General features: G+C 37.6%; 2 protein-coding genes and 1 long non-coding RNA gene across 5 annotated transcripts; 1 reads left to right on the top strand and 2 right to left on the bottom strand.

Moving 5' to 3' along the window:
- Positions 1-41,712: 41,712 nt before the first annotated feature.
- Positions 41,713-42,627, bottom strand: LOC113324478 (NAC transcription factor 29-like). Its single transcript, XM_026572798.1, has 2 exons — positions 42,085-42,627; positions 41,713-41,997 (listed from the first exon to the last, which is right to left on the bottom strand). Exons 1-2 carry the CDS (start codon positions 42,625-42,627, stop codon positions 41,860-41,862), a joined length of 681 nt encoding a protein of 226 aa, XP_026428583.1. The 3' UTR covers positions 41,713-41,859.
- A 446-nt stretch (positions 42,628-43,073) lies between these two features.
- LOC113323644 (arginine/serine-rich coiled-coil protein 2-like) lies at positions 43,074-46,629 on the bottom strand. Of its 3 annotated transcripts, none has more exons than XM_026571977.1 (7): positions 46,497-46,629; positions 45,848-45,995; positions 44,918-45,688; positions 44,635-44,814; positions 43,800-43,891; positions 43,605-43,679; positions 43,074-43,462 (listed from the first exon to the last, which is right to left on the bottom strand). In XM_026571977.1, exons 2-7 carry the CDS (start codon positions 45,981-45,983, stop codon positions 43,100-43,102), a joined length of 1,617 nt encoding a protein of 538 aa, XP_026427762.1. In that variant the 5' UTR covers positions 45,984-45,995; positions 46,497-46,629; the 3' UTR covers positions 43,074-43,099. The 3 variants fall into 3 exon arrangements, 2 of the variants coding, with proteins under 2 accessions (XP_026427762.1, XP_026427763.1); XM_026571978.1 differs by having other exon boundaries at positions 43,112-43,425; XR_003347747.1 differs by lacking the exon at positions 43,074-43,462 and adding an exon at positions 44,029-44,255 and having other exon boundaries at positions 43,665-43,679.
- A 16,716-nt stretch (positions 46,630-63,345) lies between these two features.
- Positions 63,346-65,490, top strand: LOC113322634. The gene is made up of 2 exons (XR_003347251.1): positions 63,346-64,215; positions 64,297-65,490. It is a non-coding gene; the product is annotated as an uncharacterized LOC113322634 (long non-coding RNA).
- Positions 65,491-72,089: the final 6,599 nt, after the last annotated feature.

The raw sequence follows: 72,089 nt of genomic DNA, 5'->3' as shown, positions 1-72,089 counted from the left end.
ATATTGATAGTTGAACCAATATTCATGATCTGAGCAAATATTGCTCGTCTGAGCAAATGTTGCTCATCTAAGCAAATGTTGCGACTTATTGAATATTGATAGTTGAACCAATATTCATGGTTTGAGAAAATATTGCTCTTCTGAGAAAATGTTGCTCATTTGATGGATTATTGAATATTGATAGTTGAACCAATATTCATGGTTTGAGCAAATATTGCTCGTCAGAGAAAATGTTGCTCATTTGATGAAAATACTAATTTAAAATGCTAGCGTCGTGCATAATTATTAAAGTGTTAATCACAAGATCATTGTAAAATTATTATGTTTGAATCTGCTCAAAATTATGTTTTTGCAGAGCTCTGGATTCGAAACCCTAATTTTGATCAATTGATGATTTACTGAAAATCCATCACAGAGAAAGAGAGACCGGCTTTATGGGATAACAAATCAACCATGAAGCTCCCAGATGCTCAAGTGAGAAAAAATACCAAAGTCTCTTGAAGATCAGTTGGTGAAAGGATGATCAAATGATGGTTTAATCATTTTATTCAAATAGTGCTCGTGTGAGCGTCAGGTAGTAGAACCTGACCATGGAGGGATGAGGGGCTGACCAAGGGGTCGTGGGATCGGCCCTCGGTGTTCGTGGGACCAACTGATGGTCGTTTGAACAAACTCCCTGTTTGAGAAGAGTTTGGACCCAGTATGAGCAATTAAGCAAATTAGGTCAAAATTATTAAAACACGTGGGACTGGCTATTTTCAAGCCTCAGGGACGGTCTTGGTCGGTCAAGGAGACATGCCAGGTCACCATAATGTCCATGTCTCAGTCCTGAGAATTTCGATATTTTCCGGTGTCCGTTTGAGCAACATTTTGAGAAAATATGAAGAAATCAAGGATTTTGCTGAAACCGGGAAAACTTCATGAGATAGAGGAAAATAATAAAATAATGAAGGAATCATGAAGTGTTGGACCGGCTATGGCCAAGGCATGGCCGGCCGGCCAAGGAGCCGCTCCCAAGGCACTTTTTTCCTAATTTATAATATTTTCATGATTTTAAGGAAATATCATAAAATCAAAAAGTTTGTTGAAACCAAGGAATTTGTTGAAATCAAGGAGTTTCCATGATATGAGGGAAACATAAAAACTAATAATATAAGAGGCGTGTGGGACCTGCTAGGGCATGACCGGCCGGCTATGGCCCGGTCCCACGGGTTTCCCTAATTTTATATTATTTTTCATGACTTTCATGAATTCAAGGAGTTTGCTGAAACTAGGGAGTTTCCTTGAAGTGAAGGAGTTTCCATGAGATGAGAAAACAAATATTATTAAAATAATAAGGCATGGACGTGTGGGACCGGCCACGGCTAGGGCATGGCCGGCCGGCCAATGAGCCCGTGTTCCCGTGCGCCTTTTCTCCCTAATTTATAATATTTCATGAGTTGAGGAAAATATCATGAAATCGGGGAATTTTCATGGGATGAGGGAAATAATAAAATAATAAGGAGTCATGAGGTGTGGGACCGGCCACGGCTAGGGCATGGCCGGCCGGCTAGTGGGCCCTGTCCCGTGACACCTTCCCTAAATTTTATTATTTCTTTAATGCTAGGAAACAGCATGAGTCTGGGGAGTTTCCTTGAGACGAATGAGATTTGCTCAAATGAAGAGATTTTCATAAGATCAGAGAAAAATAATAAAATATGATAAAATATAAATTTGGGCGTGGAACTGGTCACAGCGTGACTGCACGGCCGGTGGGCCCAATCCCCTAGTACCCTTGCTAATTTTTTATTATTATTATTTTTCTTCCTAGTTTGCATAGGTTCATCGTTCCTTCGTGTTTTGGAATGCTCGTTTGTGCATTCCGGTGCTCATTTGTGCATTATTGCTGAGTACACTGCACCATTTTGGTCAGGGCTTACTCGATTGCTGCTCAGATGCCCGTACGTTGAATATTTATCACTAACCCGTGCAATTCTGCTGGGAAGAACCACAAATTGAAGTGACGAAATATTACGAAGAATCGTAGAATATTGTTGAATATTCACGATTAGAGATAATTAATTGATGGCTCTATACTAGCATGCATGCTGTCTAGGAGCATTAATTATCTGAGAATTGAGAAACATGAGCTTGTTGAAACGTCATATTTCCTTTATATAGTCAGGGAAAACCTTGTTATATCCTGAAGACGTTATTGCTCTATACTAGCAGGCATGTTGTCTAGGAGCCGTCCAATCTTTCGATTCTATATAGAAATAATTACTGAATTGCTCAGTATTCATGGGATGTGTTGTTTCCTCAGCTGAGAGACTACACATCTTCATATACTCTGAGAGACAGCCTTCTCAGTCAGAGATTTCATGGCATGAGCATTCATGCTTCAATGGGAGACATGAGCCTCAATACTCATTTGATTTCCGGATCAGGAGTATGTATAATTATGGTTTCACGATTTTAACCCTTGTCAAAAATCCACCATCTACATTAAGTCCTTTGCTGAGTGAGGGACAATCATGTTCCTCAGTCAGCACTGAATGGTGATTTTCACAAAATGAGTAATTGAGCTTAGTCGTAAGATAAGACGTTACCGTATTTTGACTGAATGAGCAAACCATGGATTGAATGAAAACCCAGTGGCATAATGGAGCGTCATCCAATGAGCACAAATTTATGTAGAACCGCTGATTTGATGACGGGATCTTGGTTGGTTTAGGATTCACGAGCCGGGCCCGAATAAGGAAATCCTTGTGAAATTAGGTTTTGGAAATAAAAATTGATATAAAAGGGAATTAATCCCATTTTTTTTTTCTTCCACGACCGACCACCACTTCCTCCCTTCATCATTTTCGCGCCTGAGTTCAGAGGAGCAAGAGAATTTTTCTGGAGTTGTTGATCGCCGTCCGACCGGAGCAACCAACGTCCGGCCAGCTTCCAGGTGGCGCCGACCAGGTACGCGGCCAATTTTTTTTTTTTATTGCTGATTTCATGAGTTGTTCATGTGTTTGTCATGTTAAAATTTTATACATGTGTATATATTAAGTGGGAGTTTTGTAGAAAACCCTTATTTTTAGAAAACGTATGTTCGTTCGATCGTTAGTTTAAGAAACTAGTAATAATCCCTGACTTGAGAGATTTTCTTTTGAAATAGACTTGTGTCTAGTGATAAAATTTTGTTTATGAGCTTTTATGGAAACCAAAACTTCATCTTAAAAGGTGTGAACTTTTCACAAAATCGAAATAAACTTTCGTTTCAAAGAAGATGCTCGTACGAAGGAAAAGATTATTATTTCCTCTCTCTTTTTTTTTGTAAAACCGTGACCTGGTCACGAATCATTTATTTTTTCATTTTTACGTGAGTTTTGCTCACGTGAAATATATTTTTAATGAAAAATATATATGAATAGTTCGCGTCTCGCATATATATATATAACATGCATATATGTTGACAAATAAAATATGATTTTGAGCAATCATTAAAGTAAACAATTATTTATGATGAAATATTGTTTTCATGTAAATTTTCATAACTGGTCGTGATTTTTCACATGATGAAAATTTATGTTCATGATTTTATGAAAAATCGGGTACCAAAGTTTTGTTCGTTTTTTGTAGATTCGAAGAAACGACCAAGGTTTTGAAGTGCTAGCTCTCGTATCACAATCACTACTGTTAGTGGAATTGTAAAAAGGTAATAGTTAAGGATTACCATTTTGTAGATGTTTGCATGAGCACTTTCCCAATTACTTCATTCCATTGATGTTTGCATCTTGTCTGAATGGTAGACTGAAGTAAAAAATCGTGTGCATGTTACAACCACTTCGCAAGGATGTCTGATCCTCAAGAAAATGGTTCCTCCAGGGACGATGTATGCATAGATGATGACGCATCCAGGGATGATACATGCATGGATGAGACTTCCATTGGTGAAGAAGAAGAAGAAACTCATGGGATCAAGAATGTTCCAAACGTGGATGATGCGTTTTTTGAGGTTCAGCAGGAGACCGAAAAACGTCTTAAGTCCCCAGCATATCATCTTCTGATAAATCCCAGGAGTGTTACTCAAAAATAATTGGTACTCCCAAGACATTAATTCGATTTTTCCTTGAATGAGGAATTTTTCTTGCATCAATCATAGAGTTTAAGCTTTCTCGACGACCTTTGGAGAAATTTTCTGGATGGGCGAGGCACATGCTGGGTTTTCCTCATGTCATAGCTATGTTGAACCAGGCACAAGTAACAAGGGACATTCAAGCATCCGAAGACTTGTTTATTTTTCATGATGTGCGAGGCATAATGGCTCTTCTTGATCGTTGTTGCATTCCAACCTATACCTTCATATGCAGATGGGGAGAGTTTACTGTTACCTTAGAGGATGTGGCGGCTTTGTTGCATCTCCCAATCACAGGTAATCTTCCTGAAGGTCTTTCAACTGAAGAGACAGCAATTTCTAACATCTTGACATCGGAAATGGAGCGAATCAACAAGGCGTCTGGCAAATATTGTTATGCTTACTGGTTAACGCGTTGGTGGCCAAGAGATGAGGTTCTTGATTGTCCTGTTGACGGTACGTTGTCTATTGCTGCTTTCTTATGCTTATGGATGTCCAGAGATGTGTTCGAAGACAGTGGAACTTTGTTGAAGCCATTTGTGATTCCCTTTGCTATCAAGATGGCTCAAGGTGAGAAACTCCCGATAGGTAGTCTATTCTTGGGTTCTTTGTATTCTAATTTGGATTCCCTGATTATAGACTCCAGTGTATCGAATGGCTTCATGAAGATCGAATGCTATGCCAATACGATGTTTCTCCAAGCTTTGTTGTGGGAACATTTCAAGAATTACGCTCCTGTCCCACGTACTATCCTGCCAGAACCGTGTGTCGATACTCGTCATGTCTTCTATAAGAAAGATAACGCCAGGATTATGCGCTGGTCTACAAAGCAGCCTCGGTTTAAGACACGTCCCATTAATGTTTTAGAAAATTAATCTGAATTCAATTTTCGCCCATGGGTGTCAGTTCCTTCTTGTATTTCCCAGCCGGCAACCTTCAATACTGGAGAGAGTAGAGTTTTAGCATCTGGTGCAGGCCTGAGCGACGGCGAGAGATCTTTCATGTTGAGTTGCACTCATGGTCACTTGATATCGACAATATACGGAGAGCTTTCAGTGGAAGAATATAACATTGATAGGGCAGCCCGGCAAATGGGTATGGATCAGTGTGTTCCAACTTTTGGAAGGAGAGGGCCATCGGTTGAGCAACTTAGGACCCATTTGGACCGCACACCTGTGGAAGGAAGTGCTTACTGGTTCCCTTGCTTCTAGAGAATTACATATGTAACTCCAGGTTATGTAGACTTCTAGGATCAGCAGCTTGAACGTCTACATGATTTGTAACGACTGGTCATCCTCCGGTGAAAGATGCTCCTTCCTTTGAGATGCTTTCCACTCGACCAAGATTGAAGTATCTTTCTGGTGATAAACGAAAGACATCTCCGAGATGTTCACATGTATGAACCCTTTTCACAATCTTTCATAAAATTATGATAATTATATTTTGATTATTGCATCAAAATTTCCACAGGACGGTCGTAATGTAAGACCTTGAATCCGTGTAGACTTCTCAGAAACTGAAGCAGTTATCCATGGCGGAGAGGGAAGGAGCAAGAATTATAAGTTGTTACCTAACACCATAAAATCCCCAATTGCTTCTTTGGTGAGCCATCAATACTCCTTTGTTGTGACTTCTTCCTCCGTGTAATTAGGATCGTGAAACAAATATTTGTTATTCCGTTGTAGAACTTTGCGCCATCAAGTATTGACGGTCTTCGATTCTCTGTTACTGGACAGACGATTTCTGACTCAAGTGTTGAAAGAAAGGCCGAAGTAAGTATTTCTTCGCATAAAAAATTATGATGCTTCGTACCTAAAATACTAATTGTTGAAAAATATCCAGGAGGATGTCGCCGTGGAAGTGGAGAGTGCTGGTGATGTTTTTTCGGAGGATAGCAACAAGGAAAACCTCCAGAACTCGAAACCGAATGAAAGTAACGGTGTTGTTGACGTTAATACAAGCAATTATGGTTCTTTGAACACTCCAGAGCCCACCCAAGTACGTATTTCTCTTGTGTTTTATCCATGGAAGCATAAATGAATAAATGAACGAGAATCCATGGGCATATATGAAAAGCTTTACCGAAATACGTCACCAGAAAATTCAGAACTCAGTCCTTTAACAGAAATTCCATAAAATCTTCATATGATGTCATATTTTTGTGATATACCCATGTATCTTCAAGTCCAGAAAATTTCCAAGCTGTATGATAGAAGCTTTTTCAGTTTTAAGCACTTTTAGAGGTCGAAATCAACGAAACAGTAAACTTCCAGGAGACTTTCAGAACTTTTTCAGACCGCATGTTGTCTAATGTTTTGACCACACCTCCTTGCTCGTTCATCGGATTGTTATGAAATTGTGATATGTTGTATAGAACATCAATACAAAGACAATGGTATATAACTCATTCTCATATTAATTGTATATTGATCCCAGTTCGTCGTATTGTACAGAGCAGAGTAAAATCTCTTCAGACGAGCTTGCCGTAAAAACGTGTTTCAAGACTTTTATGCTACTTGTTCGTGTATTAAATGCATAATGATGAATTTTGATGATTTTAATCTGCTTATATGTTTTAGTTTATGATCCCATTTGGTTTCCATGTTTAGATTGCTCTAACCTCATGTAATCTTCGTATTAGGTGTCGAATACCGAAGTTGGGGATACTGAAACCAATAAGGATAATTCAAGAAGACCTGGAGTTATTAATGAAGACAAAACACCCCTGCACTTAAAGGCCATGAGAGAGTTGTCATTGAAGTTATGGAAACTTCAATTATTGCCACTCCAGTGATAGAAGAAACTGGGCCACAAGCAGATGAGACTGAAGAAACTGTTGTCATGACCGTAGAAGTTGCTCCAGTAATTGAGAATCGCATAGTAGTGCACGAATATCCAAGTGCATTAGTTGTTTTTGGTCCTCCATTTGATGCATCACTCCCATATCATGAACTAGTTGGTGGATTCAGCGTTCCTACTGGGTATGCCGACTTGTACGAGAAGATATGGAAGAAGTTCGGTCACATCATCGTTACTAGAGATCCCAAGCGTAATTATTCTTTAACTATGAAAGTAAGTGTTATCTTGCGTGTTGTAAGTGATATATGCGCTAGGGCCGGAAATACTGTGACTCCAGATGTACTCTTTGATTGGGAGTTCAACTTGGAGAATTCCGAAAGACTTGGCTTCAACGTGAAGTGGCTTCGTAAGAAAATAAATGCTATCAAGGACTCATGTGAGAATAACATACCCTTTCCCAATAATGCTGTGATGGAGATGGAGGAAAAGATTGCCAATCTGACTGAGGCGCTGAACTTGGAGAAGGCGGCTTTGCAAATCTTGAAGGATGCCGAGGAGCAAAAGTCTTTCTTTGTTGTCTTCCTTTGATTTCTTTTCATAATCTCTTGAACTTCTGAACTTCTGAGAGATGTGAGGTTTTATTTTGGTTTTGATATTGATTGGTTTTGGATTGGTAGATGAGTGAGGATTTTCTTTTGGATTTGATAGAGATTTTCTTTAAGTAAAATGAACTGAATTTTGATAAATTGCTGAATTCAAATACTGAATGCAAGTATTGCAAACGTTTTGGAGAAATTGAAATACAATGAAAGAAAATCCTAAATGCCAAATCCCATGCGTCATGAATGCTCAACGCCCAGTACTTCAAATACCCAATAATTTCAGGCGTCAAATGCCTTAAGCCAATTCTCGTGGATTACTGGCAGGGTCCTGCCATCCGTGTTGACCATCCTGTAGTATCCTCCAGTTATGGACTTAGCAACTACAAATGGCCCTTCCCAATTGGAGCTTCTTGCAGAGTGAAGGTTGCGCTGAGTTGCTTTGAGAACCAGGTCTCCTTCACAAAATTTGTTAGGCTTAGTTGTCTGCGCCTTGAATATCTTCTGATGATTCGGAATTCCTCGTGTGGCGGGATTCCAAGGTTGTGGCACATATGGACACTCATACAAAGGGGAGTATCCAGAGTACTGCTTGTCATGCTTATCCAGGTCTTCATAAATGAACCTTTCGATAGAATGATCAATTTGAAGAGGCTCTAAATTCAACCACTTGGTATAATATTGTCGTGGTGAGGCTATCCACTCATAGAACTTTGTGACAGCTAAGTTGTCAGTGGGAAGAAGTCCCCGTACCAGGGCATCATAATTAAACATTGGCAATATAGGTGCATGAAGGGGAATCAGACTTGCCTGAGTACGGAACCGTTTAGCGAAATAGTGAGCACTTTATCCAGGTTTCTGTGTTTATTTCATCAAGGCTTTGACTTCCTCCAGATGTCCAAACGGTGGAGTATCTTCTGCTTCTTCTTCTGAGTCAGAGCTTTCTTCAATCGAAGGCATTAGAGTCACTTTTCCAGCATGAACCCAAGGTCGTCCAAGAATCATGTCATATCCTGGATCTTCCCGGATTATATAAAAATTGGCCTCATTGCAAACCGATTTTTCTCTGACCTTAAGGATGATGTAGTCGTACGCATCTTTGAGTGTCCCTTCGTGATCTCTGATTGACGTGGGAGCATGAGTAGCTTCTTGTCGAGTGATGCCAGCAGCTCTGAGAGTTTTCAAAGGAATTATGTTGATGGCAGTACCAACATCAACGAATGCTCTTTTGAATTCATTTCCCTTGATGTACACTGTGGTGAGCAGTCCCCAGTTATACATTTCTTTGTCGGTGGTTGGAGGTTCAGGGGATACTTCTGGAACCAGTAGATGCTTCCAAGATACTATATGTTTCAAAGACATAAACATATCTCCCCTTTGCGCTTTCGACATATAAAGCAATTCACAGACATGCTCGATCAATGACTGAACTGCTTCTTTAACTGGTTGTTCAGAGATGGAGAAATTCCTGACCGGGAGAGGGTCTCTGTGCACTCCTTCAGTCCCCAATTTGAGCTCTCCCGATTCATCCTTTTCCCTGAATATGCGTATCAAGACTCTGCAGTCACTTTTGGGATGATTGACGAACATGTGGAAGCGACAGTAACGAGGACTTTTCATATCTTCTTCAGTTGGTTCTTTCTTGACATATGGCAACTTGATTGCACCATCTTGGATCCAAGCATCCAGGAGCTCGATCACTTCTTCAATGGAAATAGGAAAGTCAGGTGCGCCTTGATCAGGAGCCCCTGTGCGCTGGTCAGGGGCTTGTGCATCTTGCTTATCCTTCCTTTGTGCTTTTGAAGGAGCGGAGATATGCTTACACGGTGGTTCAGCTTTCCTTTTGCTCCCTTCTGCGACAGCGTTTGTGGAAGGTTGGAGGTTGTACTGCTTGTTGATCAGACGTCTGCCACCTCGAGCGTCCCGTGGTTCCTCGGCCTTTGTAACTTTTGTTCTTTCCAGTAAAGCAGGTGCATTAGTTGTCGATCTCTTTGACGCTTCATTAAGCTCTGAGAAAGTGTGGAAACGAAGATTTTTCAATAAAGCTCTATAGACTGGGATCATGCCGTTGATACACAAGTCTACTAATTGTTTCTCCGTGACGTTTGGATCATGACAGTCCAGGGCCTGAACTCTGAATCTCTTCACGTAGTCGTTGGGATGTTCATTGTTCTTCTGAAACATTATTCCAAGATCAGAGAAAGTAACTTGCTCTGACACAAAGAAGTACTTTTTATAGAAGGCGTTAATCATTTCTCCCCAATTGTTGATAGTTCCTGGTGCGATGTTGTTGTACCAGGTGTATTCCCTGCCTTTCAAGGATTTTGAAAATTCTTTGAGGCGGACCACATGGTTATGCTCATGTTCACCCAAGGCCTCCAGGAATCGAGAAACATGCTCCCGAGCATTGCCTGTTCCGTCATACAAAGTGAAGTTTGGAGAGGTATAACCTTTTGGAAGAGGAATCCTTTGCGTAGCAGCAGGGTATGGAGGTTGGTGACGATGGACATGTGATGTCTTGTCTTTTCCATGGTTCTCCAAGAGTCTTTCCAAATCTTCCCGAGTAATGAAATTTAATGATTCCTTCGCTGGATCGTCTGTAGATTTGCGGACGTTATCCCCTGTATGAATTGGAACCACTTCAGGATCAGCATCTGAGGATTTTTCCACTTTTTTCCTTTTCCTTGAGCCTTCTCTGACATCTTGTCAGTGAGAGCCTTGAGGTAGTTGAATAACTCCTTCTGTGTTGCATCCATGTCATTTTGATTCTTTGCAAGAGTCTCTTGCACCTTGATGAGATCATCCATGGTAGGTGGTGGATTCCCCCTGACTTCCTCATAGAGTCGGCCGAATAGGGTATGACCTTCCATGTTAGCATGAGGAGGAATAACATCACCACCGTCGGTGTTAGCGGTCGAAATGGATTCCGGGATATCCTCATTGTTATTGTTGCTAGTGCTAGCATCATTTGTGTTGGAACCTGTAACTAACCCAGACCTAAGACCAGCTATCTTTGTGAATTGAGATTGCAACCGAGAGATTAATCTCCCACTGTGGTCGCCAATTTGTAGATGGGGAAAAACGATTTGCTGGTTTTTACGGAATTGAGGAGATGACCGTGCGGAGGAGACACCTTGAAACGAGCAAATGCTTAACCTCACACAGATATACTGCAAGAAAGGAGTGCTTTAAGTTTGATAGATCAATCTGTAGGACTCCGGCCTAAACCAAGACAATGGTCGTTCTAGAGTCAATTCGGTCACAAGAGAGGATAGGCTGATCTGTATGAGGGAAGCTGGGAAATGTGTGAGATCAATGGTGATCGAGATTGTAGGTGTGTTGTATATTCTGCGTAAGAAAGTTCTGAATGATAAATTTTACTCAGTTGAGAGTGATCGCTCAGACGATGAGTTCGTGTAGACGAAAGATTGTCTGTGTGAACCTGTCGAGAAATTCTTGTCTGTTTGAATCAGGATTCAGAGACTTATTTATATTGATGGAATTATAAATACCTTGATCCCATGAAGTATGACAGTTGTTGAAGTCAAAGATTGGGGAAGTGAGAAATCGTGTCAAAACCAGTTGTTCATCGAGCGGAGACTTGGTTGATTTTCCATCCAATACTTTGCTAACTCCTTCAACTGATTGCACGACTTTCTCACATTCTCATCATGTGTATGAACACACGTGTTGTAGACCGCCAGACCAAAACCCTAGTTAATATCCCCTCATGTGACACGATTGATATCTCGTGATTGTGGAGTCAATTGCTGACTTTATGGGACGTTGAGCCCTTGAATTGTTGAGTCGAACGTGATTTGAAAATATTCTGAGACTCATGAGTTGAACATGTCTGTTGAGACAAAAATAAAATTATGTTGATTGTTAAAGTGAGTAAATATTGCTTATATGAGCAAATGTTGCTCGTTTGGTAGACTATTGAATATTAATAGTCAATATTCATGGACTGGGCAAGTATTGCTCATCTGAGCAAATATTGATAGTTGAACCAATATTCATGATCTGAGCAAATATTGCTCGTCTGAGCAAATGTTGCGACTTATTGAATATTGATAGTTGAACCAATATTCATGGTTTTAGCAAATATTACTCGTCTGAGAAAATGTTTCTCATTTGATGAATTATTGAATATTGATAGTGGAACCAATATTCATTGTTTGAGCAAATATTGCTTGTCTGAGCAAATGTTGCTCATTTGATGAAAATACTAATTTAAAATGCTGGGGCCAGGCATAATTATTAAAGTGTTAATCACAGGATCATTGTAAAATTATTATGTTTGAATCTGCTCAAAGTTATGTTTTTGCAGATCTCTGGATTCGAAACCCTAATTTTGATCAATTGATGATTTACTGAAAATCCATCACAGAAAAGGAGGGACCGGATTTTTGGGATGACGAATCGACCATGAGGCGCCCAGATGCTCAAGTGAGCAAAAATACCAAAGTCTCTTGAAGATCAGTTGGTGAAAGGATGATCAAATGCTGGTTTAATCATTTTATTCAAATAGTGCTCGTGTGAGCGTCAGTTAGTAGAACCTGACCATGGAGAGATGAGGGATCGACCAAGGGGTCATGGGACCGGCCCTCGGTGGTCGTGGGACCAAAAGATGGTCGTTTGAACAAACTCCCTGTTTGAGAAGAGTTTGGACCCAGTATGAGCAATTGAGCAAATTAGGTCAAAATTATTAAAACACGTGGGACCGGCTATTTGCAAGCCTCAGGGCCGGCCTTGGTCGGTCAAGGAGACATGCCCGCGTCACCATAAAGTGTCTCAGTCCTGAGAGTTTCGATGTTTTCCGGTGTGCGTTTGAGCAACATTTCGAGAAAATATGAAGAAATCAAGGATTTTGTGGAAACCGGGAAAACTTCATGAGATGAAGGAAAATAATAAAATAATGAAGGAATCATGAAGTGTGGGACCGTCTATGGCTAAGGCATGGCCGTACGGCCAAGGAGCTGGTCCCAAGGCACTTTTTTCCTAATTTATAATATTTTCATGATTTTAAGGAAATATCATAAAATCAAAAAGTTTGTTAAAACCAAGGAATTTGTTGAAATCAAGGAGTTTCCATGATATGAGGGAAACATAAAAAATAATAATAATAAAACAAGGGGCGTGTGGGACCGGTTAGGGCATGACCGGCCGTCTATGGCCCGGTCCCGCGGGTTTCCCTAATTTTATATTATTTTTCATGACTTTCATGAATTCAAGGAGTTTGCTGAAACTAGGGAGATTCCTTGAAGTGAAGGAGATTGAGATGAGGAAACAAATATTACTAAAATAATAAGGCATAAGCGTGTGGGACCGGCCACGGCTAGGGCATTGGCCGGCCAATGAGCCCGTGTTCCCGTATGCCTTTTCTCCCTAATTTATAATATTTCATGAGTTGAGGAAAATATCATGAAATCAGGGAATTTTCGTAGGATGAGGGAAATAATAAAATAATAAGGAGTCATGAGGTGTGGGCATGGCTGGCCGGCTAGTGGGCCCGGTCCCGCGACACCTTCCCTAAATTTTGTTATTTCTTTGATGCGAGAAAACACCATGAGACTGGAGAGTTTCCTTGAGACGAAGGAGATTTGCTCAAATGAAGGGATTTTCATATGATCAGACAAAAATAATAAAATATGATAAAATATAAATTTGGGCGTGGGACTGGTCACAGCGTGACTGAACAGACGGTGGGCCCAGTCCCCTGCTGCCTTTGCTAATATGTTTTTATTATTAGTTTTCTTTCTATTTTCCATAGGTTCATCGTTCCTTCGTGTTTTGGAATGCTCGTTTGCGCATTCAGGTGCTCATTTGTGCATTATTGTTGAGTACACTCGCACCATTTTGGTCAGGGCTTACTCGATAGCTGCTCAGATGCCCGTACGTTGAATATTTATCACTAACCCGTGGAATTCTGCTGGGAAGAACCACAAATTGAAGTGAAGAAATTTTACGAAAAATCGTAGAATATTGTTGAATATTCACGATTAGAGATAATTAATTGATGGCTCTATACTAGCAGGCATGCTGTCTAGGAGCATTAATTATCTGAGAATTGAGAAACATGAGATTGTTGAAACGTCATATTTCCTTTATATAGTCAAGGAAAACCTTGTTGTATCCTGAAGACGTTATTGCTTTATACTAGCAGGCATGCTGTCTAGGAGCCGTCCAATCTTTCGATTTTATATAGAAATAATTACCGAATTGCTTAGTATTCATGGGATGTGTCGTTGCCTCATCTGAGAGACTACACATCTTCATATACTCAGAGAGACAGCCTTCTCAGTCAGAGATTTCATGGCATGAGCTTTCATGCTTCAATGAGAGACATGAGCCTCAATACTCATCTGATTTCCGGATCAGGAGTATGTATAATTATGGTTTTATGATTTTAACCCTTGTCGAAAATCCACCATTTACAAGTTCAATAACTCTTATCATTTATTCTTCAAAGATATTCCTTAGTACTCAATGAGGTCCCGTGCCGAAATAAATTGAGAATCTTTTAATTAAGGTTTTTGGCTTTGTATGCTTTAATTACCAGTAATTAAATGCATATCTCTAAAGAATAAAAATTAGTAATGTGCATTTACTAATTCAAATTTCCTATTGAGAGATTTCAGAAATATTGGACAAGCATTTGTTGGAATTAGGAAAACTGAATTTTGTTATCCATTGCATATCTTGATGTTATAGAATTGCTCGGTCGAACTCGCAAGAGTTTCTATCTTAAGCTTGTTTGTCAAGTTTAGTTGTCAAAACTATAAGTCATGGTTTCTAGTCTACTTATCTATGTCTCGGATTAGGATAGAATGTGTAGTTGAGCTTTAGACTTCACGGTGTTCATCGATTGAAGACGAAGAACTACTATGGGGATCTTGTGGAACTTCATCAACAAAAGGTATGTAGATACTTGAACTCATCTATCACTCAAAAGTATATTTCTACTCCGTCTTCTTTTTAGACAAAAGTCGTATAGCTATATAGACTCTAAATTATACACATTTGATATTTCGAGCTAAGTTTAACTCGCTTACATATTTCTCGAAATATGTGTTGGTAAGATTTCTCTTTAACCAAGTTATATATACTTGACGAAAGTCAAAAGATGATCATGTGAAAATCGCCTGGTAACATCTTACATGATTTGTGTGAGACAGTCATTTGATGTCTTGGGTTTTTTCTGCATTTTCGGTTTCCTCGTTAACAAAATCTTGGTGTGTCTTTACTTTTAATTTCCGCAATTATAATTGTTGTTTTAGTTATAATTTTATTAAAAGTAAATATAATGTATGTTAATCCCAAATACTTAGGTTGATCCCTATAGTTTAAGGTTCGTTTTTGAATTAGAAGTTATGTACCAAGTGTATACCTTGTGGTTGTTATATTCTTGACAGTTCTTGTCTATATTAGGTCACGCAAGGTATCAGACTTATAGGTTGATATCGAAAAGATTGCAATGTACTTGGTACTATCGTCATTTTAGTAAGATTCAACACTAACGAAACAAAATATAACCAACAGAAAGAGGACTTTAGGTGTATTAGGATATACGGAGTGTAAAATTCCGATATGAGCTTTTGAGATCAAGGTTACCTTTTTTTCTTCTTCTAATGATGTGGCCAAGATTGAGCAAGTTTTTCCTTCCACATGAGTTACCCACATCACATCAGTTGTTATCTAGTTGCTTACCTAACACAGTTATTTTGAACTTGCTGAGAAGATGGAGTGGGAGGACATCATCATTGAAAGTGATGTAGAAAATGTGATTAAAGTGTGGATAACAAAACTAACTCGTATCCTTGGAAACTGGGACATATGATTCTGTAGATAAATGATAAAGTGAAACAGTTTAACAGGGCCTTCTTTAAATTTATCAAAAAGAGTGCAAATGAGGTAGCTCATAATCTAGCAAGTTTCGCTCATAAAAACCAAATTCTAACCGGTGGCTAAATTCTACCTCTCCTTGTATTGAATCCTTCTATTGTGGAAAGGTTATGCTATTTTAGTTTTTTTTTCCTTTGTTTCCGTCTTGCCAAAGAAACACAAGAGAAGAAAAATCATGCCTTGAGGCCCGACCAAGAGATAATTAAGAAAGTTTCTAGGCACATGAGGTCTTGACCTAATAAGACTTCGCCTAACTATTGATATTTGTCGAAAAAAAATTCAATTTTTTTTTCAATTTTTGTTAAGCATGTTTTTATTTTTATTTTTGATACCCTAGATTGATGGTCCGTAGATTATTTTTAAACTCCTTAAATTGGAGTGGTTTTGGCAATTATGGAATTCAAACCCCTGCCTCCTCAGTTAGAGGGAGCATAATAACTATTAGACTACTTGATAATTGTCCAGCATGATCTTTATTGAAAGATAGTGATTGAATAATATACTTTGTCAACAGCTAAGGTTACGCTCCGTATCTAAGTCCTAATTTGAATAATTTAGTAAAACAAGTCCATACTAGTGAAACCAAAGTTGGGTCATGATTGAATCAAAATAATTTTAAGTTCAATAATTAGTTTTCAAAAAATTCTTGAGGTGACATGAGGTAGATTCCATATAACACTCATTAAAATTTCAGTATAAATATAACATATTAAGAGAGGTTTACTCAATAAATACTTTTGTAGATTTGTATAGGTTTAAAAAAAGTCGTGAAAAATAACAACTTTCTGAGAGTTCTAAGGAGTTGGAAAAATAATTGCAAAGTTTTGTAGAGTTGTCCTAATTCTTATAGAGATTTGTAGAGTTCTAAAAAGTTATGAAAACAAGATTTCTAGTAAATAGTTGTGAAAACAAGATTTCTAGAGAATTGTATAACAACCAAACATGAAAAATCTAGAGATTTGTAGAGTTCTATATAATTTATCCTAACAAAAACAATTCTTGAGAACGTTAATTGCAAATTAAATTGAGCAGCAATCATAATATGAAACACTTTAGCCATCAATGGAAATTTTCATTTCAACACATAACAAGATCAAAAAAGTTTGATCGTATCATATATATATGTGTGTGTGTGTGTGCGTGTGTGTATGTATGCATTAAGGATATAATTAAAAGAGAGAGAGAAATAGGTCTAGCACGTACAAGCGCTTGCATCAACTCGAAATAAAATAAAATAATATAAAAAAAAAAATAAAAGATAATAAATGAAGTTTTAAATTTTGTAGAAGTCTCCCAAAATCTTTCATATTTTGCAAGACTTTTTCTTAGGAAAAAAAACACATCAGTGTCATTCAAAGTCTTAAAAATTGGTAAGTATGCAAAGTCTTTAAAAAAAAGTTTTAGAACGAGTAACACAAACATTGAACAAGATATTCCAAGTATATAACGAGTAACATATACTTACAAGGAGTTTTCTAAAATATACAACCAGTAATGCAATACTTTGGATATTTATTAAAGTTACCGTAAAGCAAAACAAAAAAAAAACTTATCACCGGTGCGAAACGGTTTCTTTTTTACTCGGTCAATTAAATTAAAAAATCAAAACTGTACAGGGTCAAGGTCTTACTAGCGCCTAGCCGTGAGGCCAATCACTAGTAGAAACCTATTTGAAACGGAAATAAACCTCTCCAAGCAATTCTACAGATAGAATAAAACCTGGCTTAGCCTCATAAAACTCAAAAATATCTTCGGCCAACAAACATGCTTGCTTGGCCAAAGCATCAGCTGAAAAATTAACTTCCCTATAGCTACGAATATAGTGTATGTTGGTGTAAAAACTCTTCGCCATTCTCCACTTCTGCATTAGCTGCCAAGGCAGCTCACCTTTCTGAAAAGCTTGGATGCAACTCATCGAATTTGACCGAATGCAAAGGTTTTTAACATTCCACCTTTTGGATAGCATCGCACAATAAATAACCACACACACTTCCACATAATGATAGGCACATTTCATAGCTAACAGCACGCTTAGAGAGTCACAGGAGAGATTTTCTCTCAACTGCATGCGGAGAAGAATAAAAAGAATGGTCGTTGTTAGTAGAGATTTTTGGGGGATTTGAGGACTATATAAGAGTGGGTTTACGTCATAGAAAGTTTATCAAGTGTTTGGGGTCGAGCAGGGACCAGAGAGAGACCGGAGGAGCGAAGAACAGGAGTTGCAGGAAAAGTTTCCTGCTGCTCGAGGAGGAAGAAGAAGACGAAGAACGGACCCTCCAGGGCCGTCGTTCTTCAAACAGTGCAAGCAGTAGCAGACTTGCGTCGTTATTCAACAGCAGCGCTGAAGTATCGTTCTTCAGCAGCAGTACGTATCGTTCTTCTCTGGACGCTTATAGAGGGTCGTATTTTCACTGTTTTATATTTTTCACTCTTTTAATCATATTTTGAGCATCAAGTATGTATTTTGAGAACATGGTTATTATGAGTAGCTAAACCCCAATACTGGGATGATGGAGGAAGTTGTTTTTCAGCCATGTGGTTATTTAAATAATTCTTAATTCACTTTTTGCACTGATTTTAATTGATTTATGATTTCAATTAATTACTTGTGATTTTGTTTGATGGAACATGCTTAGTCCTAGGGATTCTTGATTTTCCATGCTTATAATATACAAGTAATATTTTATGGAATCTAATTTGGCAAAGATAGAGTTAATATTTGTTTTATTTTGAGCTATAATCGCCTAGGATTATTTTCTGAGCCACTTGAATATGAAACACATTGGAATCCTGAGTCCTGGTTCCTCTTGATTTTGTGACATATTTTCTGTATATATCTTTATTTTTAAATCTTTACAAGTCCGAGCAACGAACTCTTATTTACCGCACGAAAAATACTCCAACAAAATGGCGCCGCCGACGCGGACTTGTATATAGATTTGTTTTTAGGTTTAATTTTTTTTATTTATTATTATTTGTTCCTTTTTACGTTTCTTTTTGTGTCTTTGATTTACAGGTTCGAAGTGGAATACTAAGGACTTGGGAACAAAAAGCTTAAAGCTAAAAGAGAAGAAAAAAAAAGACATAATTTTTTTTAGGATTTAATTTTTATTATTATTTTTTTTGTATATAGCTTTTATTTATTTATTTTTTAGAATTTGTAAATAGGCTTTATTTGTCATAATTTTTCTAATTTTTGGACTTTTTATTTGGACTTTATTCTGGACTTTGGACAATTTATTTTAATTTTAAACCCTACGGAAGGGTTATATAAAAAAAATTTAAATATAAACTGTTTGCAGGGAAGGACGAAGATTACAATATCGTCTCGGCCCATCGGGTTCGTACATGACATAGGAGTCGTGGACCGAGTCGACTTCAACGGTTCATCCCCCGTCTGGTACGGGAGGTAAGTCCATCGAAACACTCGCGAATCTCCTGTAAGCGAGTTACTGTATTTCTTAAGGTGATTCATTGATTGAGGACGAATTTGGACTGTTTTTAAATTCCTAGTAAAGGGCAAGGACTGGCCATACAAGATAAGGGTTCGGATTTCATCACCGTTCTCTTCTTGCCCGCCTTAGGAAAACGAAACCAAACGCGAACCTAAGCCTAAAATTTTGAATAGAACGAGACCTATAGGGTAACGAGCTTAATAGGACAGTCGTTCGAAAAATATTGGTTGCTCTTTAAGCACATTTCAAAGTTCATGATGGTTTCTGTGAGTTGAATACGTGACTGCGCCGCCTTGTGATAGCGGTGAGGCCTTGGGTATCAAAGCTCCACTGAGCTTCCCTCGCCTCAATTCAACTTACTTTGACTCGGATTGATTCCAGAGGGGTTTGCTTAAATTGTAACGAATTCCTTTTCGAAGGATTAGAAGCTGGTCTAGAAACAATCTAAGTGGAGCCATCATGCTTGTTGTTTGCTAGATTTTATAGGTTTGATTTGGTCGAGTCAGCCTTGTTTGTGATTGTGTAGAATTCCCTTGCAATTAAGAATGTCGAACTGGTATGATAGAATCCAATACAATGAGTATCGACCTGAATTTGAATATGGACATCATCATTTTTATGACCATGGTGGTAATAGTAGTTGGGAAAGCCAACCTTTTCAAGGTTATGGTTCATACCATGGTGAGCCCAATTACTATCCACACGCGAATTGGTCTTACGAGCAAGAAAATCAGGAACACTGTAGTACTGGTTACTCGTTTTTGGAAACTAGTCCTGATTATGATATTTTTGAACCTGTTCCATCTCTAGAAGAGACCCAAAAACGGATTGAAAGGACGTATAAACGTTTAGTTGCAATGAATAGTTCAAAGTAAGAGTGTACACGATATTATGAGATGATAAACGAGAGTGGTGAACGTATAAGTGTTATGCTCAGTGAAATTCAGGCACGTCTAGAGGCAGAAAATGAACAGTTGGCTAATGCTGCTCGAAATAATCTAAATTTCCAAAATAGGGTTTCTAATTCTACCCTTGGTATCAATAGTGAATATTTGCCTAATTTAGAGGACGAGGCTAGAATAAAAGACACTACTTATTTAGATAAGTTTCAATCATCTTTGTACTATTATGATGATGTGGATAGTAGTAATGAAGAATCTGAAATATGTAGGCATAGTGATCAGGAATCTATTAATCCAATTGAGTTTTATAATGATTATATTATTTCTAGTTCAAATCCAAATAATTTTTATGATTATTCACCTATTCAAAAGGACGAGGATTTGATTAGGGAAACCACCGTTTTAGACGATGTAGTTTTTCCTTTTGATGACGAAGCCGATAGCGACTTAGAAACAATAGTATTAGATGAAGAAGATATACCCGTAGAGATGAGTAAAGATGCACTACCTGATAATAAATTAGAAGAATCAATTGACCATTTTCAAGAATCTAATGATCCAGAAATTAGGGAGATTGTAACTAGTCTATCTAGAGACACTGAAAACTCTAAGTTTGGGGGTGATTATCACCTTCCTAGTGCCTTACCTTTAACTCTCAGAAAGTCCCTTCACTTAGGACTTGATATCTCTGCCTCGACAATTTTACAAGATTACCTTCATACTCGTTTCCCCGAACCTAATGATGTCCAGGAAGAAGTTCAGTCGTTAGAAACCCATCCTCTGGTTGATGTGGTTTTCCCAGACTATGATCCCCAGATTGACTTTGTTTTCCCACCAAATAGTTTTCTTCCAACTGTGGGAACGTCTATATTCCAAATGTGTCGAATTTTAAGTTGTGAGACTAAACCTAAATGCTTTAGGAAATTAGAATCGACACATTTGCTTAAGAATGACCACTACTCTCATTTTGGTCAATTATGTAAGTCAAACCTGATTGACTTAGAGGATCCTCAATTATTTAGGTTATTATTATGTGCTTCTAAGTTCTTATTTGAGTATTTACAGACTCTAGGACCTAATAATTCGGATCTCAATTTTGAGGAGTTGCAGCCTAAAGAAATATATTTAGACCCTTTTATAGAACCTGAACCACAATTAGATATAGATATCTTAATCAGGAAACTAGGTAAGGGGTTGCTAGTCTTGTTCATTTTCTTGGTTTATTGCAGTTTCCTTTGGTCATCTCTATTTGGTTTTGAAGACCCACAGTTATTTCGACTGTTACTATATGATTCGAGGTGACTAATCTTTCCTAAGTCTGGCTGAAGACATTAAACTTAGCACTTCTTGGGAGGTAACTCAATCTCATGCAACACGTAATATCTTTCCTTATCTCTTTTGCTTAAAATGGTAACAGTTTCTCCTTGTTCATGCTTTTAATTTCATCTTTAGAACATTGAGGACAATGTTAGATTTAAGTTTGGGGGTATGGGAGAAACGTTTTAGTTGCAGTATGAATAAATAAACTCCAGAGCCTAGAAATTTATGCCTATTAAGGATGGCACTAACCAATCTAAGTGGATGGAAGCATTTTGATTGTAGGAGTTGAGGAACCAATCTGATTAGATGGCAACATCTAAAGAGTCTATTCATAAAATCACAGAGCTCAGGTGTTAGAAATAACATGATAGTTTCACCATATCTCGTTGAGTCCTTTTCACTTCTATTTTTATTTTATTTTGTTTTTAAACTATGTTACTCTAAGTGATTAGGTGGGGCTCACGATTCAAGTTGTCACCAATGCTAGGGTGAATTAGAGTGATTGAGATACCAAAAAAAAATAATAATAAAAAAAAGTTAAAAAAAAAAAGATGAAAAAAAAAGATGAAATTTTTTTGAGACCAGACCATTTGACCAAAAGGAATAAATTCAATAAAGTCGACCACTGGTACCCTTGTATATGCTAGCTGTGTTGACCTAGAGTTAGGATTATCAATCACTGGTTCCCTTGTATATGCCAGTTGTGTTGATATTAGTCAGACTAGTATCTCAATCCATTAGGATAGGTTCATTTTGGCGGAGGCCTTCAGACAGATATGGGAAACGTCGTTTACTTAGTAAACATCAAAACCATCTATGTTTTTCTATATCCATCTCGTAATCTTTCCATGTGATTAGTTTGACTCCGAATATGATGTCCATAGTGCAACTATCTGAGTAGAGCTCTGTCACTTTATATGAATTTTAGTATGCTTGAGTGCAAACTCGTGTACATCAATTGGAATTTCGCATCAGGGTACTTCCTCTTGTAGTCAATAAGTATGCCAACCAAGGAGATTCTTTAGTGCCTTCCAAGGTTCGTTGTAGATAGTTAGGATCTGGAGTATTAAGGTTTTGTGGGTATATCTCTTGTAAGCCCTCCCGAGACTATAACTAGGCCACTAGGGCCACATAGGGGTTTAAAGGCTTGTTACATACGCTAAATGCAATAGACGATGCCTGCGACAGTGAGTTAGGATTTTATTTTCTATTTGATTTGCTCGAGGACTAGCAAATAATAAGTTTGGGGGTATTTGATAGGAACATTTTTTTGTCTTATATAATCTCAATTGTATATATTATTAGTGCTCGATTTTATATTTATTATGGCTTTTTATGTCCCTGTACGTATTTTTGGAGAAATAAGCTTTTGCGGCGAAATTGGCTAAAAAAGTGGTTTTTGCGCTCGTGGGAGAAAATTACTATACGGACTCTCACTTTGGATAAGGGGTAACCTAATTACTAAGGGGTGACCCATTTCCAGTCATCTGCTAAAGGGAGACCAGGACTGGATAGGGGAAGGTCACATTTCTTCACGTTTTCAAAAATGCATTTTTGGCGGGAAAGCATGTTACAGAACTGGCAGATTTGGAGATCGGATTCTGACGTGATTCTAGGGATATTCAATCGTTAACTTTGGTTGGATTGGGTGTGATATGACTAAACAGGCCTGTTACAAGCAATTTAACCCAACCAATTGGGCTGGATAAGCCGGAAGAAGAGATCAAAGCTCAAACAGGACACGTAAGTTCTGTTTAGCTTCAAATATTTTGTGAGAGATTTTTGGGAGACTTTCACGCTGGAAATACACACACTTGGTCATGTTAAAGTCCTAAGAAGAGTTTGGTTGATATTTCATAGCTAACAGCACGCGTAGAGAGTCACAGGAGAGATTTTCTCTCAACTGCATGCGGAGAAGAATAAAAAGAATGGTCACTGTTAGTAGAGACTTTTGGGGGATTTGAGGACTATATAAGAGTGGATTTACGTCATAGAAAGTTTATCAAGTGTTTGGGGTCGAGCAGGGACCAGAGAGAGACCGGAGGAGCGAAGAACAGGAGTTGCAGGAAAAGTTTCATGTTGCTGCTCGAGGAGGAAGAAGAAGACGAAGAACGGACCCTCCAGGGTCGTCGTTCTTCAAACAGTGCAAGCAGTAGCAGACTTGCGTCGTTATTCAACAGCAGCGCTGAAGTATCGTTCTTCAGCAGCAGTACGTATCGTTCTTCTCTGGACGCTTATAGAGGGTCGTATTTTCACTGTTTTATATTTTTCACTCTTTTAATCATATTTTGAGCATCAAGTATGTATTTTGAGAACATGATTATTATGAGTAGCTAAACCCAAATACTGGGATGTTGGAGGAAGCTGTTTTTCAGCCATGTGGTTATTTAAATAATTCTTAATTCACTTTTTGCACCGATTTTAATTGATTTATGATTTCAATTAATTACTTGTGATTTTGTTTGATGGAACATGCTTAGTCCTAGGGATTCTTGATGTGCCATGCTTATAATATACAAGTAATATTTTATGGAATCTAATTTGGCAAAGATAGAGTTAATATTTGTTTTATTTTGAGCTATAATCGTCTAGGATTATTTTCTGAGCCACTTGAATATGAAACACATTGGAATCCTGAGTCCTGGTTCCTCTTGATCTTGTGACATATTTTCTGTATATATCTTTATTTTTAAATCTTTACAAGTCCGAGCAACGAACTCTTATTTACCGCACGAAAAATACTCCAACACATAATAATTAGTCTGCCAGCCAAGGCCAACACAACAAAAGTCAAGCACTGCTGAGTTGGAATCACAGAAAGTAACACCAGAACCTGCTCGGCCTGGATTACCAAATCACGCACCATCACAACAGATCATAACTTCACCTGGATTAGGAGGAGACCAACTAACCTCGAGTAGAGTAGAAATTTTGCATGATCTATGCCGCACCTTGAAAAAATTCAAAATGCGCAAATCTTCTAAATTATTATGCATATGGCCCTTCAATCGAATAGAGTTATCACGAATTACCTGATACACTCTCCCTTTAAAACCAAGCCATTGAACCGCAATATCTTCAAAATATGCATTGTTGCGCAGCTTACATAATTCCGCGACAATTGCAAGATTTGCAACCAGCCACAAATCCTTTATCATCCTGCTACGCTCCTTTGCATCCTTATAAGAGGCCACTAGAACTTCATTTAGTTGCAGATTAAAAATTTCAGTCGCCCAAGCCCAAATCTTCTTAGCAACTCTGCAATGCCAAGTAATATGGCTCATGGTCTCACCATTCTTCCTGCACAGACGGCACATAGTAGGCATGCTCCGACCAGTCTTCTTAATAATGTTATCTTCACTTGAACAACATTGCTTCGCCCATATCCTTAAATATTGCACACTCAAAGTAGGGTGCACAACCTGCCTAGTAAAAAAAAACTGCAATAGGCACAATTTCCGTTGGCGCTTTAATAGCAGCCTTTCCAGACTTAACTGAAATAACGCCCTTACTATCCAAATCCCAAATCTTGTAATGTTCACCGCCAGCAATAACAGTGTTTAAATCTAATATGAATCTTAGCTGTCGAATGTATTGGGTCCCTCCAAATCGAACGCCAACCAGCGGTGATATTTTAAACTCCCAAACATTAGCCTTAATTCCCACTTTAAATAATGCTCCGGAAAATAAATCTCAAGAAAGAAAGAACAAAAAAAGCAACCGTAGCAGCTCCTCCGTCTCTGCTTAAGAGGTAGAGACCGAAAGACACCTGCATCTTTCTCAAACGGCTTGATATATTTCTAAGGTAAACTCATCCTCACTATTACTTTGTTTTTTTATTTTTATTTAATGGTGAAACAAGAGAACCAGAAAACAAACGTTTTGGGGATTTTTTTAGGGTTTTTTCTAGTTTGATGAAGAAGAAACGAAACAGAGATGAATATTGATTGATTAGAGTCGACTCCCTTTGAGAAGTTAGAGAGTTTGGGGGTAATCTTCAGAGTTAGGATTTTATCATGTTTGAATGTTTCAATCGCATTATTGAAGTCCATGAAGCTCAGAATTGCTTCTGAATTTGAACTAAACCAACACATTTTTAACTCAGTGATTTTTTAACATATGGCAGTCCACTTGAAAGTTAAATATGGCAGTGGACGGCTATTTTTAAGTGACCTGAGTAGTAGTGTTCAACAGTAGGATTCTGAATAAATTTTTGATCACATCTTCCGTATATACTCTAAATGCAGGGAAGTCATGACGACGTTCAGAAAGTTTAGCTTGGATGATGTGTTTAGACTAACACCCATGTTAATGGAGTCGGGTGAAAGTATTTAGTATAATAATTTATTTTTTATCTCTTTTTATTTTTTCCCTTTTACATGTTTCCTGCAATTGATCTTTTTTTGCTTTTTTGTTGCAGGAATCATTTGAAAACATTTTGGAACAAGCTATTTGTCTTCCCAATTCTGTTCTTATTGCCGAAGAACCTGGAGGACCAATGGAGTTGATATCTTGCTTGGACAAAGATAGTAAGGATGTAGAAATAGACACTAAGGTATGCGTTGATTCTTAAACCTAGAACGCGGGCTTGCTGATCTTCTCCCTCTTTTCCTGGATGAACTTAATATAGAGATGTTGAGATAGCTGCTTCTAGATTTGGAAGGGAAATTATTTGCCGGCTACTTAGCCAGTTCAATAATTAAGTGGTAATAGCACACACATATATCTCCATGGCTCAGAACTTATACCCTTACTGACTTCGTATGTTATTTCAGCGGAGACAGCGAAATGCCATACTTGTCGTTTAAGTATGTAGTCTTTCTTTCTCCATCCTCGAAGGAGGTATGCACATTTTGAATTTTAATAACCCACTCTATGCATATTGATATCGTTAGAAATTCAATTTAGTGCAAATCTCTTCAACTACCAAGCATGCCAGTCATAAGTTCGAAAATCATCTACCTGTACATTATGGTACTTTGAATTGCTACTATAATTCCTGCAGTTGTTTCCTTTAAGATAAGCGAATTTACTAATCTGAACAATTATACATTTTTTAGCTCAAACTCTTTACACAACTGCTTATAAACTCTTTTCCTTTTCAGCCTAAGTTGAACAGTAAAACAACCCTGAAAGTGAATGTAGATCATTCATCATACATAGAGGACGAAGTTGTAGGGTGGATGTTGAGATTATTAGTCCCACATTGTTTGGGCAATCTAAGATCCTGCGGTTTATAATCCTATGGGCCTCTCCACTCATTGCCAATTGGTTTTGAGTTGGATGCCCGTATTCTAACATGGTATCAGAGCAGGCTATTTGCGACGAGTCTTTAGACCGCGCCTTTACTCCGCGTCACCTGATTTATTGTCCACGTGTAAGATCCAACGAGGCTACACGTGAGGGGGCGTGCTGAGGTTATTAATCCCATATTGTTTGGGCAATCTAAGATCATGCGGTTTATAATCCTATGGACCTCTCCACTCATTGCCAATTGGTTTTGAGTTGGATGCCCGTATTCTAACAGTGGATGATAATTCCCGAAAGCTTCAGTCAGTACAGTAGTATTCCTAAGTGTTTCATGTTTGGAGAAAAATTAGACTCCAAGTTGTTGGAATTAAAAGAACATTACGAGGATGATTTCCTTGGAGAACAAGACATAATTGTTAGTTAATTGAAGACTAATTAATTATTTCTTAAAGTTAGTCGTGATATTTTAGGAAAGGGGTTTCCTAAACCGGTTATAATTCTTGGTGGCCAAGTTTATAACCTATATAAATAAGTAATTAGGCCTTGTAGAATTGTATTGTGTAGAAAACGATTAAGATATCGGTGAGAGATTTCTTGTATAGCTTTTAGGGCTAAAGCTAGGGTTTTGTTGTGAGAGCATATTGGTGAGTAACAAGAGACAAGGTTATCGTCTCGGGTAATTGTTGCGGTGTAACCAAGAGTTTGCTGGGATTCACACGACGTTGTAATCGTTTTTCTTCATAGTGGATTTGAGTTGGTACGGCTCAAAATGGACGTAGACAATATATATAAGTTGTATGTATTGGTCGAACCACTATAAATCTTGTGTCTTGTGAGTTGATTTATGTTTCTCGTATTATTATAGTTGCTTGTGCTTGGTTTACTTATTATTCATCATAATATCTCAAGATCCGTTATTCCGCGGTTGCCAGTGATTCCTAAGAAAATCCTGACAACTGGTATCAGAGCTCGGGTTAGAGCTTTAGGGTTTATCGTAGTACGATTGGAGTGGGAGTTATGGGTGATAATAACGAAAGTACGGTATCTAGGGTTAAAGTTTTTAATGGGAAGAACTTTGCGTTTTGGAAGTCTCAGATGGAAGACTGCCTATATGAGAAAGACCTTGTTGATCCATTTGGTGGAGTTGCGAAAAAGGGAGCACGCAAAGATGATGAATGGACAACTCTTGATCGCAAGTGTGTAGCCGTCATCCGTAGGTGTCTAACGGAGGAAGTCTACAATAACGTACAAGAGGAAACTAGTACGAAGGATCTTATGGATAAACTTGAAAAGTTGTATCAAAAGTCATCAACCTCGGGGAAGATTATGTTGTGTGAACAATTATTTAATCTGAAGATGCAAGAAGGTGAAGCGATTTCAGCACATCTTGGGAAGTTTAAATCAATTATTTCTCAGCTTTCAAAAGTTACTATTACTTTTGATGATGAAGTTCAAGTTTTAAGGTTGTTGTCGTCATTACGAAAGGGTTGGGAGACTGCAAGGACAACCATTAGCAATTCCGCGGGGAGCGAGAAGTTGAAGCTTGATGATGTGCAACAAAGTTTAATTGCTGAAGAGGAGAGAAGAATAAAACAAGGTTAAGGTTCTAGTACTTCAAGCTCGGCCTTAAGTATGCAAGAAGAAGAAGATAGAGGCAGGAGTTCAAATAGGAACAACAACAACAAATCCAGATGGAAGTCTAGAGGAAAGTCTAGGGGGAGATCTCAATCCCGGACTAGAGGTGTTGTTGAGTGTTGGGCGTGTAAGAAAGTAGGACATTACAAACGCGATTGTCCGGAAAACAAAGGTGCTAATAATGGTGGAAACAAAGGTAATCAAGAAGAGGTCAACGTAGTTGCAGCTGCGGAACCGGTGAAGGTCCTTGTTGATAAAAAGAAGGTCATTACGGAAGGTTTTCTACTACTCTCTGAGGACGAGCAAGATGAGTCTTGGATTATAGACTCGGGATCTTCTTTCCATGCAACAGGTGAAAAGAGTATTATGATCTCTTATAAAGAAGGATACTTTGGCCAAGTATTCTTAGGTGACGGTGAAGCATGCGACATCATTGGTTTGGGTGATGTGATCTTGAAATTCAACGGTTCGACATGGAAATTGAAGGATGTACGACACGTTCCAAATTTGAAGAAGAACTTGGTGTCTGTGGGCCAAGTTTGTGATGATGACTGTGAAGTTGTGCTTACGAAACACAATTGAAAAGTGAAGAAATGAGTTATGGTATTAGCTCGTGGATTTAGAGTCGGTACTCTATACCGGACTTCATATGGAACTACTTTAGCAATGGCTAGTAGTGGTGAAGAGATTAACTTATGGCATAGAAGATTGGGGCACATGAGTGAGAAGAACACGAAGATTCTATGTTCGGCAGGATATCTACCTAAGGTGAAGTCTGTTGATATGAGTTTTTGTGAAGACTGTGTTCTTGGAAAGAAAAAACGGGTTAGTTTCAGCAGAGGCTGCAGAGCCTTGAGAAGTGTGAAACTTGATTTGGTTCACACGGATGTATGGGGACCAATTGATGTTGCATCTCACATCGGGTTCCAATATTATGTCACCTTTATTGATGATCACTCAAGGAAGGTGTGGCTTTACTTCATGAAGAATAAGTTCGAGGTGTATGAAGCGTTTAAGAAGTGGAAAGCTTTGGTTGAAACAGAAACTGGTCTGAAGTTGAAGTATCTAAGGTCAGACAACGGTGGTGAGTATGACAAAACAGAATTCTTACAGTTATGTGCTACAAATGGAATTCGTTTGGAGAGGACAGTTCCAAGGACGCCACAGGAGAATGGAGTAGCATAATGTATGAATTGGACGTTGAATGCACGTGCTAGGTGCATGAGGTAGCAGTCTGGTTTGCCCGAGACCTTCTGGGCACATGCAACAGAGACGGCTGCTTATCTAATCAATAGGACACCTAGTAGTCCATTAGATATGAAGATACCAGAGGAGGTTTGGACCGGCAAAAAGGTAAATCTTTCATATTTGAAAGTTTTTGGTTGTGTTGGTTATGTTCATCTTAGTCCCGGTGAGAGGTCTAAGATATGTGCTCAAGCAAAGAAGTGTATATTTCTTGGTTACGAAAATGACGCTTTTGGGTATAAACTTTGGGAGTACAAGGGTCACAAAGTTATTAGAAGTAGAGACGTCACTTTTAATGAGAATGAGTTGTACAAGGACAGGAATAAAACACAAGTTGAAGATGTCGGATCAAGCAACGTCGATAAGGAGTTGTATATCGATATTGATGATGTTTCTGGAAAAAGTGTGATACAAGAAGGGCACGGTGTTGCTGATGGCAGAGAAGTACAAGGTGAAGAGACTTCTGCTGCAGTGGGAGTTACTCCTATAGTTCCACAAGAAGTACGAAGATCATCAAGAACTCCAAAACCAAATCCAAGGTATGCTCTGAATTATCTATTACTTAAGGATGGAGGTGAACCTGAAGATATTAAAGAAACACTAGCGGTTGATGATTCAGGCAAGTGGAAACTTGCTATGGAATATGAGATTAATTCACTTGAGGAGAATGACACTTGGGTGTTAGTAAAATTACCAAGAGGTAAGAAGGCGTTGCATAACAAGTGGGTTTATCGAATGAAGTCTGAAGCAAATGGAGATATTCGCTACAAGGCGAGGTTGGTTGTGAAAGGTTTCCAGCAAAAACCTGGTGTTGATTATAACGAGATATTTTCTCCAATTGTGAAGATGACTACTATTCGAGTAGTGTTAAGTCTAGTGGCTTCTAAAGATCTCTACCTTGAACAGTTGGATGTAAAGACAGTTTTTCTTCATGGTTACCTAGATGAAGAAATTTATATGAAGCATCCAGAAGGATTCATAGTAAAAGGCAAGGAAGAGATGGTGTGCAAGCTACAGAAGAGTTTGTATGGTTTAAAACAAGCCCCGAGACAGTGGTACAAGAAGTTTGATAACTTCATGCATAGAGGTGGTTACTCACGGTGTAATGCAAATCATTGTTGTTACTTCAAAAGGTGTGGTTCTGACTACATCATATTATTATTGTATGTGGATGATATGTTGGTTGCCGGAACATCCCTACAAGAAGTTGAGAATTTGAAGAAACAATTAGCAAGTGAGTTTGCTATGAAAGACCTTGGTGAAGCAAAGTAGATTCTTGGTATGGGGATCATAAGAGACAGGGCTAAGGGTGTACTTATGCTTAGTCAGGCTGAATATATTGAACGAGTGTTGAAAAGGTTCAATATGGAGAATGCTAAACCAGTTAGTTCTCCACTTGGAAGTCAAATTCGTCTTTCAAGTATGCAGTGTGCGAAGACAGATGAAGAAAAGGAGTACATGGCTAACGTACCATATTCTTCGGCTATTGGGAGTCTAATGTATGCTATGGTGTGCACGAGACCGATATTGCACATGCAGTGGGAGTAGTGAGTAGATATGCAAGCAACCCAGGAAAACAACATTGGGAAGCTGTGAAGTGGATTCTCAGGTATTTAAGAGGTAACACAAACGTACCATTGTGTTATGGAAGAGGTGGTTCTATCTTGAGGGGTTATGTGGATGCAGACTTCGCAAGTGATGTAGATAAAAGGCGAAGTACGACCGGTTATGTTTATACTATGGGGTCAGCTGCAGTGAGTTGGAACTCACGGTTACAGAAGTTGGTAACATTGTCTACTATGGAAGCGGAGTACGTAGCAGTCACAGAAGCGAGCAAGGAGATGATTTGGTTACGAGGTTTGTTAGCTGAGTTGGGCAAGGAACAAGAAGATAGTGTTCTGTTTAGCGACAGTCAAACTGTTATACATTTAGCCAAGAACTCAGCCTATCATGCTAGGACAAAGCATATAGATATTCGTTATCATTTCATTCAGGATCTCTTAGAAGGAGAGTTGAAGCTCGAGAAGATTCTTGGTTCGAAGAATCCGGCGGATATGTTTACCAATGGAGTTACATCAGACAATCTAAAGCTCTGCAAGGCTTTAGTTGGTCTCTCAAAATGAGGATCTGAGAGGGGAGCCGCACTGACATGAAGATGTTTTAGCACCGCCAATCCAAAGTTGAAGAAAAGAAGAATCGAAGACAATAAATGAGTCTTCAAAGTGGGAGATTGTTAGTTAATTGAAGACTAATTAATTATTTCCTAAAGTTAGCCGTGATATTTTAGGAAAGGGGTTTCCTAAACCGGTTATAATTCTTGGTGGCCAAGTTTGTAACCTATATAAATAGGTAACTAGGCCTTGTAGAATTGTATTGTGTAGAAAACGATTAAAAGATCGGTGAGAGATTTCTTGTATAGCTTTTAGGGCTAAAGCTAGGGTTTCGTTGTGAGAGCATATTGGTGAGGAACAAGATACAAGGTTATCGTCTCGGGTAATTGTTGCGGTGTAACCAAGAGTTTGTTGTGATTCACACGACGTTGTAATCGTTTTTCTTCATAGTGGATTTGAGTTGGTGCGGCTCAAAATGGACGTAGACAATATATACAAGTTGTATGTATTGGTCGAACCACTATAAATCTTGTGTCTTGTGAGTTGATTTATCTTTCTCGTATTATTATAATTGATTGTGCTTGGTTTACTTATTATTCATCATAATATCTTAAAATCCGTTATTCTGCGGTTGTCAGTGATTCCTAAAAAAATTCTGACAATAATTAGAGTATATGTTCGCCAGTTACTGAAGAACCATATATTGTTTGTTGATGGGGCCTATAGGTCCGACGCCTGTTTTGATGGACACAGAGGTGGGCTTGGTGGCGTTTACAGGCTTCCCGGGGGATATTGGAAAAGTAGTTTTTGGGGTATCGAATTATCAACAGAAGGATTGTTTCTTCTACGCGTTAGAAGCGGTCTTAACAGGCCTTGGTATGGTGGTTGATTGTAAACCGGTTCCAGAATAGTTAACCGTTTTTTGTGATAATGAGGATGTTGTAAAGCAGATGCAAAGAATGTTAACAAAGAAGAACTGGAATGATATACGTAAGCGACAGTCTCTTCTAGAGAAAGCAGAGAAAGAGAAGAAAGATGATGAAGCTTATGAACCCGTAAAATATAAAGAGAGCCCAAGTGAACGAGCCCCCCGTGTGGACCCCCGAAACTATTGAGTTTGAACACATTTACAGGGAGGGGAACTCCCCTGCCAACTATTTGTCTCATCTGGCGGTTGTTGGAGTTGCTATTCTGGGACGATCTAAGTGCAGAACTGGATACTTACCTTCGGTATCTCCTGAAACGCGACCTCCTTGGGTACTATTTGAGATTCGGCAAATCCTTCGAATTTATTCAGAGGAGAATAGAGGCAATGAAGAAAGCAACAGCTCCTCGTCCCTGATTATAGCAATTTCGTCAAGCTGTGGAATACGAACTGGTAGCAATACAGTGGTAATGTCTTGATATATCAATATTGGAGCCGTATGAGCAAATTTCTTTTTCTTTTTGACTCTGACATACTGGTGGTTATACGGTTTTGCTCGAGAAACCATAAATATCACTACACTAACCAAAAATACAGTGAATATTTTAGTAGACCCGTAATGAGATCATAACTTTCTTTTTATGTTGTCAGTTTATCTATGAATAGCTAATGACAGATGAGAATACATGATTAGAAATTTTCACACAACTATTTAGTTTTTGATCCATACTTTGTTATTTATTTTCGTCTGTTCACATATGGGTGCAGGGAATTATCTATGATAAGATCCTTGTATCTATAATAATGTGCAGGCACTGTACCTGAAGGCAAGGGGTTGGCATTCCCTATGTTTGGTTGGTGGTGGTGCCATCATGCAAACTAAAAAATGACCATGAGTCCATGAATAATATTTTTTGGAAGATCATTCTTGGTTACTAATAGGTGGCATCATCTCCACCATAGAGTTTTGTGAGGGATGTGAAGCATTTTCGGCTTTTGTTGGCCTGAGAAGATTCTTGTTGAAGACAGCACTAGATAGTAAAGAGTCATTTTACTACGACCACAGTCGCTGAGCCACAAACAAATGAGCTGTTCGATACAAACAGGATAGCCGATGACTGGTTCACAGTAATGTAGTCAATCTCGCCCGTACCGGCCGATATATCGGCGACATTACCGGTATCGGTGGTAGAGCGAAACGGATACACGATATTTTGCCGATAATATCGGCCGGTATGGGCGAAAACGATACAACGATTTGCCCGATATTGGATGTCTCCAGAATCTGGTGTGAACATCGGGGTACTTTCGGTCGGAATTTTAGGTGAAGGAAGAGACCTAAGTCGCATTCTCATCGATCGAAGCTTTTACTCCTTTCGATTTGAAGCAATTGAATTCATAAAGAAAACAGGAAAAAGATTAAACAACAGTTTCAAAAATTGAGAGATATAAGGAAACAATTTTAGGTATAAAAGAGACTGACTGATTGATTAGATTTCTATATGCGAGAGACAAATTTTAAATATAGGCTTGATTTTCTAATATCATAGAAGAACATAAGGTCGATCACTAAATTTTTCTAATTTTCAGAAAATAAAAGACATTGACTATGGTGATCTCCATTTGCTGTTGAGAGATGGGAACTGGGAAGCCGGTAAAGAGAAAGGAGGCAGGGAAGTTCACCACTTGTTAATCATGCATACTGGGGTCCTCGCCACGTGGTATGGTAGGTGTTCGTAAGACACCTTCAGGCTTAAGGCTTATAGCCTTTATTACAATGTTGAAAGGTGGGCGACAATGTTCAACAAAATTAGTTTCATGAAGTGTGCAAAAAAAGTTATTTCACATCTTAGGCATTAACTATTTATTTTTTCTGAAATTTGGGGATCATGCTGAATTTTGGTCGGTTTTAGCTTTATGTTTGTTTAGCTTAATATTTGGAACTGAAATACGTCGTTGATATTTGAGGAGGAACCGATACTGTACCATATTTGAAACGGAGATCTCCCCGATAATGTACCGATATTTGGAACCGAGATTTCCCCGGTACAATGTTGTATCAGTGTATCGGTTCCTGGCCGAGATAAATCGGTATCCGATATTACTTCACACCGAGTACGAATAGGCTCTCTAGAAAGTTTCCTCCTTGAAAAGATTATTGTTGCTAAAAGGAATATAAAAAGCTGTAAAAGAACATCTCTAAAAAGAACATCTAGTGTACACAAGTTCCACGGAAAGTTAAGGCAGAAAAGAACATGTCTAAAAAAAACTCACACCACCTACGATTTTGGAGATAATTTTCAAAAATATTCTTTCCATTTATAGTTGTACAAGTAAAATTTTGTCTTTGAGTTTGGATTAGAGACTGTCATCCAAACTCACGCCATATTCTTAAAAATATTTATGTGATTTGATTTGTAAAAGAAGAGAACTAAGTGTATATCCAAACTCGTTTGAACCCGACTAGTAGAGCCAAAACCCCACCAGATGGAGGAGGAATTTGAGTATAGAGCTCATAAACGAGATACTGAAGTTCGCAGACTAGACAAGGTCAGAAATTTCGTCTCCCGCTGCAATCCTCTTGGGTTTAATCACAAGATGGTCACAAGATTAAAGTTCTTAACCAAAAGTTAGATCAAGTTTCGGAAGATAAAGAAAGATTCAGTTTCAATAAATCTGAGAGTACTCCCAGAAGAAACAGAGAAACTCGCTCGCTTGTAGATGTTTCAATGTTTGTTGGAAGAGAAAAAGAGAAGTCGGAGAAAATCGATTTGTAGTTGGATAACTCTAGAAATCAGCAAATCTATCGCGTTATTCTCATTGTTGCCATGGGAGGAGTTGAAAAACTTCCCTTGCTGGAACTATCTATGGAGATGATGCTGTAAAACAACATTCCGAAAAAAGACAGGGTATGTGTATCCGACGACTCAAGCCGGAAGCAGGTCTTAATCAGCTTTTAGATTCTGGAAAAAAAAAGAGTAATATACGAGCTTGGATGTCATGGTAAATTATCTTAAAGAGAAACTCTAGAGTAATAGATACTTAATAGTGCTCGATGATATGTGGAGCGACGATCAGAATGAGTGGGACGACATGTTAAACGGCTTGTTGCTCCTTGGCACCCGAGGCAGTAAAGTGATCATAACATCGCGATGTATTAGGAGAATATATCTTTCTATAGTTAGGATTTGATATCTATGTAAACAGAGTTATTCTAGGAAAAAGATTCCTAGAGAGTCAAGGCAATGCCGACTATTGTAACATATAAATAGTTTGAGATTAATGAGAAAAGGGATACGATCCTATTGAAAATTTAACATGGCCTCAGAGCCTGGTTTCAACCTAAATTTTTAAAACTTCTTTTCAGCCGAAAAAAACAGAAACCCTAAAACTATTTTTATGAGAGATGACAAAAGATGATTATCCACAATCATCAAACATGACAAAGAAAGATCAAGTTTATCACCTAGGATCAAGTGATGGTCCAGGTATTATTATTACCCCGATCATATTGAAGGGAACTAACTATGATGAATGGTCTAGAGCCATTGGAAGATCTTTGAAAGCAAAGCGTAAGTTTGGCTTTGTTGATGGAACTGTGAAGAAACCTACTGGAGATGCTGATCAGGTGGAGGAATGGAGTGTTGTACATTCTATGATTGTTTCATGGATTACCAATACCTTAGATTCTTCTATCTGATCAACACTGGGAGATTATGATGATGCAAGTACTCTCTGGACATATTTGAAGAATATATTTTGTGTTGTTAGTGGAACTAGAACTTGTCAACTCAAATCTTCTCTCAGTGAGTGCAAGCAAGGAAAATCTGAACCTGTAGCTGTGTACTTTGGAAGGCTTAATAAAATATGGGATGAGTTGATCACATATATGAAGACACCACGATGTAGTTGTGGTCTGTGTACTTGTGATATTGCAACACAAGTCAATACTTTAAGAGAAGCAGATTATCTTCATTATTTCTTAGTTGGTTTAGACAATATGTATGGGTCGATTAGTGAACAATTATTGGCAAGAGATCCATTTCCAACCATTGATGCTGCATACCAAGCTGTAGTGAATGTTGAGCGCTTGAGAATAGTTGATGTCTCACTGTCTAAAGAAGGACAAGATAATGTGATGGCTTTTAAGGTTCAACCTTTCCCAAAAGGAAATACTAGTAATTCTGTTACTAGTTTAAAGGTGTGTAACCACTGTCAGCAAGATGGACATACAGAAGATGGTTGTTTTGAATTAATTAGATACTCTTACTGGTGGGGAGATAGACGACGAGGCGGGTTTGTCTCTGGTAGAGGATCTGGCAGAGGTAACAGGGGTGGTGGTAGAAATAATCCTGGTTGTGGTGGTTTTGCATGTGGAAGAGGTGGAAGAGGCAATAACAGCACCAATCCTATTCGTGCCAACAACTTGAGTATGTCATCCAATCAGCAGTCAAATACAAGTGCAGGACATGCAGATGGAACTGGATTAGTTGGAGTAACAAAAACCCAACTTCAACAAGTACTTGAATTTTTGAATTCAAACAAATCGAAAATACAATTACAAGGTAAGAAGAATCGTGACTCCTGGATTGTGGATACAGGGGCAACAAATCACGTCACATGCAATATAGATGACATGATAGGAGTGAAGACAATTAGAAATTGTTCAGTTGGTCTACCAGATGGAAAGACAGCGAACTCTGATAAAATTGGAACCATTATTCTTCCTGGTGGTTTAAGGCTTGATAATGTTCTTTATGTGCCTCAATTAAATTGTAACTTGATCTCAGTCACTCAGATGATTGATGAGTCCCTTTGTGTTGTGCAGTTCACTAAAACATTATGTGTTATAAAGGACCAGTGGACGAGGAAGGTGATTGGAGTGCGTGAGAGACAAGATGGACTATATTTCTTTCGTGGTGTTCCTCCAGTTAAAGTGTTAGCAGTTAGTAGGGATTCATACGAGCTGTGGCATCAACGAATGGGACATCCCTCAGAGAAAGTGTTGCAGAAAATACCAGTTGTGAGTGGTTCTTTTAGGAACAACAATAAAGCTTGTGATATATGTCCACGAGCAAAACATCGTAGAAGTAGTTTTCCTTTAAGTCAGAATAAAGCTGGTAGTTTATTTGAATTGGTTCATTTGGATTTATGGGGGCCTTACAAGACACCTTCGTCTTGTGGAGCTCACTACTTCTTGACAATAGTAGATGATTTTTCAAGAGGTATATTTATTTGATGAAAACTAAAACAGAAGTTGAATCAATGTTTCTTAATTTTATTGCTCTTATTAAACGTCAATTTGACAAGGAAATCAAATGTGTTAGAAGTGATAATGGAACGAAATTTAATTCTTTGCGTGAGTATTTTAAGTCTAATGGTATAATATTTGAGACATCTTGTGTTGGTACACCTCAACAGAATGGAAGAGTTGGGAGAAAACATCAACATATTATGAATGTGGCGAGAGCATTAAGATTTCAAGCTAACTTGCCAATAAAATTTTGGGGAGAGTGTGCATTAACTGCATCACACTTGATTAATAGAATACCGACACCTTTACTTGGGAATAAGACACCATATGAGATTATGTTTGGAAAATTGCCTCCATATGATCAGTTGCATGTGTTTGGGTGCTTGTTTTATGTGCATAATCAAATAGAAAATGTGACAAATTTGCTAGCATGGGAAAAAGATGTGTGTTTCTTGGATATCCATTTAGTAAAAAAGCATGGAAAGTGTATGATTTGGACACACACCAATTCTTAATGTCCAGGGATGTGGATTTTTATGAACTGCAGTTCCCATATATTGAGATAAAAGATGAACAGCTTCCAAATAATGCAACACCAAGTAATGAAGCATGTTGGAGTGATGATGAGGATGTGGAGGAGTTACCGTTACCTAGAAGTGTAACCGAACTTCCAGAAAGTGGTGAAGATATACATGACAGCTCTTCACGACCAATAGAACAGATAGAGGAGAAAGAACAAGAGATCATATCAGATTCCAGTGATGACAATGAATGTAGTGCACCAACAGAGACAGAGGTAGATAACAATATCAATGATATGGGTAAGGGACATCGTAAGAAGATTTCTTCGACTAGACTCAGAGGTTTTGTGACGCATACAGTTCGAGAAAATAGTCCATCTTCTCCTCAATCTGCACAATCATCTACCTCAGGGACACCTTATCCTTTAACATATTATGTTAGTTGTGATCGTTTTTCCGATGTGCATAGAAAATATCTTGCGACAGTTAATGCAGCAAATGAGCCAAAGAGATTTAAAGAAGCTATGAGACATCCAGGTTGGCGAACATCTATGGATAGAGAAATCCGAGCCTTAGAAGAACAAGGAACATGGGAGTTGGTGGAGTTGCCACCTGGGAAGAAAGCATTAGGAAGTAAATGGATCTATACAGAAAAGAGAGATGAAAATGGAAATCTGGTACGCTTGAAAGCATGGTTGGTGATCTTTGGTAATCATCAAGTTGAGGGTTTAGATTATAATGAGATGTTTTCTCCTGTGGCAAATATGACGACAGTACGAACTTTTCTGGCAATTACAGCTGTTAAGAACTGGGAAGTGCATCAAATGGATGTACATAATGCATTTCTTCATGGTGATTTGGAAGAAGAAGTGTACATGAAGATACCTCCAGGGTTTGCTAAGGGAAATCCTAATATGGTATGTAGAATGAAAAATCGTTGTATGGCTTGAAGCAGGCACCTCGATGTTGGTTTGCAAAGTTATCGACAACTTTGAAGAATTATGGATTTACACAGTCATATTCAGATTATTCACTTTTTACAATGACAAAATGGAAGATGCAACTTAACGTATTGGTTTATGTTGATGATTTAATTGTAGCAGGTAATGATTTGCTTGAACTTCATAATTTTAAGAAATACCTGGGTCACTGTTTCAGAATGAAAGATCTTGGAAAGTTGAAATATTTTCTTGGACTAGAAGTGGCACGGAGTAGACAAGGATTTTACATGTGCCAGAGGAAGTATGCTCTTGACATTATTATGGAGACTGGATTATTGGGAGCAAAGCCTGCAGAATTTCCACTATAAACAAATCATCGTCTAGCTTTAGCAAAAGGCAAATTAATAGAGGATGTGGATAAATATAGACGATTAGTGGGTCGTTTGATATACTTGTCAGTGACGAGACCAGATCTTGCATATTCTGTGCATATATTGTCCCAATTTATGCAACAACCCAGAGTAGAACATTGGAAAGCAGCACTACGTGTAGTTAGATATTTGAAGAAAAATCCTGGCCAAGGTATACTTTTACGATCTGATAGTTCTCTCCATTTGAAAGGATGGTGTGATTCGGATTGGGAAGTTGTCCATTGACAAGGCGTTCATTAACTGGTTGATTTGTCCTTCTTGGTTTCTCACCTGTGTCTTGGAAAACTAAGAAGCAGCATACAGTCTCTCGTTCGTCTGCAGAAGCAGAATATAGGTCGATGGCAGTTGTGACATGTGAGTTAAAATGGTTAAAACAATTACTTGGTGATTTGGGTGTTCATCATACTCAAGGAATGAATCCATACTGTGATAGTCAATCAGCATTATACATTGCACAAAATCCAGTGTTTCACGAAAGAACAAAATATATTGAAGTGGATTGTCATCTTGTCAGAGATGCAATAACAAGTAAGATCATATCTCCGTCATACACTCCTACAACAGTGCAATTAGCAGATATTTTCACAAAAGCTTTGGGGAAAGCTCAATTTAACTCTCTCTTGTCCAAGATGGGCATTCTGGATCTACATGCTCCATCTTGAGGGAGGGTATTAAGAGAATATATCTTTCTATAGTTAGGATTCGATATCTATGTAAACAGAGTTATTCTAGGAAAAGGATTCCTTGAGAGTCAAGGCAATGCCGACCATTGTAACATATAAATAGTTTGAGTTTAACGAGAAAAGGGATACGATCCTATTGAGAATTTAACACGATGCAATGAAGTTGTGTCACCGATGAGTTCTATATACAGGTAAAGATTTTCTAATTTAAAAGAAAAATGGTTTTTTTTTTTTTACTTCAGATTTCTAGTTTGATACTCATTATTGGATGATGACATTCTATAGGTATAGCTTGGCTGGTTTGGATATAGAACTCATCGAAATGTGATTTGACTTATATTGCAATTTGCATCGTAGAACTAGAAATAGTGACTTATCGAGAAGGACTGAGATTTGGTAATGCAGATTCCGGATCTTCTTGGTGATGTTGTGTCGAGGACAACATCCTCAGTTCCTCACAAAATAGGAGTTAAGAAGACTTCATACTATTGTAGTAGTTGTTAGAGTTCTTCATAACAGAAATTATAAAAACCAAAGAGTTATAGAGAAACTGGTAGAAGAGTTAGCTTTGGAGTTGGGACGTGGGAGGTAAGACTTCAAATTCACCTGTTATGCCTATTGGAACAACACAAAGGAATGCTGGTGTCCAAGGCTGGGAGCATCTAGACATATTCTACGTCTCCAACTTCCAGCATCAGTGGGTGTTGGTGAAGATCTTTAGAAGGTTTGTTGGGGGAACAAGAGAAGAAGACAAAACACGTACGCTGTCACGGGGAAAGGAAAAGTGTGGAAAGCTAAGAAATACAGAGGGTTGGTTTTGGGAATCTGAGAATAACCACCTAGGCTTTGCTTACAGAATCGACTTGGAGATACTCAGAGGAGAGGAATGCGCTATGGAGGGGTATAATTCAAGGAAAAATTGCTACAGAAATGAACTTTTTGCTGCCAGCAGAGACCATTGTGCTGCCTCATGGTTGAGGTATGTGGAAAGCTGTGTGGAACTACGAAATGATAATTTAAAGGTGTACCCACATAAAGATTCATGATGGTAAGGGCTTGAGATTTTGGTTAGATTAAAGTTTAAACTGAAAAACAACAAGCATTGCATAAATGGTAGAACAAGGGGAACCGAGTTCGGAATTCAGAAGGAACCTAACTGCAGGCCTTCAAATTGATCTCTTGGAATTAAAGCATGACATCGCAAGACCAACTTATCACTAGCAGGAAGATGAAAATGATGACTGAATGTAATTTTAAAGCTGGTTTTGAGTAACACAGGCAGTATTGCTTCTTGCCTTTGGAATGTCGTGGTCGGCAGCTCAAACTATTCAAAAAAATTCCTCCCATGAAAAATGCAAAGGTGAAACGGTCCTACTATGGCCAATGGTTTTCTTTTGCAATAATTTGGAATCTGGATCTTGCGAGGGAAAAGGTGCATCATGGGGAAGGCGAAACAAGCTGATGAGATTGTCACCGTGGTGTTAAACTGAAGATGCTCGCATATAGTTGTGGGACAAATTTTTGATTTTTATTTTTTTTACACAATACTGAAGTTGATATTCATTCATAGCAATAAAAAAAATAGAGAAGTCCGGCCAGTAGAAAACACCGGAGCAAACATTACTTGAAAAACTTAACTAATGGATCTTACAGGGGAATGCAGTAATTAATCAAATACGTTGCGATTTCTGGTAAACAAGAGAATGTAGTAAATAATCATATATTTCCACATTCTTAATCAAAACTTCACCTTCACAGCTTCACAGGTGCCCTCCTCAATTGTCAAATTCATCTTCATCGTCACTAAAATTTGTTTCCACGTCTTCTTCAACATTATCAAACTGCGTCTCTTCATCAACTATCAATTCCATCTTCTCGTTCTTGTATATTTCACACAAAATCCATTCATCCAACTGCAAAACCAATTTTTCTTTAGTTATTATGATTCATAAAAAAAAAAGAACAATACACCGTAAAAACAAATAAGATAACACACGTACCTCAAAATGATTCCAACCGGATCGAGTTGCCAACGTGTATTCGTGCATTACATAATCGGTTTCATGTTTTTCAGAATCCCGCACTTCGTAATAAACCCAAGCGTGTTTGTATCCGATTACTGAATTCGAATTGTTGTGTAAATATATGGAACTACGTCCTGTTAGCAACCAAAATCCCTGGCCTGCAGCACGAACCTTTTTGTCTACAAAGTTTGTGTCCTCGTCTCCTACACTGCAATGAGCGTCTTTACGATCTTCACCTTCGTACTTTCTTGTAAAGAAGAACCAGTTGTTTAATTCATAGCTCTTGTACTGTTTGGTGAGTTCTTCAGGATGGTAGTGGTACAGATTGTGTACTTGTTTCATTCTGTTAGGTGGCAAACCTTTCCCCAAAACCTTTGGTACGAGATAATAAACAATCAATTGTTCATCTGTTGGTTGAAATTTAAAACCAGACGGAAGTTTAGCCAACTTCGCTTCATTCTCAACATCATCGTCGTCACCCATTAGCATTGGGTTTGTCTTGCCACTTGGAGAAGACATAATCGTGTTCTGAACGGGAGTGATCAGTAGAATCGACGAGAGGGATAGACTGAGAGAGAATATTTTTTGCTATCCAATTTGGATAACTGAGACTATGATTTTAGGGATTCGAAGGCAGTGCTTATATAGGACTTGGAATCCTAACGGGGATAGAAATCCTAGTTGTAGTCGGATTCGGATTCCTCTTTTTAGAAATTTCGTTACTAGGTCCGTGAAAACTCAAATCGTAATTCGTAGGTCGGTGAAAACTCAAAAGCTGAGAGAAAACAACTAATGGGCCCACTTGCCTTATTCAAGGCAGAATTACGTTCGAAATTTACTTCTTACCGCAATTTAATCATGGATGAAAATGTATTTTGGGATCCGGTGGAGGATTTCCATTCTTGCGAACTTTGGTGCTGCCAGTGGCCATCGGTACTGGACTTGCAAGAAAAAGCCCTTCAATATGGTTCTTCAAAGAAAAAGACCTTCATCAGAAAAGATCTAGAAAAAGCAAACATATATTTGTCGAGAAATCCCTTCCCCTTGTAAGACAAACAACACCTTGCCCAGCAAAATAAAAATGTTTCATACAAAGGCCAGTCCAGCGAAAATGAAAATTGTACGAGAACATCCTAGTCATATAGGATAACACAAATGAGCTAATAGGTACCACTATAGACCTAACCCAACGGTACGTCCATCTCTCCTGCGTAGTCCAGCAGTATATTGCTTCTCCAAATCCAGCTGGAGCTCCTTTTGCTTCTCTGCTTGTAGTTCGCTGGTTTGCTCCAGTGTTTTCACTTCTCCCTTTACACCCTACAATTGGCCATAGGTACCAACGCAACCTCAGACTCTAAAATTGTGTCAGTAAATTTTAGGAATTGTAGTAAACGAGTTGATCATTCAGAAATTATGCATATCTTTTTTACCATTTCTCATCTGAACTTGACCATTTCAAAAGAAAAATATAAATGTAGTTGTGTATCGAAAATTACCATGAGTTTGTTGAATTTCTCTTGTCTTTCTCGGTCACCAAACAGGGGTACATCCCAGCGGTAACCAGACTGCACCTTTGGACACAAAGATAATAGATAATACAGGAGAAAGTAGGTAAGTATAGCCAAATAAATTCAGCAAAAAGTTTCCTTGTAGATTGAAACCACTGGACACGAACTAGGAAGTAAAAATACCTCTTCCGTGGCAGTATTCTTTTTGTTTCCCCAAAGCAATTTCTTCTTTTGGTCAGTTGACATATATCCACCACCAACGAGGTTCTTATTCACTGCAGGATTTTAAGAAGTGCAGGTTATAACATAGTACCTACAGTTTAGAAGTCAAACATCTATAATAGAATAATTCTGAAATATTAAAGGAAGGGAGATACAAGAAAGAATAGTAGCAATGGAGATAACATGTTACCATTATCAGAAGAAAGTTAATAAAAGCATTTATAGTAGAATAATTTTGACACTTCAAAAACGGTCTGAAGATCTCGATATTAACACATAAATATAAGTAGATCTCCAGGTATCACAATCTCGAAAAGAGGGCCCGACAAAATAAAGCGGAAAGCATAGCATCAGAATTATGTAAGCTAGCCGTCGCTTTCATAGGCAAAAGTATTTGTATTTTTCCTGCCAATAGATCTGCATACCCAGGTTGAAATGAATAAGCAAATTTGAAGAGGGAAAGCCTCGTCATGCAATTATGGTGCATGGAAAGAAACTTCTGTCACGTCCAATTTGAGAAGATCAAGCTTCCCAATTTTCCATAGCCACATAGTATTAAGTATTACCTACTACTACAACATGTTTGGTTCAAGTTATTGGATCCAATTCCTAGTAACTGAATCACTAAGTATGTTACAATAATATTGTTTTCCACCGTTTGGTTCATAAGAAAAATTAATTACCTTGTCATCCAATTATAGGGAATTCAATTACCTTAAATGCTTTAATCAATGAAGCTCTAAGGGATAATCATAATCTGCAGAGATTTTCAGAAAATGGTTGCAGTGGAACATACCCATTTCTGCAGCTTTCATCGCTGCAACTTTAGCTGCATTCAAACTATCCGCGAACTCTGCTTCGCTATAGGAAGTTTGAGCAGGTTTCGCCACAGTACCATCCCCACTTCCCTGGGCTGTCTTGGGATTTGAAGTCAGGCTTTCATCAGATGCAGATACAAACTTTGGAACAGGTTCTCCTAAATGGACACAACACAAGATGGTGATAAAAAGCACACCTGGAAAGCAACATAAAAATATAAGCATGCAATAAACTGAGTAACCTACTAGGCAATAACTTACTAGCTTTCACAAAAGAAGTGTCACTGTCTAAATTAGCCTTCATCCTTTTTACTGAAGAATCTTCATCTGCTTCTTTATCGTACCTCCCTTTGAGCCTGTCAGATTCTCCCTCCCTATGCTTTTGCTTTTCCACTGCTTCAGCATTTTGCCCATCCATTTCATGAGATCCTTTTACTCGACTCCCATAATTATCTTTACCTTTTATTGAGTCTTTTCCCTCGCCCTTAAAGCCTGAGGAGGATGTATGGTCATTCTTGTACTCTACAAAACTCCTACGACAGTCCCTTGTTTCATCCCGTTCTCCCCCTCGAACCCTGTTACGCATCTCTCTCTCCACCGTCTTATCAGCTTCAGCTGCATCAGAAGAATTATATTTTTCTTTATGTTTATGTCGCTCCAGAGCTGAACTGTCTCTCTCCCTATCTCTATGAAATTCATCTGGGGTATCTCGCGAATACTTATCTGGGTTCCGCGAATACCCTCTAGACCTATCAGATTTACCGTCTCGCCTTGAATAATCAGTGGTGTTACTTCTCGACTCTCGACCAGACATAGAGGACCTCTTGTAATCCTTTCCCCCGTCCATGTGCTTATGATACCCACTATAATCATCATCCCTACGGCAATCTCCGGATCTCCCATGGGAGTGCCGCTTAGATTGCTTGTGTGACTCCCTCCCCTCGTCCTTTCTCTTCCTTGAGTCATCAGAGAGTTTAGCATAATTTTCTTTAGACAAAGGTGGACTAGGGCTTCTACCATGCATTGGACTTCCTGTCAAATATATCAATACAATGTGTATTACAACCAAAATGCAAAATCCATGGTACCTACACTTTTAGCTATTTTTTGTGAATTCACAGAGATGCCGCCTATTTTCTTATTAAAAAACAACCACGAAACAGAAAATGTATTAATTAAACAACAAATCACCTGACAGAGATGACCTGGGTTCATTCACAGGAGAATGGCGTCGATATTTTCTATTTCCCCCATCATTTGAGGGTTTTCGAAATGATGGCTTTCCATCAGATTCATCTGGTGACTTGGACCTCATATTTGCGTCCATAAAACCAAAAACCTGAAAAACCAAAAACCATGAGATGTAATGTAATTGTATCAACTTTTCAAGCATACTACAGTACCAACAAAAAAACAGACAAAATTTCTAGGTACACCATAGAGGATACAGGAAATCAAATGAAGCAAGCGGGAATTGTTTCATCAAAATGAACAAAAATTCATCTTATCCGAAAAACAACGGTTTAACTTGCAATAATACAAACCCTAGAAATTAAAAAAACCAGAGATAGATACCATTTTGTGGGTTTACAACGATTATAGCTCCTTAAAACAATTCAAAGCTTTAAAATACTATACCAAATTAGAGAGAGTAATAACCAGGTATGTAACTAATTTCCATAACAAAAATAACGACTATAATGTAAATTTTCAGATCTAGCCAAAAACAACAACAATAAAAGAGGATGTTTAATGCTCCCCTTGAAACATAAAGCGTCAATGAAATAAACAATTTCGATGCAGAAACGAAATGGGAATGCAATTTTGAGATGATTTTGACCTTCTGATTAGCGAATTCTCCTTTTCCTTCTGAACTTTGTATGCTTACTTCTTTCTAGGGTTATGATGAACGAAAAATAAACCCTTTCTCGGGAAAGAATTCTGAGAAGAAAATTAGAAAAATAGGACCTACGGATAGTTGGTATTTAGGCGCCCTTGCTCTAAATAAAGGCCCTCGAACTACTGGTGGTGTTCCCTTTCCAACATTGTTAATGGGGGTGCCAGTTTACTGGGAGGGTACTAAAACTCATATAAGACAAACTAGAAAATTCTCTATTTTATATGGATTTTGGTACCCTCCCAGTAAACTGACATCCCATATTAGCAGTCATGCTCCCTTTCAAGTTTCAACCTTCAATTTCGAGATGAATGTCATTTGAGAGGGAGCTAACACTGCTTTTGTTTGTATCTAAGTCAACTCATAACTCGTCTTAAATCAGATGTCAACTTGTTTTTTTTTAATTTTGAGTCAGATCGGACTCAATACCTAATTCGGATCCGTTTGAGTCAAGTAACAAAATACCCATGATTTATTGGATCAAGTCACTAATTTATATAGGAGTGTCATGCCGGGTAGTCTGGCTTGTTTCCTATTCCAGGACAGGCCAGACGGGTTTCATATTCAGCTACCCAAAAAGCCCGACAGGCCAGATGGGCCAGGTAAAAACTTCTAATTTTGAGGTTCATAGCTGCATCGAAGGCCATACTATTAACAGTCTAGGCCAGGCAGGCCAAACAAGCTACGGGCATTTTATACTTTAAAAATTATATAATAACAGATTTATCTCTTGTTTGGAATCTAGAATTTGAATGAATTATAGTTTAAAAGAATCTTATATAACTAATCTTCTAGATATAAAACAGAAATGAAAATAAAATTTAATCCAAAATATAATCAAAACACATAACAATTTACTACAACGTAATACATAAACTCTAAAGAAAATTCAAACGGGTACCAAGCCGGGTTGTTTGGGCATGTACCAGTTCAGGCTATTAAATTTTAGTGAAAGCCCAAACCCGCTCATTTAAGCTACCCAGTCCAGACGGCCCATGACAGGCTGTAATAGGTTTTGGGCTCCTACGGGTACATGCAGGCTCGGGCGGATATAGGAAGGCCAAGTATTTTCGGATATTATTTACATCCCTACACTGACTTACATATTTTTTAGCCAGTTGAGTCAGATCTGACTCAAAAAACAAACATATTAAGTCATATATGACTCGGTCATGTAATTATTGTCAGATCCAGACGAATCAGCTGTAAACAAACAAGGTGTAAGTCTAGTGATTTAAAAAGATTCAAGAGAAAAACGCTAAATAATTTAACGTAAAGGATGTCATGCGTTAATCTCTCATAATGTTAGCTTGAAAGGGAGCTAAGTGTAGTTGTTCGAGAGATTCGAGAAAAAAGCACTAAATAATTTAGCAAAAACAATATCATGCATTGATTTCTAATAATGGGTCAACCTAGATAGAAAATAAATAGCCTAAAATCATTTGCGCCAAATGGTTACATGCAAAAGAAATAATGTTTTTTTTAGTAAAACCAGTTTTCGATATTTTCTTTCTTCGATCCACAATTTGAATCAAGAAAATAAACCATGATTTTTCAAATTGAATGCTCATCTTAAATGATTATTAGACTCAGCCTAATGTGGCCAAATATTGACAAACTTTTCCTCATTGTCATGCATTCACAAGGTTCACAGTGAATGTCATATCATATTTGTGAATATGCACCAGGTTTTGTGGTTGTGAAAGGAGAATGCACATAATGCATAACCATTACATGGTGGGAAAAATAAATACATTTAAAAAATTAAGAACTTGGAAAAGCAAGAAAAAACATAATGCTTTCGAGTGTAAGCCCAAATTCAAGGCCGAAACTATTGCCCTCGTTTATGGTGATTCACAAATTCTTTCTCTCCATTTGAAGAACCAAAGTGAATCACCCCGTTTAGATATGATTTTCCTCCTTATGAACTATTAGCATTCCCAAAAAGGTTCATAAGAGCCAAAAGTATGGCTTAAAGTCCGTCTTTACAAGTTGGTTCGTTAGAGGGAGATAACGAACTTGTGAATTAAAATAAAATTGCAAGACCATTAAACGATTTCTTACTTTTAGCTGATTCAATTTTTTAATTTATCTTTTAATACTTAGGTCCCAACTTTTTTTTTCCAGCATGTAATAGTTATGTATTTTTTATTTCTTTCATTTATAACCAAAAGAGTTATGTTTTTCGATATGAGATTGCTTATGAAATTTATGAATGCATGCCATAATACATACTCTTGTAATGATATTCCGAAAAGTCTTAGTTTGAGTGGCATAGCAAAAAATTCAATAAAAAAAGATTATAAGTTAAGTGGAGGTCTGAAGAAATCAATAAAGTAGAGGTGTTAGAGCATCGCTTGGTCGTACTCACTAGTTTTTGTATGTCAAGCTTGTTGTTTAAGTTAGTCGTCCAAAACTATATATTGATATATAGTCTGTCAGTCACTGTGTACTCAGCGGGGTGCCTTTAGCCAACCTTAGAAAAGTGGAGTAATTTACACTTGTTCGTTATTTATTAAATGTAGTTTTCGTTTTCTATTTACATTTTATGTTAATCATATAGGTGTTTCCAGGTGTCGTCGTTTGAGTGAGAGTTGCGAGATAAATTTACTAAATACAAGTTATGAGTTTTTGGGTTGCAGGAGATCATCAAAATTGTCCATTTTTCATTTATGGCATGGTCGAGAAAGGTGAAGGTAACACATCCACACTTAGAGGCTTTAAACTCACTCACAACTGCAATGGTGACAAAGATGACATGAACAAGTGTGCAAACCCATCAATTGTAGCTGACTGGTATTATGAGAAGATGAAGACTAAACTTGACATTAATTAACCAGTACCAGCTCCAGATGACTTAGCAACACAGTTCAACAAAGCCAGAAAGGTTAACATTAAATATCACACTGCATGGAGAGCGACGGTAAATGTGTTGGAGAAACTACATGGCAGTGATGAGAAGATCTACCAAGTGCCTGCATTTTGTGATATGGTCAGGGTAACACTTTTACTTAAGCTTTATTTTGATTTCTTTACTTTTTTTCTAAATATTTTTTGAAAAAGCAGGGGGGTCTAACAACCATACCCAATATTTCGCTCAGCAATCTGTATAGACCAACTCCAATATACTTTCAAGAGAATCAACTAGACAGTCAGGCTCAATCTTAAGAAAAGTATATCAAAGAGTTATATCTCAATTTCTCAATTCAATATGTAATCAAACAAATAGGAATTTGCGAGCCTGATTGAATATAAGAAATAACTTGGACGGTATCAAAAACCAATATCCAAGTGTCAATCAATTTAATCAACAACCAAAGGTTGAATCACAATTGACTGAACTTACGCATAACATGTGATATTTCAATTATATAAACAAATATAATGCGGAAAAGAAATAACACAGACACCAGAAGTTTTGTTAACGAGGAGACCGCAAATGCAGAAAAACCCCGGGACCTAGTCCAGATTTGAACACCACACTGTATTAAGCCGCTACAGACACTATCCTACTCCAAGTTAACTTCATACTGGAATGTAGTTGGGCCAAAACCAATCTCACACCGATCAAGGTACATTTGCGCTCCTTACGTCTCTGAACCCCAGCAGGATTCTACGCACTTGATTCCCTAAACTGATATCACCCACAACTAAGAGTTGCTACAACCCAAAGTCGAAGACTTGATAAACCAATTTGTCTCACACAGAAAAGTCTATCGAATAGATAAATCTGTCTCCCACAGATAAACCTATGAGTTTTGTTCCGTCTTTTATAAATCAAGGTGAACATGAACTAATTGATATACCATACTTATATTCCCGAAGAACATCCTATAAATATCAATCACCTCACAATAATCTTAATTGTATGCTATCGAAACAAGATATTTTGGAATCACAAACGATGAGACGAAGATGTTTGTGACTAATTTTTATCTTTCCAATCGGAGATTAAATCTTGAACAAATCTTAGAGAATATAGTATTCAATCACGATAAAAAAAAGAAAGATCATAACACACAACTACAGAGAAAATAGTTGGATCTGACTTCACAATTCCAATGAAGTCTTCAAGTGTTAACCTACAGGGTTTTGGAAAAACCTAAGGTTAAAGGAGAATCGACTCTAGTCGCAACTAGTATCACATAGGAGGTGTGGGGATTAGGTTTCCCAGTTGATAGATATAGTCTTCAAATAAGAGCTTGCAATAAATGTTACCTTTGTAACAAAGCATTCAATATTCACCGTTATATGAAAACCTGATTAGACTCAAGCTAATATATTTCAACCGTTAGATCGAACTTATCTTGTTACACACAAATGAAAAGTGACTTAATTTAGATATGAGTAACCGTACCTAAATGTGTACACCTTTGTTGGCTCAACAATAGTTAACCAAAGTTAGCCATATGAACACTTTCATATCAACCTCATTCATCTTAACCATAACTAGTTCAAATGACTCAAATGAAACTAGTTCTAGGGTTGTTCAATTGTTTATATTCTCATAGAAGTATACAAGACACAATTGAAGCAAAATCGATTTTGACTCACTCGAATCAAGTCATGAACATTATAGCCACGGTTTGCAAAAGATTGCATTCCTTATTATATAAATGTATTAGTTCATGAGCAAACCGATTTTAGAACATTATTCATTCATGCATGCAAATGGGTACGCATACCTCAGTGGTCGGACTAAGTTTGGGTTTGCCAGTATGCGAACGGATACGCATACCACCAAACTCGGCAGAAATTCCCGAACCTGAACCTTACGCCAGTACGTGTACCGGTATGCGTACAAGGTTCCCTAACTTTCACAAACCAACCAGTACGCATACAGGTATGCATACCATGGTTCCCGAACTTGGATTACACATATGCAAGTACGCATACTGTGCTTATATCCAATTGTTCTAAACTCTCATTTCAACCATTGAAACATTCTCCGAAGACGACAATAGTTGTCTCACACAAACTATTAGCTTCAAAGCAATTTTCAAGTGCTCGAATGATCAATACGAAACATTCTGAGTCTACATCAAATGACTGTCTCACACAAATAATGCAAGATGTTACCGGGCGATTTTCACATGATCATCTTTTGACTTTCGTCAAGAATATAAGATGAACTTGGTTAAAGCGAAAGCTTACCAACACATATTTTGAGAATATGTAAGCGAGTTAAACTCATCTCGAAATATCAAATGTGTATAATTGAAGTCTATATAGCTATACTACTTTTGTCTCAAATATAATAGATAAAGTAGATAGACTTTTGAGTGATAGATGAGTTCAAGTCTCCACATACCTTTTGTTGAAGAAGTTTCGGAAGCTCCCCTTAGTAGTTCTTCGTCTTCAATCGATGAACGCCGTGAAGTCTAATGCTCAGCTACACTTTCTATCCTAATCTGAGACTTAGCTATAAGTAGACTAGAAATCAAGACTTATAGTTTTGGCAACTAAGCTTGAGGTATCAACGCTTGCGAGTTCGACCGAGCAGTGCTCTAACATTTTTACATGGAACGTGATCTTTACTTTTCTTTGCATGTGGGAGAGAAACCCAAGCAGTGTATCTAGATTTTTATATGAAACTACAAATGGTACTTTCTTATCTATGACGATTTGTTTCAAAGCCACAATGGAGGTTATTGGTTTGGATGCAAGTCATTTGAATGGGAAGTTTGGTGGTGTGTTGTTACATATGCAACTGCATTAGATGGTCAAAATGGATTAGTTCCATTAGGTATAATGGTTTGCAGGAATGAAATAGTAGAGAATTGGAAGTTTTTGTTGAGGGATTTGAAAACTTTTGCTAGCTAGGTGACCGTTACTTTCCCTTGCACGAGCACAAATAATGTGTCAGGTGAACTCATTTTCAGTTTTTAAACTTTGCAGTCATTTGTTCTGTTTTAGAATTTATTATATCTAATCGCCACTATTATTATTTCTTGGTGTGGCAGACACTTGATGGATAACTTTAAGAACTACTATAAGGGGTTTAGCTTGCAGACTCATCTCTGAAATGCTGCCAAGTGTTATAAGATCAAACATTTTAATGTACATTTCTATAATCCTCGTTAATCTTCAGTTTTTATTCATACACTTCATATTCCTATTATGTTTTATACTTACAAATTATTAATGTTTGTTGCATTAACATATGGATGCTATGGTAGCTGAGAATGAAGATGTTGCAAGATGGCTCATGGATGAAAGGTCTGAAACCTGGTCTAGGGATCATTTCCACCTACTAGAAAATGTGAGCACATATACAATAACTTCTCATGATACTTCAATAATATGGTCAAGAAGTTGAGAGACAAGCTAATCTACAAGTTGGGTTTGATGTATGGACAACTGGTAATGGGGTTTTTGCACAAGAGGAGGAATGAGACTGTAAAATGGAAGGATGGTGACTTAATTCCAAGAGAAGATGTGTGACTTGACCACTAGCTTTAAGCTGGATGGTGTTGTAAGGGTGAAAGTATATGAGGTTACAAGTTGTCATGGAGCCATTTTTTCAGTCAATTTGCCAAGAAGACTTTTAGCTGTTTGCAATGGCAGTTAAGGGGGTTTATCTACCAGTATGTTGTATGTGCCTTAAAGCCACTGAGACCTGTTTCGGTGAATCTTCTCAGCAAGGTGTTGCAATACCTGCAAAGAAAAATGCAAAAAGAAGGCAAAAGTAAATGTTGGATCTTCTCAGCATTCGTGTTTCAATTATAATTAAGCAGGTTGGTTCTGTTAGAAACTAATTCATATTTACAATGTCAGATCCAATATGCAAGAAGAAACCAAAGAAGTTCATGAATATCTGATTCCTTTTCTTTATCTTTATCTTGTGGGTTTGTTTATTTAGATCTGAAATTTAAAGACAATGCTTTGTTTAGTTTAAGTTTATGAAATGTTTCGAAGAATAAACTCTGAAATGTTTAAGACAATGTTGTCATCAATGAATTTTCTTTTGATTACATTTGAAGATTTTTCTTAAATTCATTACATATTTCTAGTACTTTTCCTTTAAATGTTTTCTTTCAATTACAAGTGCATATGAGGCCCATCTGAAAGAATCGCAGTCTTTTTTCTTACATACCAGGTAAGCTATATTGAGATTGTGTTGATTCTTACAAATTTTTAGTTCTAACTGTGAATTACAGTTTTGTTTAATGCAGGGTTGATTGTGTAATGGACACTTATTGAAACAATGGTCTTCACCACATGCAATGCATCTATGTGAGCTTCGAAGCTTGATTTGAAGTGTTGTAGTTGGAGAAGAAGCAAGATCAAACCACTCAAAGTAGTTGCACGTGGGATTCAAGTATTTGAAGAAGGACCTTCCGTTTGTTTGATCTGTTTTAGATCTCAACAATGCTCTAACTCCATTACAAGGTACATTTTGCACATTGAATAAACCCATGAACAATCCTTTGTTTTATGTTCTTCTTTGTCACATATAGAACACTCCACCTTGCTGCTGCTACTGCTGGAAATTGAAGAAAGATGAACACTACCAACCATTTTTTAGATCTGAATGAAAAAGAGACAAAAAAATCTGAAGAAGAAGATATGATTTTATTAAAGATAAACACTATCGTTGAGTGATGTGTTAACCAATGTATTAATGACACGTGGACAGATTGTTGATGTGTACAAGGTACACGTGTGTTACCCAGTCATCACCGATTTAATATGCAGACTCAGCGAGTTAAACGGGTAGTCGGCGAGTTGAAGAATTTGAAGGACTTAAGGTTTGTGAGCAATGCAAGCTCATCTTAAGGTCTTGCATATGCAAAATACTTAGGCGCAAGCCTCACTTAAGGCACATGCCTCTTAGTAAGCTGGGCCTGAATCATTCATGCTTATCCAAAAATGTAAATAAGCTCAATGAGCTTCACAAGCTCAACAAAGGGACCTACCAATAATAATCCGGTCTCCGTACAACATATGTGACGGACCATACAATGATATAGCTTAAACTTAGCTCCTCTTGTGCTATGCACACGATTTCTAAGGAATTTCTCGCCTTTCACGTGACTCATCCTAATCATTATCACAATACAAAGAATATTCCTCTATATTGGCCAACATCGCTAAGATAATATCTTCTTTCTCCAAACACATCATCACAAACGGTGACTCAGCCACACACAAATTTGGAGGGAGGGGGGATATCAATCAGAGTTTCAGTCTGCGGTATATGACACGTGTGAGAAACATCCGACTTATTTCTCACCGCAAAAGAGAGTAAGGAGGTTAAAAGGAATATGAGGATAAACTCACTGTAGTTTTTCCTCAGCTATTCTTAAAAAAGACGTGAAGAGTGATTCCCATGACAAACAATCCACATTTTCATCTGCTTGAGATTAGAGAGTTCTGCTACTATAAATAGGTCACTCATTGACCAAACTAAACCCAACAACTCTCGCAGCAATTCGTTTACAAAACACAGAATTCTCCGACCTCTCTCTGTTTCTTCCCTGCTTCCCTCACTAAAACCGACTCTAATTTATCATTTGACTGAAACATTTCTTGTACGATCATTTCTCTTGGTTTAGGCAAGGATTCTTCGTGCTCAACCTCCCCGTAACTCCCTTTCAAAATCCTAGAATACCGTTTTACCCTCTTACCGATATTTTAGGCAACTACAATATGTAGTTAATATTTTTGTCACTAAAATTGACAAAGGAGAGATTATTAGAGCATCGCTCGGGTAATTTATATCTTGATTCATAGTACTAAAGTCAGTCTTGGATTAGGAATATAACATGATAGTTGAGCATCTGAATTCACTAATCGACCTTAAAAATTGGAAACTGAAAAGCAACGAACATCTACGGGGACTTCACCAACAAAGGCATGTGAAGACTGGCTATCCTATTTACTCGTATTTTCTATCATTTTGGTCTTTTGTAATGAGTTTTCTATTTTAAGTTTTTGTGGGCATTAATTGTTTGAACTCCATCCATGTGAACTGCACTCCCTCCATTTCAAAGTAATAGGTTGGTTTCATGTACAACTTACAAATGAGACCAGTCTATTATTCTGAAACGAAGGAAGTAATATGTATGTGGGTTTCGTACAACAAATTTTTGTGCATTCTAATATAAAATTATGGGATATTTAGAGTTTCGGTCTCAAATTTGTGATCAGCTTTGAGTTTGGGTCTGTAAGGACCCTCAAGCTCGTCAACGCTATTTGACTGGTCTAGCAATGATCAAGAGATGATTATCCGATAATAACTCGATTAGTTTAACACAAACGTCAATTAATAGAAATTAGTCTAACAACGATCTAGGTACGAAACTAGTACTTCTGAATATATATCGAAAAGTTATGCGGAATGGACTACTTGAACGTGTCAATCGGATATTGGGTGAAGAAGATATCGTCAGATTGGTTGAAGGGAAAAATAGTCTTTTCACAAATATTCAGACCTGGAGTTCCCTTAGAGCGACTGCAATGGTACGACTAAACTCAAAGATCAAAAACCAAAAAAAAAGACTAAATATGAGTTTAATCTGTATTGTGACGTTATGGGGAGAAGACCAAATTTGGTCGCGCGTAAAACAATTTTACGCATGAAGACGGGCGGATTTCTTAGTTACGTTTCATTTCTGGGCGGAATTATAAATTACGTTTCAAACGGGCGTAAATATAAATCACTTTTGTTATCGAGCGTAAATATAAATTACGTTTGGTAAGGGGCGGAATCTTAAATTCCGCCCGTTGATCAGACGGATTCCAAATGACCGCTCGAAGAAACGTAAAACTAAATTCCGCCCGAGTTAAACACGGTCACACAGCACGTGTGAGATCAGACGGGCGAACATCTGGTGTCCGCGTGATGAATTGAACGGACGGACATCTTCTGTCCGCGTGATGAATTTGTCAGGCGTAAAATATTATTACGCCTGAGACGGGCGTAACCAAAATTTTCGTCCCACTGTTTTCATTAGGGTTAAGGGTTATGGCGTACTCTTCCTGTCCGTCTGATCAAATCGGGCGTAATCTTAATGAACCGCCCCTTCCACCAATACCGCCTCTCCTTCCCAACCACAACCCATCTCTTCTACACGAGCCTTCTTCTTCTCACTTCATATTCTTCCACAGTTCATTTTCTTACACAGTTCATATTCTTCTTTGCTTCACCGCTCCTCTTCAGTTCATATTCTTCTTCTCCATTCCCATCTACCAACCGTACAAATACCCTAAAAACTCCACAAAAACCCTAAAAACTCCATTATAAGGTATGTATTTTCTACTTTCTTTATTCAATTTGTGTAATAATAATATCATGTATTGTATTTTTTGTTCGAATTTATTTAGGGTTTTTAGTTGAAAATTGAATCAGACTTTTGCTACTAATTGGATATTCATATTGGGTTAATCAAATCTTATTAAAATTGGGTTAATCACATCTTAATCCAATAGTATGTTAATGTTAATGTTATTACTTTTGTTACTGTTTCGTAATTTAATTTAATTTTTTGTTTTATTTAATAGTTATAAATATTAATAATTGGATAATTATTTTTTGTTAATTTAGTTACGTGATTTAATCGGGCATATATTTTTTTGTTAATTTAATTTCGTAATTTAATTTATTTTTTTGTTAATTATAAATAGTTATAAATATAGTTAATTGGATAATTATTTTTTGTTAATTTAGTTACGTGATTTAATTTAATTTATCTTTTTGTTAATTTAGTTTCGTATTTTAATTGAATTTTTTGTTAATTATAAATAGTTATAAATATAGTTAATTGGATAATTATTTTTTTGGTTAAATTTATGTTTATGGAATTTTTGATGTGTGAAATTTTGTTCGGTTAAATTTATGTCTATTATGGTTCGTGGATTGGTCTTTTAATTATGAAATTGTATTTAACATGTTTGTGCGTAGAATGAACAAGTTTATATCGAGGTTTAGTGGTCGCCAAAAGACCAACAAGAGACAAAAATCTACCGAAGCTGATTACAACTTAATCTCTACCGGTCAAATTGAGGAGGTCGACGTCCCGGGTTAGGGAGGTTTCCTATAGTGGAAGATGATAAGCCGCACGCTACTGAAGACATTACATTTTCAGACGCACCAACATTTAAGTTTAAACATCGTGGATGTCTGGCATCGGTAATTCATTATTATAAATTTATTTCAATACATTGTCCTAGAGTTAAATATTTGATTGAAAAAGCGGGGTGGGAAAAATTGTTGAACATAGAGTGTAGCGTTACCCAACATGCCGTTGTTGATTATATTGTTGAGAGGTTTTGGGATACAACCAACACGTTCCATTTTCCATTTGGTGAGATGGGGTTCACGCCATTAGATTGGGTCATGTTAACTGGACTGAGTATCGGTGATGGTTATGTAGTTCCGTATGATTCGAGCCTATACCAATTTGACTATGTCCGTGAGAAGATTTTTCCGGATATCACACAGGGAACAAGAGGCGCGTCGTGGATATCAAACTCAATTACAATTACATATTTAAGCTCATACTTCAAAGAAGATAAGTTGGTGGCGGCTAATGAAGATTCTCTCCTCGCCCAGAATAGCAATTGCCTTTTTTATGTATGTTTTGGGTCAATTTTTCTTTCCTAATGCAAAGAACTATATTGATGCTGGATGGTTAGCTGCTTTCGAAGAAATTGATAAATACAAGACCTTGACTGGGGCGGTAGTGCCTTTTCGAGATTGTATGCAGGTCTCCGACAAGCTTGTAGGAAACAACAGAAGGCACTAAGCGGGCCCTTCCAAATATTAGAGGTATTTTGGTAATCGATTTTATTTTAATTTTCAACGTAAAGTATATTTTCATTTAAGTTTATTTCCTTGGATATATTAATTTGATTCATTAATTTTATGGACTAGTTTTGGGGGTATGAATACCTAGGCATATGTCGACCAGACATCTCAATGACCGGTAATGAACAGAAATGGCCTGTAATTTCCAGATGGAATGGAAGGAGGTGTCAGAATGATATTATTCGTTGTAGGATTTTACTGAATCAGCTGACGATTGACCAAGTGACATGGCACCCATGGGAATCATACACCGACGTCCTCAGTTCTGAGATGGGAAAGTCTGCTAGGAAGCTGTCGGACTCGAGATGGATATTTTCTTGGAATGGCGTTGTGAGTTAGACATGATTTTTTATATTATATCATTAATATTAATCGTCAATAACATAGTTTTTTATTTTTCGTTATTTATCTAATTAATAACGTACTCACTACAATTATATTCCCTTTTTGGTTATACAGCATAATGTTTATTTAGGAGAAAGATGTTGGAGGCAAAACCATCCCTCGTTTGCTGTTCCCATGAAACTACATGTAATTATTGGGCATTTGGGTGATGACCAAGCAAAACTCCTGCTAGCGGACGGTTTTGTTGATGCAACCGAGGTGGTGCAAGTTGTGCAGTATGAAGTATATTTAGAGTATTGGAAAAAGGTTACTAATTTCAGAAAATATGTGACACATCCTGATTGGGAGGTCCAAACATTTGGGTACAGCGGTGACTTCTATTCTACCGAACTTGGAAAACCAGATGAACATGTTCTTATTCCACCGCAACAACAATTATCGCCCGTAAGTGTTCGTTCAACTTTACATTGCTAATTCCAAAAAAAAAAAAATCTCATCTATCTCATTTTTTCATGACAGGGCGATAGTTATGCATTATTCCAAGAATATGCTGATTTTACTAAACAATTTCGAGATTTTACATTACGAGAAACGAAAGATAGATGGAGTGTCTATTCGAAAGATGACTTATAGGAAACCAGAATAATAAGATCACGGAATTGGAGTATCAACTGGCTCTTTTCCGAACGCCACACACCATCCAACCTTCCATTGGATTCGGCGCCTTTTCCCCCACATTGCCCCCACAAGTGTGGAGTTCTATGAGTCAGGATCATCTTCAACGTCCTCGGTCAGGCCCATTCCGAGAACGGCTTTTATCCCACCGCGATCGGCGCCTCCGGATACGGGAATGTTTAGCCGGTGATGACTATTTATATGGTTTAGCTTTGAATTTATTATGTTATTTATCTTTGTTATGTGTAGTCATACTAGACATTTATTTGTTATTTATCTTTGTTATGTGTCTTCAGCGAGTAGTCATTTCAATAATCAATCAAATTTCAGCGAGTAGTCATTTCAATAGGCAATCAAATTTCAGCGAGTAGTCATTCAATTTTCAAATTTCATCAAATTTCAGCGAGTAGTCATTTGAATACTTTATCAAATTTCACCGACTAGTCATTTCAATACGACAAACACCTCACTTTACAAAATTTGTCAAATACTTTATGTTTTTATTTATTAATCCTGATGGAAAATGGAAGCATGTGATCTCCGTCACTCACTCTATAAATACCAACACACCTCTTTTTACAATCACACACTTATTCTGATTCGGATAGAATATGGAAGCATATGAGAATACCGCTCACTATTGTTCTTCTGTTTCATCTTCTTCTTCTTCTAATAGTAGTTTTTATTCCTCGGATGATGATTCAATAGCAATTATGCAAAATAACATGGCCGTTAGTATGGGAGTCCTTGTTACCAATTCTAAATGGCCTCAAACTCGTATCAAAATACCAAGAGATCGTGAGACTGGTGCTGAACTTCTGTGGAACGACTATTTTTCTCCGTATCCAAACCAACCACCTAATGTTTTTCGCAGAAGATTCAGGATGCGTCGACAATTGTTTAACAGAATAGTGGAAGGTGTTACAGCCGAAGACAGATATTTTGTGCAAAGGCCCGATGCGTGTGGAGTTTTAGGATTAAACCCTCATCAAAAAGTAACTGCAGCGGTGCGAATGTTAGCTTATGGATGTGCGGCAGATGCAATAGACGAGTACTTACGCATAGGCGAAACCACGGTGTTGGAAGCAACTCGGAGGTTCTGCAAGTCGATTGTCAATGTGTATGGGAAAGAATATTTGCGTGAACCTACGGCTGGTGATGTTGAGTTGTTGCTCAACCAAAACAAAGATAGAGGATTTCCAGGGATGATAGGTAGCCTAGATTGCATGCATTGGAAATGGGATAAATGTCCGTCTGCCGAATCAGGGGCTTACACCGCGTATAAAGGGAGCGAAAGTATCGTGTTGGAGGCGGTGGTGTCGTATGATCTATGGTTTTGGCATGCATTTTTTGGTATGCCAGGCTCTAACAACGATATTAATGTGATGAACCGTTCATATGTTTTTCGAAGTCTGGTCACGGGAAAAGCACCACCGGTGAACTATGTGGTAAACGGTCATTCTTATGACATGCCGTATTATCTAGGTGATGGAATATATCCAGAAATTGCTACTATTATTATGGCGTTTAAACATCCGCTTGGTAGGAAAAAAGAGATATTTTCAGCGATGCAAGAGGGTGCAAGAAAAGACGTAGAGCGGGGATTTGGTGTACTTCAACAACAGTTTGGAATCATCAAACAACCTGCTAGAATGTGGAATCCAGATGTGCTTGCCTATATCATGAAAACGTGTATTATCTTACATAATATGATAGTCGAGGATGAGCGTCTACCCGGTGAATGGCCACATGTTTATGATCATCGTAGCAACCCGACACCGGTTAATATATTAAGAGGCAACAGTGAGGAGTTTTCCCAAATTAGAGCTGAGCAACGCCGACGTCATATGCGCAGCAAAGATAGGCATATTCGCTTGCGCGATGACTTAATCGAACATATATGGGCAGAATATGGGAATTAAAAGGTTGGAGACGAGGACAAAATATTGGAATTAAATGTTGTTTCCCATATGAAAAAATTATGTGATTTTATTTTAACGAATAATTTTATTGAAATGTATTAACTCTATTTCATATACTCATCACTTGGTAAATTAAAGTAAGATGTTACAAAATAAGTTAAAGTTGATTAAATTAAATGAAGATAAAATTAAATCCCAAATATTACATAATACGACTAATGACAAAATTAATACATATTAAAACGTAAATAAACTACTAAAACTATTATCACTTATTATTAGACTTAATACTTAAGGTTCGAACTATCCCGTTTTGACGATTATAATTGGCTCCTTTTGTCCCGTACTATTAAAGCCTTTCGAAGTTCGAAGTACTCCTTTTGTACATGATCCAATTTGGAAAGATCCATCATCATGATGCGAAATTCATCGTCTGCGACCTCCTTGGCTATTTTAGCCGCATGCTCAGCTTGTTTTTGTGCAAACTCGGCCTTTTTTTGTTCCATCTTGAATCTTGATTGTTCCCGGTAATGAGAATTGAAATTTTCTTGCTGTGTAATAATTATTCCCATCAATTCCTCTTGGCTGTTGGATTTCTCTCGCCCGGTTTTCTTCAGTCGTTTAGCTGCTTTTTTTCCCATCTGACGAAGGTATGTATTCTCTATGTCTCCTTTATCTGTGTCGTTACCGGACTCGACTTGAGTGCCATCTTCCTCGGTATTCACGCTACTATCCAAATCGTGCGTCGTATCAAAAAAAAAGTCGATCGACGATTATATTTTATATTTTCTATGACAATTGGGTAGCACTCTTCGTGCCTAAATTTTCTTCCATGATTGCATTCCTTAAACCGTTTGTTTACTTCTTCGAGCTGTTAATGTTTTTAAAAACAATTAGGTTCATGGGCATCTCAATATTAGAAAATAATTGTTTCAAAACAGAGAGAATACTCACGGTCATTTCCGGACCCCATCCCGTATGATATTCACCTTCCACTTCCGCCTGTTTTGCCGAAAACAACGCCACTTCTTTACTTATTCCCTGAAATCGTTTTTGCCAGGAACTCCAAGACCGCTCTGGTTTATCCGGTAAATGAGCTTCAATATCATCCTTGATACGAGTCCACAACGCAATCTCTGATTGATCGGCTCCAACGCGGGATCTTGAGATATTGATAAATGAATTTTACACATCGTGACATCTTCGATTGTCGTAAAATTTGGACCTCTTGCTATTCGTGGTGTTGACATTAAAAACGATTCGATGAAAATTTTCAAAATGATTTGAAATATGGAAAACTATTTTTTCTTCCTGATACTATTTTTTTCTTGCCGAATACAAACGAATGATATGAAAATGTGAAAGGAATTCATCTGGTATATATAGGTATAAAATAAACCCATTATTAACATTCAATTTCAAACGTTCGAAAGATATAAATATCTTACCAACGGTCAAAAATCTGCTACGCAATCTCCAACGTCAACGTTCGAAAAATTTATCATTCTAACGTTCGAAAATTTCATTTCATGTTTCATAATTTTGCTCAGGCGTAAAAAAAAAGTCCGTTTGAGAGGGGCGGAATTTTGGTGTCCGCCCCAGAGAGGCGGAATTTTGGTGTCCGCCCCAGACAGGCGGAAATTTGGTGTCTGCCTGGTAACGCGCGGAATTCTTTTGTCCGTCCCATCAAGCGTAAATTTATGTTCCGCCCGCGACAAACGTAAATTTAAATTCCGCCCCACCAACATACGTAAATTTGGTTTACGCCCGTTAACAAGCGTACTTTAAATTTACGCCCAGCATCATGCATAATTTAAATTTACGCCCGACTATATTAGAATTTGGGATTTGGTCGCGACCATATTTGGTCTGGAATTTGATCTTTGGTCCAAATTTGATCTTTACTCCGTCCCACTGTGTTACGATCTCATCCCATAAATTTGGTTATACTCGCCCACTGTGGATGCTCTTAGCGATGAGAGTGGCTGCAATACAAATATCCTAGATCTTATCTTAGACGGGATCGAGAGGACAAACTCTCTCTCTTTTCTTTTCTCTTCATTCTTCTTTTCTCTTCTTCTTTCTTCCTCTCTGCCTCCTGTTCTTCTCTGCTCGTGTTCTGTGAGAAGAGTTCGTGAAATAGAAGAGAAACTTAAGGGAAAACATTGCGAGTTGGTCGTTGGTGATGATGTTATGTTTGTTTGAGCACGGGATGAAGATGGTAGAGTTTTTACTGTCAATTGAAGATGTGATTCCTGAAGTTAGGGTTTGAGTGGAATTGAGATGTAAATCGTGTTGCTGATAGATAAATAGGAAGAGGGTTGTTGTTAATTGCTGTTATTGAGTGGTTTCGATGGTTGAATCAAAGTTAGGGTTCTGAGATTGGTGTTGGTTACAGTTTTGAGGAATTAAGGATGGGTTTGGTGATATTAGTATGAAGATGAAGAATTAGAGATGAATATGTGAGTTTGATGAAGATTAGCGAATCTAGGGTTTGTGTTCTTCTCAAAATATAAATTGGGGTTTTGTTTGAAAGCATAAAAGTGAACTGAGTCGTTAATGATAATGAATGAAGAATTTAGGGGTTATTACCGAATTGATGAAGTGAAGCTGTTCTGAAGGTGAATCGAAAGGAAAAGGTAACTTAGAGTTTCTTGATTTGATTCTGTGTATGTAAAATTGGATAATAGCTGATGATTTTTAGATGGGTTTGCTTAGATTGATGTTGAATCAGTTATGTGGAGTTTTATTTCAGTTTAATTGTGAGTTTGAGAACTATAGACTATAATTGTTGAGTTAGAAGTTGTAGATGAATCATGACGTGGAGCTGTGAATGATTGAGATGATTATAGAGTGGACAAAGCAAGGAATTAAGGTCTGCTATTTTTTTCAAGGAACCTGAACTGAGGTAAATCTTCTTTACGGAATTGAAGATATTTATAATCATTTTGATTATGTTTTTGTTTGAATGTATGAAGTTGATTGGCAGGGATTAGATGTATGAGTTAGGTATAAACTGTGAAGGTGGAACGGAAACAGAACTGGAGATGGGTTATTGGCGGCGTTGTCTGTGTAATTGAATGTGCAGGTGCAGATGTAATATTGTGAATGAAATTCCTGAGATGAGTTTAGTTGTGGTGATGATGATGTTGATGTTACAAGGGAGGAGTTATGTAATGGTGGAGGTGGAGGTTGAATTTACATGGGTGATGATTGTAGCTGAGGTTGTAATATTAGGAATGATGTTACAGGGAGCTGTTTTGGGTATAGATGTATAAAATGGTTTGTTGTTGTTGTGATACAGAGTTGCATGCGAAAGAGTAGTGAATGATAAAAATAGGAATAACGAATTGGAGCTGTTAGCGATGCAGTAATGTTGAGCTGGTAGATGAGTAGCAAATTAGAGTTGTTTTGATATACAGGAAGAGTATGTTACCTGAGTTGGGATTTAGCTGAAGTGTAATGATTGTGTTATGAGTTGAACAAAGAACCTGTTAGATGAATTTAAGATACTTAGTGGTGGTTCTGTAGTTGGGTTGATATTGCAGTTGTGTTAATGGGAGAAAAGAATAAATGGATGATGGGATTTCAGTAGTGAATGGTTGTTGTAGAATGCCGGTGAAAAGCTTGGTGTTGTTGCAGGTTCTTAAGAAGATAATTTGATTGAGTATTTGTGATTGGTAATTGGGTTAAGGCTGGATGTTGGATATGGAACGAAGTTTGGTTGTTGTTTTGAATTACACAGGATTATATTGGCTGGTGGAGCTGCATATTGCTTTATTGTTGAAGTAAATGGGGTATTGAGATGTGTTACAGGTATGCGAATGGTGGTGTTGTCGTGTTAAGGTGCGGGGTATGATTGAACTTCTAGAGGGTGGTTGGTTTAAGTGGTGTTATGGATGTTGACTAGATTGCAGCTGAAACTGAAAGGGGAAAACTGATAATAATGGATTGAGATTCATTTGTGGATGAGTTGAAGTTTATATAAATCATTGTAATTGATAGTCTGACTACAGTCCAGGGAGATTTTATAACCTGAGACGATGATGTTGTGACTTAGAGAAGTTGAGATGATCTGAGTTTGGTTTAGAGCTGCAATCGCAGGTAAACCTAGTGTACATTTGTAAATGAAGTTATAATTTGTTTAAGAATGATGAATTGATGTTGTTATGTTAAAATGGTAGATGAAGATGTAAGAACTAGAGTTAAAGTGATCTGTAACATAGTGTGTTAGTTAAGCTTGTAGGACTCAGTATCTTACTGAGTTGAATCGTTGACTCACCTAGTTCCTTGTATTGACCTGAGTGGACTAGTTGACCGATTTAGACTTGACCATTTGACCTGGACATTGACCTTTGACTGGACGTTGACTGTTAGAGACCAGTTGACCGTTAAGTTCGACCGTTAGTGACTGCTAGTTGACCAGATTGACCATGCCTTAGATTATTGGGCCAGTTTGGTAGACATGGTCTTGGGCTTAAGCCTATTTATTATGATGAATTGGACCCTTATGGTCTGATTTAGACTTTGTTTCCTTCTACAGAACTATGATTTTAGGCATACCAAAAACTTTCAAGGCATACAAAATAGTTTTCCCATCCTAGGTGATCTTATAAGGTGTGTCTATTGAGTAGTTCAATTACCTATATATCCTTGAACCTAAAATCAAAAAATAAACTATCTTAAACATCTCTTCTTCTTCCTCCAGCTAAACCACCTTCCTTTTCTCTCGGATTATTTTTTTCATCACTGTAATTAATTATCGATTCGTGAAATTTCGATCATCAGTTAAATTGAACTATATAATAGATCGTACAAAGAAAAAAGCAAACGTCAGGTGTTCTAAATCCTCTTCCAATCCATGAATTAAAGAAGGAGGATCAATTGAAGATGAAGGTATAAAAACTATAATTAAACCAGAAATTGAATCGGAAATTCAACCATTTGAAGATCCAAATACTGAAATGAGGATAAGAAGGTATTCCCTACAAACCCAATCTTTTATTTGTTGTTTTTCATGGATTGAATGGGTTAAATTGCTAAAAACTTAGGGTTTTTGACGATTACAGTAGCGGGTTCGCCTGATAATTGAGTTGAGTTTTGAGCCGAACTGTTCTTGAAATTTTACCCTGAAAGTGTTTATGAACAGTTCGGCTAAACCGTAAATGTCAATTTTTAGCCGAACCCAAAAATGTGTATTGAATACGTCCCAGAACAATGTCAGGTTCGGCTAATACCTTGCAAACCTTCCCGGCCGAACCTGAGAAGTGAAATTTACCCCAGGTAGTTATCAGGTTCAGCTGACTCGACTAGATCACTTTCAAGCCGAACCTCTCTCTGTAAACACTTCGAAAATATTGATTTGCATCCTCTAGGTTCGGCTAGATCGTGTTGTTGAGTTATCATCTGAACCTTCTCTTTGCACACTCAAGTTTTTCGATCTTGTTTTGGCCATAACTTTTTCGTCCGATGTCAGAATGACCTCATTCTTTTTGCGTTGTGTTTTTATTTTCATTCTCTTGAAGTTGAAGATAAGATCTAATTGATTTTAATGAGTTTAATATGGACCTTGGTATCCAATATTCTTATCCAACGTTGAAGATAAGATCTAATTCATTATCTGATATTGATCTTCTTTGTTCATGGACTTATTCTTGAGGTTGAAAACGATCTTGAAAGGGAAATTTCTTTTCTTCGTCTTCGTCCTATTCTTTCTCCCGGTCTTCCCAACGTATACAGTACCCTTTTTAACCTTGCTAGCGCCGGTTCCACTACGCTCACAAATCATTTCAAACCGATCCCATCGGCTTTGTTGTCCTATAACTAGTACACAATTTATCTTCATCGCGTGTTCCTCAAGCCAATCCAGAACTTCTGTTTTAGTTTTCCATATCTACGTTCATTCCAAAACAAGTAATTTGTAAGAAAAACTTTGGAATATTCCGACAACATTAAGGTAAACGAAAGGTTCTTACATACCAAATCATTTTGGAAGTGATCCTTTGGTATCCTCGTGAATTATGTCTACTGGATCAGGTTGATTTTCCATGGGTCCAAGAACGATCTACAAAGAATATCACAAGGTTAAACACTAAAAAGGGAATATAATAACAAGGTTCGGCGCATTCGATAATCACATTATGTGCCGAACTATAAACATTTACAAGTTTCGGCTTATACGATATCCTCAATATGTGCCGAACCACGAACAATATTTTAACCCAAAAATTAACAAATTCATATTCGGCTCAGACGATAATCATATTATGTGCCGAACCTTGAACATAAGAGGTTTCGGCTGATACGATATTCTCCATATGTGCCGAACTAGGAACAATATTTCAACCCAGAAATTAAAAAATTATGTTCGGCACATACAATTTTGGATATATAATCCGAATTAGTAATGATTCTATTCCGGGCTATTCAGGATGTTGTTCGGCTTACTATGAAACTTTCATATAAGCCGAACTAGTGTCTAGCAAAAGGGTTGGAATTGGAAATTATAGGTTCGGCGCATGCAGTAAACAGATTCAGTAAGCCGAACCGTTCATCAATTGGTAGATTCGGCTCATAGATGTAAGCCGAACCTCAACCTGTTTCGCCGAACCATGATTCAAAAAACCTAACTTTTGATAATTGAGAGCTATAAAAGTGAGATTAAGTATAGGATATAAGTGTACCTGTGTATTAGAAGCATTTGGTTCCTCATCAATGTCTTCATCATCAGGATTTGGCTCATAAAAATCATCATCTTGAGTTTGTGTTTGAGTTTGAGCTTGAGTCTGAGTGGGTGTAAAATCATTCTCATAATCTAAGAAATCATCCATTTCTGGATCATTGTTGTAGTTGATATGTATTTTCCTAGGTTTTTTAGATGAATGATGACCCTCCTCATCCTCCATTGAATCAAGAATTAGAATTTTCTCACTTTCTCCTTCTCTTTCTCTCCTTCTTAACCAAACCAAAACTTTGATTTTTTTTTTCCTCAAATTTTTCATCTAAACAACTCTTATAATTCTGAAAATTATTTTAATCACTAAACAAAATATTTAATCACTAATCAAGATTATTAACACTAATACGTAAAGGGCAGATTTGCCATTAAAAAAAATTGGGTTAAGGGGTTATCTGATTTTGCTATTTCACAACCTTTTTTGTCTTCATTCAGTATGCCTTGGAAGATTTTGGTATACCCAATATTATGGTTCCTTCTACAAAGTTGTAGATGTTCATAAGATTTAGACAATGGACTATAGAATCAAGCCAATTGAATTAGTAAACCTTAGTTATGCTAAAGACAAAGAATGAAAAGGTGTAAAGTCCTAAATGGGCTTAGAACCATTAATTAGACTTGTATAATACTTGTGTGAGCCATTTTGGCTAGAATCTTAGAATTCTTGTGTGATTAACAGTTAGTCTATTTAACAATGATCGATTCAAAGGATGAACCAGTGGATCGTGGATCTCGAGGTAGGTGTGGCTTGTCATCAAAAGAGGTGGGAATACATTTGACTCTTTGGTAACCATTATTGTTTTCCTTTACAAAAGTTTATGTTTAACAAACTCATGTATTTCTGTTTGTGCGTTCTGATTATGATTTTTCTGGGGTAGTAGTAATGAAGGTTCGAACTCTAAGACTTGTGAAGGTGAAGTATTTCTAGATTTATAAAAATTATATACAAAAATATTGAAAAATTGGTAGAGAGGTACTGGGACTAATGATTCAGCCAATCTTCATAAAATAGGGCTCAATGAATTATTCTCGACAATAATCGCTCAAAACATAAGTTATATGGACTCTTATTTTGCCAAAGTAGATTCTCAAAAAATTAATTGTAAATGTTAAGCATGGAACATCAAATCACCTAAGCTAAGCATGACCCATCTAATCAAATAACACCCAATTTAATCAAATCATATTTCAATTAACTTTTAATGCAAAAGTCTTAAAAAGAATTAATAAAATTACCCATGTATGAAGCTCGGCCTCCTCCGTCGTCCCAGTGTTGGGGTTTAACTCATCATAGTAAAAATGCTCTCAAAATAATTTATTATAGCTCAAAAATGGTTTACAAATGATGAGAATATGAGAAATACAATAAAACCAGAGAACTACGACCCTCAGTGAGAAAATAAGACTGCTGGAGCTCTGTCGCAAACGCTGTGGAAAATAAGACTGACTGATTACGACCCACAGGTGTTAGTCGTTAGTACTGTAGAAAAACGACTGATGTTGCAGGTCTGTTCTTCGTGTTCTTCATGTTCATCATCATCAGCAGCAGCAGAAACCGAGTTTGGGAAAACTCGAATTTCTTCTTCTCTGGCTCTCCTCAGCCCCCCAGACTCTCGACACCCTCTCTAGTAGACCCAAAGATCCTATTTATACTGTTTAATGCCTTCAAATCTTCACAATAACTCCCAGAAATCTCCATTAACGTCGGGAATATTTTCTTTGTATTTCATGCAGGATATGGGATTTTCTTCCCTGTTTAACTCTTCTACGCGTCTCTGGATTGTCTTAAATTGTTCGTATAAAATCATGAGAGAATATCTTCCCAAATATCTTCTCCCAATCTTCACACAGCTTCCGTAATTAACATAATCTTCTAAAATATCTCGGTCCCCTGTTTACTTCCAAACTCGGATTTCTGTCCCAAGTTACTCGATCAAATCGCTTGCATATACCCTGTCTAGTGTATTCAGGCCCAGCCCAACCGTTTCTAGCGATTGAATCTCGCTGAAATCCTCCAACAAATCGACCCAAAATCAACAGCGTCTGCATTAAGTATTCCCGCCAAAACCAAATTCAAACAAAGAAGATGATCTCCCCCTATCCAGTTCAGGGGTGCCCTTATCAAGTGGTCACCCCTTATCAAGTGGGTGTCCCTTATCCAAAGCAGAGAGTCCGAATAACAAATGTCCTCCGGGGATGCTCCGCATAATTTTTCGAGCCGATTTTTCCAAAATTATTTATTTCCAAAAAAATACCTACAAACACACAAAACACCATAATAAGGACGAAAACGAGTACTAACAAAATACACAAAAGAGATGAAAATAGACACATAAATGCGTCTATCAAATACCCCCAAACTTATTATTTGCTAGTCCTCGAGCAAATTTATTCTAGAAAGGAAAATCATTTGAACCCCTAGGTGGCCCTAGTGGCGGATTGTTGTCTCCGGAGGGTTTACCAGAGGTGTACCCACAAAACCTTTACTCCAGACCCTAACTATCTACGCAAAATCTTGGAAAGCACTAAAGAACCTCCTTGGTTGGCATACTTATTAATTATAGGAGTAAGTACCCTGATGCGAAATTCCAGTTACTGTACACGAGTTCTCACTCAAGCATACTAAAATTGATATAAGGGACAGAGCTCTACTAAGATAGTTGCACTATGGACATCATATTCAGAGTCAAACTAATCACATGGAAAGATTAAGAGATGGATATAGAAAAACATAGATGGTTTTGATGTTTACTAAGTGAACGGCGTTTCCCATATCTGTCTGAAGGCCTCCGCCAAAATGAACCTATCCTAATGGATTGAGATACTAGTCTGACTAATATCAACACACTAGCATATACAAGGGTACCAGTGGTCGATAACCTAACTCTAGGTCAACACAACTGGCATATACAAGGGTACCAGTGGTCGACTTTATTGAATTTATTCCTTTTGGTCAAATGGTCTGGTCTCAATATTTTTTTTTCATGGTATCTCAATCACTCTAATTCACCCTAGCATTGATAACAACTTGAATCGTGGGTCCCACCTATCACTATAGAAACATAGTTTAAAAACAAAATAAAAATAGAAGTGAAAAGGACTCAACGAGATATGGTGCAACTATCATGTTATTTCTAACACCTGAGTTCTGTGCTTTTATGAATAGACTCTATAGATGTTTCCATCTATTCAGATTGGTTCCTCAACTCCTACAACCAAAATGCTTCCATCCACTTAGATTGGTTAGTGCCATCCTGAATACGCATAAATTTCTAGGCTCTGGAGTTTATTTATTGCAACTAAAAAGTTTCTCCCATACCCCCAAACTTAAATCTAACATTGTCCTCAATGTTCTAAAGATGAAACTAAAAGCATGAACAAGGAGAAACTGTTACCATTTAAAGCGAAAGAGTTAAGGAAAGATATTACCGTGTTGCATGAGATTGGGTTACCTCCCAAGAAGTGCTAAGTTTAAAGTCTTCAGCCAGACTTAGGAAAGGATTAGTCAACTCGAACCATAAAGTAACAGTCGAAATAACTGTGGGTCTTCAAAACGAAATAGATCTGACCAAAGGAAACTACAATAACCCAAGAAAGTGAACAAGAATAACATGCTCTTTTCTAGTTTCCTGATTAAGATATTTATATCTAATTTTGGTTCAGGTTCAGGTTCTATGAAAGGGTCTAAATAAAATATTTTCCTCGGATGCATTTCCTCATAGGTTGGATCCAAATTATTAGGTCCTAGAGTCTGGAAAAACTCAAATAAGAACTTAGAATCACAAAATAATAATAACCTAAATAACTGAGGATCCTCTAAGTCAATCAGGTTTGACTTACATAATTGACCACAGTAAGAGTAGTGGTCATTCTTAAGCAAATGTGTCGATTCTAATTTCCTAAGGCATTTAGGTTTAGTCTCACAACTTAATATTCGACACATTTGAAATATATATGTTCCCACATTTGGAAGAAAACTATTTGGTGGGAGACAAAATCAATCTGGGTATCATAGCCTGGGCAAACCACATCAACCAGAGGATGGG

The sequence above is a fragment of the Papaver somniferum genome, chromosome 11 (genome assembly GCF_003573695.1).
Source record: "Papaver somniferum cultivar HN1 chromosome 11, ASM357369v1, whole genome shotgun sequence".
NCBI lineage: Eukaryota > Viridiplantae > Streptophyta > Magnoliopsida > Ranunculales > Papaveraceae > Papaver > Papaver somniferum.
This window is presented reverse-complemented; position numbering and strand designations above follow the sequence as displayed.

Excerpts from the sequence above, each read along its gene's own strand:
- LOC113324478 (XM_026572798.1), bottom strand. The coding sequence starts at position 42,627 with ATGTCTTCTCCAAGTGGCAAGACAAACCCAATGCTAATGGGTGACGAC. Across the intron at positions 41,998-42,084 it reads CCGGTTGGAATCATTTTGAG|TTGGATGAATGGATTTTGTG; the intron begins GTACGTGTGTTA and ends TTGGTTTTGCAG.
- LOC113323644 (XM_026571977.1), bottom strand. The coding sequence starts at position 45,983 with ATGGACGCAAATATGAGGTCCAAGTCACCAGATGAATCTGATGGAAAG. Across the intron at positions 43,892-44,634 it reads GATGAAAGCTGCAGAAATGG|TGAATAAGAACCTCGTTGGT; the intron begins GTATGTTCCACT and ends AAAATCCTGCAG. Across the intron at positions 43,463-43,604 it reads AGAAATTCAACAAACTCATG|AGTCTGAGGTTGCGTTGGTA; the intron begins GTAATTTTCGAT and ends ACACAATTTTAG.